Source organism: Pteropus medius, unplaced genomic scaffold, assembly GCF_902729225.1.
Source record: "Pteropus medius unplaced genomic scaffold, Ma_sr-lr_union100, whole genome shotgun sequence".
In the NCBI taxonomy this organism is placed as follows: domain Eukaryota; kingdom Metazoa; phylum Chordata; class Mammalia; order Chiroptera; family Pteropodidae; genus Pteropus; species Pteropus medius.
This window is the reverse complement of record NW_024347791.1, coordinates 5,871,544-5,943,632: the sequence shown is the minus strand read 5'-3', so window position 1 is coordinate 5,943,632 and position 72,089 is coordinate 5,871,544. Positions and strand designations below refer to the sequence as shown.

The window sequence follows — 72,089 nt, the reverse complement described above, 5'->3', positions numbered from 1 at the left end:
GCACAGAGAGTGAGGTCTGAGCTCCTGAGTCAGATGGACTGGGTTCAGATCTTGGCTTCATTCCTCATTGATTATGTGACCTTGGGCAAGTTCCCAGACTCTGTGTGCTTCAGTTACTTCATCTACGTAACGTGAGTGATAATATTAACAGTTCTCACCTCCTAGTGTTGTTATAAACTGAAATGAGAGGATTTAAGTGCCTGGCACATCGTAAGCACTCAATCGATCATTTAGAAAGCATTCCTGGCAGATGGAGAAACCATCTGCCAAGTTCTCAACTTCTATATCTTGATGACCATGATTCAACAGTCTCTGGGAGGAATGGGGTAGAATCTGAGCGATCGACTCTTTAGACTAAGGGAGCTTTGTGTTTTGACTCGCTGGCCGCAGATATTGGCAATACCCTGTCCACATGCCCTAGACATTCTCCTCCATGAGCTGAAGGCTATTTACTGAGCAGTCCTGTGACTCTCAGCCTGAGAGGATGAGGCTAGTTCTATATTCCTGGAGGGCTGAACGTGCCCTCAACTCATGACCTAGGAGAGCTGATAATTGATAAACACCCCAGCCTCTTTGCCTTCTTGTTGGGGTGTGATTCTGGGGCATTTCTATAGTGAACACAGTAGTCACCCAGAAGGGTTGAGTCACGATCGCCTACAGTGGTCACGGGCTGAATAAGACATCCTTTATGAGCTTCTTTCCATTCTCTATCTTACTGCGCACACCCATTTCCTACTACGATACTCTAGGTTCATTTCCTAAGTAGATTATTTACACTGAAATCCTTCATTCTCAATGCATTTCTGGGGGAACCCAAACCGAGACACTCATTGACAGGCACAGGCCAAATGAAGTGCAAGGTCATACCTGTGTACAATCGTGATCGTCTAGACAGCCAGTTCAGGCCCAAGCACATTTTTGCTTGCCTGAATTATTTGGGTTGGCTTGCCCAGGCAGTCCTGGACTCCCTCCAGAATTCTCCCAGCCCCCGCTTTCCTTTAGTCTTGGAGACTTAACCTCCGAAGCTGGCAGGCCTCAGATAGGGACAGCACACGATTCTGTGAAGGGCAAATGTGGGCTGCTCCTGTGAGCGAGCACAGGATAGAAACACGGGTTTTCTCTTATTCTCAAGGCTCTCCCACCTCTTCTGAGCCCAGAGATGAGGCTCTAATTGTTATTTCTCCAGAATCAATGGCATTATCAAAGGTGAGATATTAACAAAGTGTTAGAGGAATGTATGGAAATGGGGGCAAGTTGTCACCACTCGGAAGCACTAATAGCAGCCTCACTCTTGGTCTGTAATTCACATCTGGGCTCCTGAGTTACTCTCATGACTATTTTGCAGAGCTGACATGATTTATGCATTTATAAGGGTACGTAGGCCCTCATAACAAAGCTGCCAGCTAAGCAGATTGAGACCAAATCAATCCCAGGTTCAGAGGTGGGGGCCAATCCCAAGTTTAATAACAGGAGCCCTCACTCTCTTCTCTAGGTCCTCTTGAGAAGAGGGAGATAAGAGGAGCTGAGAACTCAACATTGCAATTCCAGAAAGGAGGGGACATGATTTCAAAAGAAGACAGAAGCCATTGAGACAATAAGTAAAGGTGATCATTTATTGAGGGCTTCCCATGGGCTAACCATTGAGCTAAGACAGCACAATATAAACACAACTATATTTAGTCCCTCCCTCTTACCCCTTTCTCTCTCTGTCTCGCTCTCATATTTTTCCCACTTTTGTAATGTTGAGGAGACAATAGCTTTCTGCCCAAGAGTCATCCGGCCACTAAGTAAGGATGGTGAGACCTGACCCAGGTTTATCGGACCCCAAGTTTGTTTTCTTGCCCATTACACCCAGAGAGTGAGTCTGACTCATTGGAACAGCTATGAATTGTGATCCTTTGGATTCTCCTCATTACTGTGATTGACAACAAATATTTGTGGTATGCCCAGCATATACTAAATACTCTTATGGAGGATATGCAGATAAATAAAGCATGAGACCCTCTCCTCGAAATCACTTTGAGTTTTTTCATTTCTTTAAGCACCACATTCTATTATTCAACAAGCTTTTTTTTTTCCACAAAGTTTGCCCTTCCTCTTGACTCCCGCAATCAATAGGGAGACAGGTTCTCAACATGTCCCTCCTGGTGGTACCACAACCTCAGCCTCCTGGCTAGCCTCTCTGCCTTCAGTTTTGGGGTAAATTTTTGAAGCATGACCTTCATAATGTCAGCCAACAGGCAGAAGCTGACATCCATTCCTTCCACTATTGTTGGGACATGTATGGAGAGAGGCCAGGACTGGGAAATGAGAGAACCAGAATCTGGACCTTGCCTTGCCATTGACTGCTGGGTGACCTTGGGCAAGTTACTTTTCTTTGGCGGGGGTGGGGCAGGTCCTGATCTATAAAATAGAAAAATTAGGGGTTTAGAGTTTCATTGAAGTGTTTCATGGGCATCTTCACAGGATTCATTCATTCATTATTTATTAAGCTGTTGCTGGGTGCCAGGCATTGTTCTAAGCCCCAGACATAGGGTAGCAAACAAATCTAGGCAAAGTTCTTGCTCTGGCTGAGTCTACTTTCTAATAAGGGAGACCGGCAGTAAGCAAATAATATACAATATGTCAGACAAGGAGAAATGCTAAAAAGAAAAATAAACAGGGTAAGGACACAGGGAGACAATGGTCCTGTGTTAAGTAGAGCGGCCATGGAAGGACTTGAAATGGGGTGATCAATAAAAAGGGGCCTGAAGGAAGTGAGGGAGAGAGCCATATGGATATTTGGGATCGAGTTCTCCAGGCAGAAGGAAGCGACAGTGAAAAGACCTTGGTGAGTGAGTGAACTTGGTGTAGTTAAGTAACAAGAAAGGAGGCCGTAGGGCTGGGATGGAAGAGTCCGCTGTAGAGGCAGGAAATGAAGTTAGAGAGTTGGCTGGGCACATGGTCATGAAAGCCTTGCAAGCCTAGGTGGGACTATCAGAAGTCACTGGAGGGTTCGGAGAAAGAAAGGAAGATCTGACTTGCATTTTAAGGTACGGTGAACAAGCTATGGAATGTTAAAGGGGAAGTAGGGAGCTAGTGAGGAGACTTGTGAAAAATCCAGGCCAGAGCTGGTGGCAACCTGCCCTGGGGTAAGAACAGCGAGAGAGAAACAATCAGATATGGAGTAACACTGACAGGGTCTGCGGACAGATGAAACGTGGGGTCGAGAGAAAAAGCAAGCCAAGGCTTATGGTCTGAGAAGCGAGAAAAATTGATTGCCATGTATGGAGAAGTGGAATTCAGGAGAGAGGAGAGGATTGGGAGGGGAGGTCAGGAGTTTGGTTTCGAACTTGTTAAGTTCAATATTGAGTGGAGATATGGTGTGGGGCACTTGGTTTATGAGTCTTGAGTCAAGAGGAGCAGTCTGGGCTGGAGATACAGTTTAGGGAGTTATCAACCTAGAGATGGTGTTTAAAGTCATGACACTGAATGAGCTCAAGTAGGGAAGGAGTGTATACAAAAGACAAGGCCAAGGCCCTGGGCATGGCAGCATTTAATCATAGAAGCGATGGGAAAAACCCAGGAGAGGGGCTTGAAGGAGTGAAGAGCAAGTTAGGAGGAAGCCTGAGAAAGTGGCATGCTGAAAACTAAGAGGAAACTTTTTCAAGGAAGAGGAAGTAATGAGCTATGGCCAATATTGCTGACAGGGCAAGAAAGAGGACTGACCACTGACTGACCACCAAACCAAGAAGTGACCGCTGGATTTGATGACTTGAGGGTGACCTTTGTAAGAGTGGTTTCGGTGGACTGGGTGATTTGTAGAGAAGGCTAGGTATGCAGGGCTCTTGGACCCCTTCATTCACTTCAACTAGAACTTGTACACACACACACACACACACACACACACACACACACACACACTTCCAAAGGAATGTAGAGAAAAAAATATCTTAAAATAGTTATCTTTGTTTTTGTTTCAACACCTCTTTGTATGAATCCATTGGACTAGTTTTCCCTGACTAGTCCAAAGCACCTAAATTGCCTCATGGAGTATTGAGAATGTTACAGCAAAAATTGAGAGAAACTGTCCATTTTCAGTGTAACTTTAAGTTGTCAAAGCCTGCATCAGAAATACCAGTTTAGAAAGCCATGGCTTTTTCTTTTTTGAAGCCCTTTTATCAAAAGAAAGAAACGATCCTTAATAATCAGGACTTCAGGGGCAGAATGGAGACTTTTTGCAAGAACATGAGTTGTAGATGATGGAGGAAGGTCAAAGGCACTCGTTCCACCATCCTCAGGGGACTAGTTGAGGGTCAGTGGGTTAGAGTAGGGCTGAAGGAAGATGGGACATGATCATGAAGAATGCTTTGAAGTTTTAGGCAAGAGGACCGAACCGTGACAGAGCGGGTGAAGGACACATAGACAGTGACCAGAACCAAGGAGTTGTGCGGGGACCAAGCCATAGCTTGAGAACCATCTGCGTTCCTTTCATGGGCAATGTGAACCACCATCACATGGAAGAAACCACATCAACTCTTCTTCCCATTACTGCCTGATTGTGAGGGGGTGGGAATACGGGGCCTTCTTCTATTACCTGACTATTTCTGTTGGATTTTCCAGCTGAAAAGATTCCTGCCCATACACAAAATTTTGCTGAGTTCCATCTTTACTTCCTCATATGGGCACCCAGTTGTTAATGATCTAGGATACTTGTAAATCTAAAACACAGCATGGCTAGGAGAGAGGTCCCTAGGTACAGAACAGGACTATGGAAATGTAGATGGGAAATACTCTAGCACTAGTGCTCAAATTGCCCTGGACAATGAAGAGACCCACCCCAGATACACACGATTTCATTTGAAAAAGGTTTCTGCTCTTAACAATGTTTGGGAAGACTCCTGGTTTCAGCTCCAACATATAAAGTGCTCAGAAGTCATCACTCCCATCCTTACAACAACAAAAAAGCTGAACAAACTGAAAATCAATGACTTTTCTTAGACCCATCAGAGAGTTGAGGTTGCAGGGGTAGCCACCACCCAGAAATCTGGAGAGTTCTGAGGGAAGCCCAAACGGGGCTTCGACAGGGGACACAAAACAAGAACGGCAGAGGAATTTGCAGCCAGTGGCACCTACAGCGACAGCAAATACTAAGCACATCCCGATTTGTAGCCAGATTAACACGAATCCTCACAAAAGTCCTATTTACCTCAGTTCCTATTACCTCATACAACATATCCAGCCTCTTGCAAAAAAAAAAAAAAATTATAGAGCATGCTAAAAGGCAAGGAAAGACATAGTCTGAAGAGTCAAAGGAAGCATCAGACTCAGACTCAGATTTAAGACAGATTTTGGAATTATCAGCCAGATGACCAAGGTCGACAATGTTAAGTCATGTTCCTAGTATGTTCTCCTGATATAAAGTGATAAAAATAGCACTTTACCTCTGTGATCTTTTCCCCAAAAGCACGCAGCTCCAATCTAATCTGAGAAAAACCTTATGTATAACCATGTTGAGAGACATTCTATAAAATGCCTGACTAGTACTCTTCAAAACTGTCAATGTCATCAAAAACAAGAAAAGTCTGAGAAACTCAGTCAAGAAGAACCTAAGGAGACATGACAGCCAAATGCAATGTGGTGTCCTGAATGGGATTCTGAAATAGATAAAGGATGCCAGGTAACAAGTAAGGAAATCTGAATAAAGTATGAGCTTCAGGTGAGAATAATTTATTAACATTGGTTCATTAATTGTATCAAATGTATGATACTAATAAAAGATGTTAAAAATAAGGGGAACTAGGTGTGGGTAGATGGGAACTCTCTGAACTATCTTTATAATTTTTTGAAAAGTAAGGTTTATTAGGAGAAAAAAGTTGCCGAAGTCGAATTTCAAAAGGCAGAAAACTGTGGTGCTTAATGGCACAATCCCTACTATTTGTTAGTTGAGGGAACTTAGGCAACTTATTTATCCTTCCTAGGCCCCAATTTTCTCATCTGTAAAATAGAGATAGAAATAAGAAGGCCTAGCTCATAAGATTGGTATTAGAATTGAATGAATTAGTATTTATTCAACACTATCTGAGACATGGTAAGTACTGTATACATCCATGTTAGATAAATAAAAGGCATTCATCTGAAATTAGCAGCTATGTGGAAGAAGTAGAATCTGTGGCCAGTATATGGTAGTTTACATTCTATCTGTTTTTCTACTAAAAACAAACAACAAATCGCCATGATTTTCCTGAGCATTAATTTAATACTAATTGAGCACATTTTATTATTTGGCATCGTGCTAGTCACTCCGCATGTATTAAACACATTTACTCATTAATGGCTTAAGTTTCTGATACTTTCTTTTCTCCTCCTCTCTTTTTTTTTTTTAACAACTAGGAATGTTTGTTCAGCCCACTGAACAAACTTGGACTTCCTCCTGAGCCTGGACCTCTCTGAAATGCCCACCTTTGCCTAGTAAGCAGATCGTGGAGACGAGCAGGGTCCTCTAACAGAAAACACATTTTCAGCCTCATTCTGTAGAAAAAAGGCAGTGGCATTTTCTGAAGGAAGCTCGTTTCCAGGCTTCTGTGTCCTTTCCTCTTCTCTGGCTCCCTTTTGCTTCTCACATCCCAGCAATGAAGTGTCACACCCGGGGAGTTTGCCCGGACTGCATTCTGATGATGTGTGGGGCTCAGGAAGTTGGAAGTGAAGAGGCAGAGAGGACTGGCTCCGGCATCTATTCATGACAAGTCTGTTGACTGTGGTCTTTTCTGCAACCATGAACCTTAGCTAAGGCTCTTCTGTCCTCGTGGGTCAATTTCTTTTCCTAAGTTAAAGGTTTAGTCTTCGTGTCTGGAAAGCAATTTGAATGTTCACAGTGGCTGGAGCTATTCGGAGGAAAAGTAAAAAGTCACCACCAAGTAATGAAGCCAGACTATTAAGTGTCTCATATCCTGGCTCCAAATGCAGGTGCCAAAGAAGAGTTCAGAAAGGATTTCGACAATGACACTATTGTTGGAATAAGGGACAGTTGCCTGTGGTGACTTAAAGGCCAACACATGTTTGGATGTGTGAGATCTGGTATTTTCAAAAATCAGTTTCATAATGTGTTGTCACACCTGATACTTGCAGTATGACTGATGTGGGGAGCTAAGAGGATCGCCATAGCAACATCTCAACTAAGTCTCTATGACTGTCACTTCTCTTCCTAGGTCTGGCTCAACAAAGAGTCTCATATCCTAACAAACCCTATTCTACTTGTGAGAATGACACTGCTATTTTTAGTGAACGTTATGGGCTAGATTAATAGCCAAGTTCACTTAATTCTACCTCCTAATCACTATCATATCTGCCCCTTCTACCTCCACCTTGACAGCCCCTGTCTCAGCCTCTCCACAGAGTTTTCCTATATTAATACAATCCCTTACTTATTGGTCTCTCTGTGTTTAGTCTCACTCTGTCCCTAACCCAGTCCACTCTTCATATTGCTTTCAAAAGGAGATTTTAAAGCTATATCAGAAATATATACTGACATTTTATTTATATAATTAATATTCTCTGATGCCTTTTAAAGGGTACGAAGATATCAGTACTGGCGGGTCGTCTTTCGCCGAGTGAGGCGATAGAAATGGATGTGTTAGGATAGCACTCATTTGTTCTGGATGAGAAAGAGAAAGAGATGGTAAGATCGAGAAGGAGGCAAGCATGTTCTTGAATAAAGACATGGGTGAGAGGAAATTAAAGGCTTTGCAGGGAAAAGGTCCCGAGAGAGATGAGGACCCTGCTGACAGCCAAAGGAGGGACTGGGCGGAATGGGCATTTTGGGGAGTGAGATTTTGTGCATCCTCAAATGTGACTCCTTCTGCAGTCTCACACGTGAAACCTTCCGTTTCTGTAGAGATGTAGAAATATCTACATTGTGCAAATGCAGAGAAAATCTACATTTTTCACTAATGATTTGTGGAGGAGATTGTTCTTTTGGAGGAATGTATGGAAGCACTGAGTCATGCTGCAAGAATGGCATGGAGCAAAAACCAAGGCAGGATGCAGAGTTGGCCAATCTGCATAACGCACACATCCAATCGCCCTGCTCCTCTGAACTTTTCCACGGATCCCCATCCCCCATGGGGTGGTTCTGTGGTCTGGAACACTTTAGCATGGAATACAAGATCCTACTTGATCCGGTCTCCACATACCTGTCCAACTGTATCTTCTAAGCATCAGTTCTCTCTCTCTGTCTCTCTCTGTCTCTCTCTCTTTCACACCACACACACACACACACCCCTTTAACAGACCAGAGCACTGTACTATAATTCTAATAAGGACTCATGATGGTATATGCTGTTTTACTCTGCCTATATTTTTATTCCCTTGCCCTTATTGAGCTGAAAAAAATGCCTCCTTCTCCCCCACTAAGCACATGTAGGAGTTCCCTCTTCTGAGCTCCTATTTCGAGTTGAGGAGATATACTTTTATTGCGTTATCATACTGTTTTGTAGTTGCATATTTGCATACCTGTCTCTGCGACATGATCATAAGCTCCTTAAAAATAGGTTTAGTCTTATCTTGGTAAAGTATTTCTAGCACCTACTGAAGGGCCAGGCATTTAGTTTCACATTTGCTGAATAAATTTACCTTCTATGTTTTGTAAGTGCTCTACAGAGAAGGCACCAAAATAATGAGCTGATCAGAGAAGAAGAAAAATTCTCATCAGTTCTCTAAAAACTTACCCAATACTTGCCATTTTTGTCTTTATAAAGCTTGTTACTTTGTTACTTTGTCTTCAATAAACCATGACTCCCAGCATTCAAGTCTTTGTGTCAGCCTTTCCATCCTTGGGCTTGGCCAAACAACTAGATTTGGCCAAAAGGAATTGGCAAACATGATGCAAAAGAGAATGTTTGATAAATACTTGAAGATTGGGTTTGTCAACTCAGAATGGTTTTTTTTTTTTTTTGAAGCCCAGGTACCATATTAAGATGAAGCTCAAGCAGCCATGTGATGAGGCCCACGCAGAGAAGAACTGAAGCTCCTGGATGACGGTCACAGCTAAGCACACAGCCAGTGACCACCACCAACTGCTAGCCATGGGAAGGAAGACACTCAGACCTTCCAGCCCTTCCATTACCTCCACCATTACTATCTGAGACAGAAGAACCACATGGTCGATCCACAGATTTATGAGAAGTAGTAAATTTTTGTTGTTTTAAGACAATAAAAATTTCAATGCAAGATATTTCATATAACTGGGATCTTTTGTGACTCCCTTCATTTATGCTATAGCATTTATTCAAAGTTTATTAATGCTGTAGCATATATTGGTATGTCATTTCTTTTTATGACTGAATATTTCATTATATGTATATATCACATTTTGTTTATCCATTCATTAATCGATGGGCCTTTGTACTGTTCACACTTCTCATTATTAGGAATCATGTTGCTATGAACAATTGTATGTAAGTTCTTTTGCTCACGTGTGTTTTTATTTCCCTGGGGTATATGAGTATGCACCTAGGAGTGGAAATGCTGGGCCAAATGGTAACACCATGTTTAACATTTTGAGGAACTGTTTAACAAAGTGGCTGTTTTCCAAAGTGACTTCGCCATTTCACACTCCCACCAGCAACATCACCCTTTCTTTACAGATGAAGAAACTCATATTATAGGAAAGCGAGGATGGAATTTTGTGATGGTCCTATATTTAAAGAGCCATTTTTTTAAAAAAGTGTTCACAGTGGAAACTAATGAAAGAGCAATTGAGGTCATAGGAGAAGAAGAAACTATTATATAACTGGTGGAAAGAAAGATGATTAGAAGCATCAGTGTGAAAAATAATCACAGCCACGGAAAGATCAATTATAATAATTATCGAAGAGAGCTTTTTAGGATGTGGCCAGTAGAAGGTACATGGTGCTTCTTACCAGTTTCAGGGAGAGTGATGGTAGAAGAAACCAGATCGCAGTGGGTGACTGGTCAAGAGTGTACAGGTAGCATGTTTTAGAAATCCAACTGTGATGAAAAGCAAAGAGAAGGAATCTTCCATCCTTAGGCTGGAGGGGACTTGAGCACATCTGTAGAGGCGAGAAGCAGGAGTCATTAAGATGTGGACACAACAGGAAGATGGTGAAGCTGAGGAAGGCATAGCTTCAGACAGGAGAGAAACCGAGTTCTCCATGGCCAGGGATGGAAGGAGAGAGGGGTCGATACAGATGAGAGTGCTTTGGGAGATATGCTCACGTCTAATGACCTCTTCTAGAATTGTCCATATCGATAGGCTCAGAAGTCCTAAGAAGATGCTAGGACACCATCTGTTTTCCTTCCCTCCTTCTCCTTTCTCTCCACCCCCAGCAGATCATATGCAGGAGGAAGCCGAATTTTCAATGTAAATGATAAAAAGACACTGAGGGGTATGCAAAGTTTTTTTCAACCTACTCCAACATCCAGGGAAGATTTAAGTCTTGAACCAGATCCATAGAGTTTAATGTGAGTCTTTCTGTGTTTTCTGCATTTATGAGTATTCATCATAGTATTCATGGAAGCTAGATTTTCAGAAGATGTCAGTAAATGCAGATTTCTGGGCTGTAAGTCATCAGCTTAGAGGACCCTTCCGAATTGCCATTAATCATGCTTGTCCCTTAGCATACTTACTATACACCCAATTTTTTTTTCCTTCGTAGCCCCCAAAAGCCTTAATTGAAAATCCAGGAAATAGCTCATTGTTTCTCAAATGCGGGAGAGATAGTGCTCACTTATGGTAAGTCTCTACCACTCCAGTTAATAGTACTGATTTACAAAGCCTGCCGGGGCTTTCCTCAGAGAGAAAAGCAAAAAAAAAAAAAAAACCCACTGTACATACTAGCAGCACCCTTCCCACAGCCTCTAGCTGATATCAGAGGCATTTTAATAAAATCCAGCATGGAAACGTAGGTTTTGTTACACTGACTCCAACTGATAATTAGCTGCAAAAGTTTGACAATCTCAGAAAAAAATGATCGGCATGACTACATGTGGTTTTGAATCTAGATTACAAATTCTGGGGGTGGTGATGGGTGGAGAAATCTGTGCTTTCAAGTAAACTAAGAACTTTTGCTGTGGACTGCTAGGATACCTCCTGGGCCCCAGGGAGCACCACTGCCTAACAGCTGGAACCAGTTAGACGGGCCTGTGTCTTCCCTCCGAGAGAACAATGGCCTATCCCAGGGTCCCTTACAGCTCTGAATGTGGTCACGCATAGTCCAGGAACAAGAAAATGTACCTTTGTGTGAATAACTTCCTCTCCTTCCATGGCCCTTTTACATTTTCCGAGGAGGTTTGCATCCAAGAATGCTTTTGTTGTTGTTGTTGTGCTGCTTTGTTTTGTTTTAATCCCAACTGAAGGAATTGGTGAGTCAGGTGTTTTCACCTGAGGTTTGGAGAGAGTACAGGATCTTTCCTAAAGTCAAACCAAACTATGGGTGGGAAAAAGATAGTTTCAGGTTCTTGAAGACATTGTCTGGCAATTTATCCATCAGACCCTATCTGGTAGGTAGAGTTTAGAATCCAATAGCCCCATTTTGTGTATGACTTTAAGGACGAAGGACTAACAGAATGACTTGAGTGTCTGTGGAGCAGGAGGGGACTTCATCTGAAAGACACAGCTAATATAGTTAATACCTATCATACTGAGGCTGGCTTTTTAGGAACTCCAATTCTCCAGCCAGCTGGAGCTACCCTATTCTATGACATTTAAATAAAAACTGCTTGTACATCCATCCCACGAATAGTACCTCCCCCAACCTCTCATATCTGCAGGGGTCCTCTAGGTACCAAAGATTTTCCTGATGATTTCAAACTCCTATTGAGTTTCTGATCTCACCACATAGCTCTTCCTTTCTAACTACCACTGACTGACCATTTCCCTTGACTTTTTCAAAAATCCCTCCTATACAAGGAAATTAAGTTTAATTTAAGAGACTATTTGGGTATAATACAATTTAAGTGACTTTAATCTCCATCAGCTTCCTTCTAGTCTAGGTCTCTTTACTGTCTTCCTTCTGAGATTCCTTGGAGAAATTCATAATCCTTACTTTATTTTGATTAGCAGCACATAAGTTCTTCCTTTATTTTAATATTTGATTTTCTACTTCTCTCTCCTACCCTTGGCCCATTACCCTTCTTAACTGAAATGGCCCTTTGTGGTACTTTGCTATTAATTCCCTGAAAATTTCTGCTTCCAGCTTTCTACATTAAATTTCTTTTCCCTCCTTTCCACATTAGGTTTTTTAAAAAACAAGAAAGGACTTGGTTAGTCTCTGTTCCAATTCCCATAGCACTTCTTAGCATTCCTTTAAAAATCTTCATAGTATGAACCTGGCATATAGTGAATACCCATTAATATTTTCCAATGGAATATTTATGATGGAATGTATAATGCTATACAGTTTCATTTTTTAAAGATATATTAGGTTGTGACCTAATATCAGAATTCTTGGTGTATGCTTAGCAAAGTGCATTGCTCACAGTGGATACTCCAAAGATATTTGTTAAATGAATATTAATCAACAAGATAATCCATTTTTTACCTAGCCCAGTGGAATCTGTAGAACTAACCACTATGATATTAAAGAGAAATAGTGCAGGCAGGTCCTGTGTCAATTTAATTCTCTAGGTCGTCATAATTGATTATGATTAATGGGATAAAATTATTTAGAATGAAAATAACTCTATAGCATATTATCCCTTTCTATGGATACGTCACACCTTAAAAGTAGTTTCGGAAACATTATTTTCATATCTTCTCCGCAGAAGCCTATGAAATAGATACTATTCGCCTCCAACCCCACTTCACAGATGAGGAAACTAAGGCCCAGAGATATTTAAGCAACTTGGTTAGGCTCACATATTGGGTAACTCATGAAACAAGAAGTTGAACATAAATCTACTTAAGCCAAGTCTCCTATATTTTCCGCTACATTACAACTTCCGTGGTTTGGAAGCAGAATGCCATAACTCCAAGATTCTCTTTCCAGAGTAGATGTTTAAAAAATACATTCTTTTGCAAAAGCTTAAAATACATTGCTCAATACCAAGACAAGTCTTCAGTCTAGAATCCATACTTTGAAAGAGGCCTCATAAAAACACAAAGTTGAAATTGTCTCTAAGGACTTTCGCTAAGTAGACTGAATCTAGTGGGGAAAATAGAATCTTTCCCAGAGCTTCGCAGGAGTGGAAACTGAAAGATTGAGAGCTTGTGAGAAATAACAGATGCTTTAAAAAATGTTTGATTAGAAATAGAAGAATGGTAGATGGGTTTTAAAAGCAAAAATAAAAATGGTACAACACTTGAGGTATTTTTTTAGAATCATTTAATTTTAGGGCCAAAAGGGACCATAAAAGGCCTCTAAAACTCCCTTCCTTGACAAAAAGTAACAATATTTTGAGTCACAATTAGGATCAGCTACAAAATTTGTGGGGCCCAGTGCAAAATGAAAATATGGGGCCCCTTGTTAAAAAATTATTAAGAATTTCAAGATGGCAACCCCAGGTCATTAAACCAAATGTGAACCCCTTCTAAGTGTGGACTCTGTAAGGTCACATGTCTATGAAGCCAGCCCCAGCCACAATATTATTAATACCAATACTTTACATTCATATGGCACTTTACAGTCTACACAGCCTTTTCAGAGATTTCTAATCTGAGTTTACAAGAGCTCAGTGGAGTAGAGTGAGTGTTGCCTTAATTTAAAACTATTTCCCCGCGGGAATGAATTTACCAATCATGACGTTATGAGGGACTAAAATGACTCTATGCCCTTCGCATCATTTGTGTTTAATATGATGTTACTGGTTCCTATTAGAGTAAATAGAAGTTAATTTGCTCGTGGATATTCATTCAACAAACTCTTTAGCACCTACTATGAGCTGAGCACTTTGCTGAGCCTTTCAGACACCTAACATGAACTTCACAAAAACTCAGTGAAGCAAACTCAGTGTATCATTCTTAATGTATTGATGAGTAGGCTGAGAATGGGAGAAGTAAAGGTAGACATTCGAGGTCACAGATTAGTTAATGAAATAATAGGGATGAGAATACTCATTGCCAGACTGTTCTGTGATGCTCTTTCAAAAGTACTGCGGTCTCCAAATGAGATACAAATGTAAACTTCAAATAGTCCGCCAAAGAGATTAAAGCCAAAGCAGAGAGTGAATCGCTGCTCTCCTTTCTCTACCTCTCTTTTCTCTCTCCTTGTTCTGCATCAGTTTCTAGAGTTGACAGTGCAGAAGTACGAACATTTATGTTTTATACGTTTCAGGACATTTCATAGTAAACGAATTAAAAGTAAATGGATCAACCTGAGCCCTGTCCTCCTGGCAGAGCCTGATGAACCTCCATGAGCTCGTCCACACTTTGAGGCTGCGTTGCAAGCCAAGTGACTATTTCTGGCCAATAGACTACAAGCGAAAGTCACATGTGTCATTTCTCGGCTGAGTTAGTGAACATTTCCTTCATGACTCTCTATTCCCCGAATCAGTGACCCTAAAAGTTATTGTGCTGAGCTATTGGGATCACAAGACAAGAGCTTATAGGATCCCTAAATCATCACTTGGGGGTTTCGCTGGAGAGGAAGGGGACTGGCAGTGGACTTGCAGTAAGCAACATTAATTACCATGTAAAAGTCACGGAGATTTGGGAGTTTGTCACTGCAGTGTAACCCAGCATCACTCTGACTAATCTATAATATTCATTCTGAGTTGGTTTCTCTTCCCTTTTTTTTTTTTTTACCCTTAGTGACTATAATAAACATTTAGCAAGGCTTTCAAAATTCTTCCTCAAGCTGCTTTTTGTTTTCCTGGAAGCTTCTGACAACTGGCCAGATTGTGCTATTTTCAAAGGTTGTGGCCTCAAGCCATTTGATTTTGCATTAAAAACAGGCATGATCCTAAAGGCTGAAGGGCTTGAGAGCATCTGTGAGTCAGAGTCTTCAATAACTTTTAGGTCTTTCTAAAATAAATAAATTTGAGGGAAAAAAAATGGTTAAACACTGAAATGATAAGCAGACGATCGTCTAGCTGACTAACACAGGTACTTGTTTTCAGGGAAATCTAAAACAGAAAAATGTTTCAGCTTATTTTCTTAGCTTTAGTACAGGAAAAACTGAGAATCCCTAGGCATGACCATAAATCTCATACTTAAATAGTCATACAAAACAGTTATTTTTGAAAGCAAGATTCCACGGGATATGGTCATTATATAAGTAATGAGACTGACTCCCACCCAAAACATACAGAGGGCTTGAGTTTCTCTTAGGAAAGTGGTCATCTTCAGAAGCTAAGAGCTTGGACCAAAGATATTCCTCCAAACGGTGAGCATCTATGATAACAACTCTCATTCCTCACTCCATGTGATAATTGTAGCACATTTTGAGTGTGAAGAACTGCCCGTTGCAAGTGACGTTCCCCAGAGTAAGTAGGCTAACCACTCTAAGCCTCATTTCCCAACTGACAGGTGAAGGTAATAACTATGTCTACCTCATAAGGTGATTGTGAGGTGTTAATGAGATAATGTATAGAATCTTAGCCTGGCACGGAGGAAGTGCTCACCTACACACTAGCTATTATTCTGAAAGATTCTCAGGAAAGGAAATTCTTTTTTTTTTTTCTTTTTCTTTTTAAAAATATTTTATTAGTTTCAAATATATAGTAGTGCTTTGGTTAAACATTTACAGAGTTTATGAAACGATCCCTCAATGGTGGAAATTCTTTATCTTTTGAGGACAGCTTTAATGTTTGGTGACAACAAGATGCCATCTGGCAACAAAGCAGGTGGAACAGAATCTGCCATCAAACTCACCAAACCTGAGGCAACTTAAATCAACAAGAAGGTTCTTTCTCATTTGTCTCTTAATTCCGCGGTGTCAAGGTAGATGAAAAAGAGACTACCTCTACAGCATCCGAATTACTCCTGGGAACATAGTTGGGTTTCTAACAGAACAGACGTTATCCAGGGCAGGAATGGCAGCAGGGCAAACGCGGGAGCAGATCAGGCAGGGGATAGGATGAAAAATGGTTTGGCTGGTACAAAGGAAAGGGGAGGCCAGAGACTTGGCTTGGAGTTATTTTGCAGAACCCCTTGAATTCTGCAGTAAAATATTTTTACTTGACTCACTTGGCAGCGGGGTGCCACTAAGAGTGTTAGAGTGAGGGAATAAAGGGCCGGACTGAATGGGGAAGAGACGAGAGGGAAAGGAAGCGAATAGAGGGCTCCTAAAATAACACAGCTGAAGGTAAATGATCCTGAATTGGGGTGATGGCAGTAAAAAAAAAAAAGATGGATTTGTGATGGAATATTCATGACTTGGGAAAAAAGTGAAAGGAATTTGACATGGTCACCAGGTTGGGGGACTGGTGCCGTAGACAGTGTTGGTGCCATGTACCCAAGCCAGAAAGCTGAAAGAAGGGACTGGTAAGGGGAAAATGAGGAGAAAGGACTTTGCTCAGCAATATGCTCACCTTGGGAGCACCACACCTTTGCGTGGTAATGCTCCAGCCTACGATATCAAAACGTCCCTTGTTGAGAGACACCAGCCAGACTTGAGATGATGGGGAAGAAATGGAGTCTGCATATGACTAATTTCAGGAGTCATCGTTTTAACACTCTGCTAAAATTACCTTCAGTTGGACCTAATTCTTGTATTAGCAATGACTTCTGCCCATTAAAGCTTTGTAATACTCTTAGCAACTAGCTACCTGTGGGCACAGTTGGCCAGTTGGCCCTTTTCTAGCAAGGACAGATGAAACAGATCTTCTTTACAGCACCACTTGGGCACACAATTACTGATGACTATAATTTCTGAACGCATGCCAAGTACCCAGGTAAGAAAACTTACCTGAAGGAGGACCAGGGGAAATCGGCTGGAAACGTGGCTCAGGAAAGAAAGAAAATAGAAGAAAAGTAAGAGCTACAAACAGAAGTCTATAATTAGATTTCTAAAAGAAGGGATAAAATAGAAATGAATCAGCAATTATCGATTTCCTCTTATGTCCAGGGTAAGGCCTGAAAATACTCAGATGGAGAAGACACATCTCTCAGCTCTCGGTTTATGAGGGGAAAGCTAGGATAGAGGCAATACCAGAAGGTATGCTGAGTTTTATAGTAGAGGGAAACATATTTTATTTTGCATGCACCCCATTTAAACTAGGGACATGAGAGTCAAGGAGTCCATTTATGGGGTGAAAACTGAGATTCCAAGAAGTTAAATTAATTACTTAAAGTCACACAGTGTGATCATTAGGGCTTCATTTGTTTTAAGTGAAAAAAACTACATTTAAACTAGTTCAGAAAAGAAAAAAAAAAAAACCCTGAGTGGCTCACGTGATGGAGAAGCACAGGGTGCAGAAATTGACCTGTCTTCTTCCTGGATCAGGTGCTCCATCCATGCCCTGTCTTCGACTTTGCTTTGTTCTGTGTTGCTTCACCCTTAGAAAGCGTGTCCTCCGTGGGGATGGAAGAAGGCTCCCAAAAGCCTCAGGTTCCCATGGTCCTTCCAGCCCTGTCACCCATAGCAACCCCCAGAGGCATTCTGATTGTCCCTGCTTGGTTGCCTTGCACCAATCACTGAGTCAAGTGGGACTGCATGCTCTGATCACATGACAGGGGTGCCACTTGATTGACATCCCAACCAAAATCACCTTCAACGGGGAGAGACATTTCCACAATTAAATATGTGGGTGCCCTTCCCCCGCAAAAGGGAACAAACACAATTCATGTCCATTGCACAGATTTTAAAAAGTAGTAGAGTGGCTGAAAGCCCAGGCTGCATTCCCAAGTCGGTGTCTTTCCACCATACAAAGTATCCCCGTTCCTAATGAATGAGAATAGGAAGATTGGATGACAGGGTAGTGGGAGAGAAAGGGAGACATCATCTGGGGAGGCCAAGACACCAAAAAGGAAATGAGAAGAGGGAGCATGAGAAGTAGGATGGTGAGAGAATGTGGGAAAAAAGAAAGCGAGAATTGGTGGGATTAGTACGGGGGGAGGGCATCCCGAGCCTTCAACCCCTCTTCTGGAATCCGTGCCAGAAGCCCCTGCTCTATTTCAGAAAGCTTTCCTTCTTACCCCTTTGAGAGCCAAATGCCCCATTCGTCTTTCAGAAAGGCCACTTTGGCTTCTCGTGGCAGGGCTGCACACATTTGGCTTGGCTCCCTCACATTCGTTTGCCTTCCCAACAGCCATGGAAGTTGGCAGACCCATCCAACACCCATGAGGACCGCAGGGGCTGATGGATGGCTCAGGGGCTCAGTTTAACTTGGGGAGTTAGTCCTCAGTCTTGTGCCTGAAGGATTCTCCTACCATGTGCAAACCAGGCTCTACTATATATACCATATTCTTATTTCTGAGGCCCATTTGCAGTGTCAGAAACTCAGAAGTCAAAAATAAATCCAGAGCACAATTTGCCGCCATCTCATTAGGCAGCTGCTAAGAGCCTGGCACAATGCAAGGTGGAGTCAGGGATACTAGGAACTCCTTTCTCCTATCAGAACTGGCAGCTGGGGTGGAGTAGGCAGAAACTAGACATAAAGGAATAAAGTGTCACATGACGTAAGAGTGATGGAACTGAACGACAGCAAAAAACAACATTTGAAACGTCACAAAACAGACCGTTTTGTCTTCCTGAGTGTCTTCCGCGAACCAGGTCTTGCGTTGGGAGCTGAGGGTACAGGGGTGACTCAGATGTGGACTGTCAGGATCGGACACTTCCTCCCACCCCCAATGTCTCTTCCTTGTGGAAGGAGTACAGCTCATGTGAAATGGTTGATACCTCTCTGCCTCTTCTCCTACTTCAGCCTCAGAGAGTTTGGCGAGCAGGTTATCAGTCATTCGTGAAAGAGTGCCATGTAAATAGCACACATACAGAGATGATGATGGGGCATGCTTATCACAGCTTCACCTTTTCGCTCTTTGGACTTGCATTGCCAACTGAGAAGCCTCCTGATATGGGCTGAATTTCATGCTCTCCTCCCCTCCGCCCGCGCCCAATTCATGTGTTGAAGTCCTAACTCCTGTTACGTGGTAATGTGTCTGTGTTTAGAGACAGGGCCTTCAAAGACGTAATTAAGGTCAAACGAGGTCTTTGGATGTGAGCCCAAATCCAGTATGACTGGTGTCCTTATAAGAAGAATAAAGCAGGACACAGACACGCATGGGGAAGACCATGTAAAAATACAGGAGGAGAAGACAGCCATCTACAAGCTAAGGAGAGAAGCTTCAAAAGAAACTAACTCTGCAGACACCTTGATCTCGGTCTTCTGGCCTCCAGAATTGTGAGAAAATAATTTTGTTTTTAAGCCATGTAGTCTGTGGTATTTGTTATAGCAGCCCTAACAAATTAATACACCTACTCTAGCTGGATGAGAACAAACTCATGTCCAAATAAAGCTGTGAGACTTGGCTGAGCAAGTGTCCCCTCTCCTCCATCACACCCTTCATGGGGAAGTCTGCTTCAATCTAGTGTTCTCTGGATTAAATTAATCATAAAGCTAAGAGTTTGGCCTCCATCTGCCTTTTCATCTTCTTTTTTTTTTTTTCTCATTTTCTTCAGCTGTTGGATAAAGAAATGGGAATACTCTTTATTGGTTTTTCTAAAAAATTCCAGATTATACCATCGTAGCCAGGATAAGCCAAATTCTATAGCGGTAACATATAACCTCCAAATCACAGTGGCTTAACCAGTCGATTATTCCTTGTTCACATTCTGTTTTCAGCCTGCCTCGGTGGAACTTGGGTTCTACACACCCAACACAGCTCAGCAGGGAGACTCCACTCATCCTAGTCACTCAGTTCCCCAGAGGCCCCATTGCATTATGAGGATCCATGGTCACCACAGTGGGAGGAAACGAACATGGTGAATGGCACACTGGCCCTTGAGCATCCTTCTAGAAATGACTCCCATAAGCTCCAATCACATTTCATTGGCCAAAGCCAGTCATTTGATCATGGCTAACATCCAAAGGGGTGGGCAAGTGTGATCTTATCCTATGTCTAGAAGGAGGCAGCCTGGGAATATTTGTGAACAGCCTTAATGTCCACCACATGGACCATGATCCCTGCCCCCAAGAAGGTTACAGTTTAGAGAAGCAGGATGAGGAATTGAGCCACATTGTCATTCCTGTGTGAGGAAATCGCCCTCCTTGTGTGTGTGCGTGACCTAATTGAAAGCCCTCAGATGAGCAAGTTACTCCTCTACAAAATGAAGCCTTACAGAGGGAATGCATGGCCATGATTCCGCTCATTCAGTAAACAAATATTAAGTGCCTATTAATAGGCCAGGCACGGGCACCATCCTGAATCTTGCTGGATTTGAGGGATTACTGACCTCTCACTCCCTAAATGCCAGTAGAATCCCTCTCGTCATTATGAAAACAAAAACATCTTTGCAGATATCCAGTTTAGAGCAGGGAAGAATTATGGCGGAAGTCTTTTTTGGTTAATTTTTCATAATAGAAAAACACATGCTATTTAGGGGGAGAAGCATTCATTTTACAGCAGGTTTGGTGGAAGGAAGCATTTGGGACAAAAGAGGGTAATAGGTTTCTATCTTGATGATCCCAAAATGGTGTGGAATGTTTATGAACCGATCATCAATAGAGCTGATAGAAACCTCAGAGAACTACAAGTTCAAGTCCTTTATTTCACAGACAAAGAACTGTGAAGACTAGTTTTTATCTGGACTTCAGGTGGGGAAAGAGCCGGTCTCATCATTCTCTTTTTAAGACTGGTGCCCAGAACTCCTGTGTTACACCTGCCTGTCCATGACTTTAGATTTGGGCGGAGGCCGGAGGGAGTGAGGGGCAGCAGAGGATTAAGAATAAGGAAAGGAGAAGCTGAAGAACACTTGCTGAGCAAGCGGCTCCCTTCGAGGTGCGGTGAAGGGGAATTCAAGCCATGGAGAAGAAGACCTACAGTGCAGTGGACATTTGGGCGGACCCAAGAACCAAGTGGTTAAATTCGACCATTGAGAAAGTACCTGGCAATCGCTATTGAAGAAGATGTGAATACCAAGCAGTATCACCGTTACCATTCATGTTTATAGTGTAGTTTCTAAAACTAGTAGTCTGAAGGGTCAGCGGAACTGTTTGAGCATGAAGGCAGGAAATTGACTTGTAAGAATCATCAACACTCTGTTGGTTTCTTCCTCCTCTTTTGGACTGACAACACGATTTTAAAAAGGATGAGAAAGCACTTAGTGTGTTGCAGCCATTAGGCACTCCAGATGTTAGATCACCTGCTTCGAGATTTCAGCTGAGACTTGCAAATTTATTTCATCCAAGTCCTTAAGCTAGATTCAAGCCCTGGTCCCCGAAGCAAAATTGAAGGTTATAAAAATAACCCCCAGTACTACTCCCAGGCTAGAAGACATATGCTACAGGCCTAAGCTATTTTCATGGTTAGGACGGCTTCAACTTTGGGGTTGCTCCAGAATTTTCAAAAATGACTGGGAAGATCTGAGGGACCACAGATTCCTTGGGAGCAGTTTGTGTCATTTTCCTGAAGTATCTTCAGAAATGCCAATAGATCATGGGAAGGGCTTGTGGGATGCTTGCCAATGGCACCAGGAAGCTCCTGCTTCCTGGTCAATTCATAAGTGAGTGCCATCTGATGTGAGAACATTCCCTGGCTCACCTCTGCAAGGACAAGCTTGCAGCTAAGTACACAGGCAAAGTAGAGGACACCACTGATCCCTCTGCCACACATGTGCAGCTTAGGAAGGAAGTCAGGTGGATGTGCCCGTATTCCTTGGGATGACCCATGTGCAACTGTAATCAGCAAGTACGTCAACAGGTGTGTATGCTTGCGTGTAATGGGAGAGAGAGCTCATTTTGTCTGAGGACATTTTGTTCTAACTTTGGCCTAACTTTGTTCTTGTGCCAAAATGGATTGTCTAGGTCCCCAGAATACCAGCCGGTGGAGAGTCCCTCATTTCCTTTGGTCTAGGAAGCAGAGATGGAGAATGAATACCCTGATAGTTCTCAAAGCCTTAGCTGTGGGTCCCACCAGTTTTCCAGCTCAGAAGTCAGTATGGTATCATGCTTCTAACACAGAGATGAGCTTGAATCCTGGTGCTGCCACTTAATGGTCACATGGCCTTGGGTAGGGTATTGTAGCCTTTTTTTCCTCATCTGAAAATGAGACTAAGGGCCCCTGCTTACTTTACAGAATTGTTTGGGATAAAATGAAATAATATTTATGTAACAGTCTGCCTTGAGTCCCTTGATAACAGTAGGGGCTATGCCATTACACAGATTTTCCTGATCATGTGGGGACCCATGGCCCAGGCTGGGGTTCAGGAGGCAGGGTAGCTGTAAGCTTAAGTGGGACTTGCCAAGAAGCTACATGTAAGGGAGGGCTGAAGCACACAAGTCCAGGGCTCCGGTCCAAGCAAAAGATCGACCTCAAAGGACAAGGAGGGAGGGAGGTCACAGTTATGAAGTGATGGGTTAGGGAATAAATCAAGTCTGAGCAGAGAGACTCCCAATGGTTGGTAGGACATAAGGCCTGTAGATTAGTCCCTGAGACCCAGAAACGAGGCAGAAAGTCTATTTTTTAGAGTAACTACATACTGGATTTCAGCGAGGAGGACATTGTGGAGTCAGTCTGTATAGTGACACAGGTTCTGTTGTTAGTGCTTCTTCACCTGTCCAGCCATAAGAATACAGCAAAATTGTTCCAAAAATCTGGCCCTGGATGGAGCCAAGGTCCTTGTCATTTTGTCACAGAAGTCCAGGTCTTCTGTCAAAAGCCAGTTCAAGAAAACCTCATGAGGATTCTTATCCACCCATCTCTTTTGGCTCTGACCACGTCCAGCTTCCCATCTTTGCAACACCGACAGCACAGAATGAGAAGGTGATGTGTCTGCCTGTTTGCCAGGACCGCTGCTGAGGACAGACAGTCGCCATTTATCAGGAGAATTACACGGGTCATACAATGCCTGGCCCACCAATCACAGCGGCTCAGAATTACTGCTTAGGAGACAAGGGAGAAAAGCTTGGGAGACATGCATTCACAGTGCTTGTACCCGGAGCAGTTGCTACACATGTTAATTATTAGTATTGTTCTCTTACCCACTTATATTACTCAAATACTTTGGTTATTTCCAGGGTGTGTGGCTCTTGGTCCTTTAAAAGGGCAATAACTCCAAGGACATCCACTAGAGCACAGTGCCAAGTTCAAAGTGGACACTTGAATTTAGTCCAGTGCCTGGCTGATTCCCCAGGCAGCTGGGAGTATACTCGGTTATTTCTGATGGTGATGGTGATAGCTCATTTTGTAAAGCAGCAATGAGTCTTTTGACCCACGTTTTGTGATTGGACAGTTCCAAAGTCCCATTCTTCTCTTTGTTGCCCCAAGTGAGGGAGCCATGAGTAAAGGCTGACAGATGACACCATCCCCTCCCTAGCTCCATGGCTCCCAGCCTCTTTCTTCAGAAGACTCACTCTCCCTATTCCCCACCCTGCTCTGGGTGGCTGACACTCGTGGGCTTTCTTGCCCTCTGCTCTCCTGTTGAGTTCAGTCAATGGAAGACATCAGCAGGAGATGGGAGGATGAGATCAGGACATTTTCCTCCACTATCCTCCCCATCAAGGTACTTTGAGCTAACCATGTCTCTCTGAAGTTTTCCTTCTCCTCCTACCTTTCCAGTTTCCATGTCCAAGGAGCCATACTTTGTCTTTGCCTAAGAGTGATGCAGAGACTTGCTGTTGCTAGTTCCCGGGAGAGTTCACTGTCCTTTATGGTTTCCCCTACCTGACTTTATTAAAGTCCCTGTATATAAGCCCTTCTAGTTCTAATAGCAACACCAACCCCAAACCTTAGAGATCTTCAGAAAAGTAAACAACTAGCAATTTTTTGAAAAATTGTGTGAGCCTCTAAGGAGAACAGAGGTCCAATCCCTCCCTTGTATCTTGTCCTCTCTCTTCCAGTAGCTTGCTGTTGGCTACTGATGTGTTCCACCTGCAGGCTTCAGCCCCTCTCCCACCCCCCGCATTGCTGTCTGGAATGTGTACATGGACCTGAACACACCCCTGGGCTCTGTGCTGACGTATAGGAGCACTGGGTTTACTTGGGACAAATAAAAGAAATGCAGCCAGGCAGAGTCTGAACTCTATTGACCAAGGAAGCAAAAATCAAAACTGGCGAGTGTCACCGAACATCAAGTCTGCAGAATGAGGCGAGGCACCAACAGGGAGATGGATCAACCAGGTAGAGGAAGAAAGAGCAGAATTCAAGGCAGCTTAAGGAAAATTGATCAGAACAGAGGCCATGATTTGTGTCCAGGTGTCCAAGGCCCATTTGTGCTTGATGGAGACAAACCCTAAAGGAGGTGGGTGGGAGTGGGTAGTCCATAAATCAAGTCCTTCATGAACCAAGAGGCTGCAGCAACAGCCTCCTTCTTACCCTCTGTGGGGCTTGGAATTGGGTCAGGCTCCCAGTCCCAGGATTTGGGGGCATGACCATGACCACTCAGTCTCCATGGAGACCCTGTGAGTCTCCTGAGTAGACCAACGACATCTCTACTACGAAGAATCTCTGATGTCCAAATCTCAGCTCCTCCAGTCACCAAGTGGGCCCAGGCCATAGGATTGTCTTCTATTAAAACACACTCTCCCTCATTAATCCTGAGTCTTTATGATGCTTACTTTCCAGCTGCCCCAGCCAACCTCCACAAGGCTTTGCTCTGCTGCCTAACTCTCCCCTTCCCTGAGGACTGGATTCTGCTTTGATGCCTCCACTTCTGGTAAGTGTCTTTCAGTATAATTTCAGGTGGAGAGTCTTAAGCCCCATCTCTCAGACTCCTGAGTAAAGAACAGTGGTTTACTTCAACCTCCTCACCCTTCTGCTGGGCAATATTCACATTGACAGCCCCAGAATTTGGATAAGATCATTATCGGTAATCTGCAAGTCCTGAGTATCCTCCAGAGGGTGGCCTTTTGTAGTAGGGTTAGTATCGCCAACTCCATACTGGGCTTATGGAGTGGATTTCCCCCCGTCTCTTCCATTCCCATGTTGCTAAAAATTTAGGGTGCCTTGGGCCCAAGCCCATCCAGGTGAAAGTAATTTATAGTCTCCTTCCAACCTAAAGAAGGATCTTTCTGCTCGCCAAGCCTCCTGAGAGCTATGGGATGTTTTAAATATTTCATGAAGAGTAAATGAGTAATGTTCTAGCTCCTGGGGTTCCATCTCTGTGGGGAAGCTATCGCAGGTGTGGAATACATTAACTTGCATTAAATTTGAAGCACTTTCCACATTCTAGCACCTAGAGAGTTTACCAGCAGCTATTTTCTTGCCTTAAAATGTATACCCAGGTAATACTCACACCCCAAATCCAAAATGTCCTGTAGGAATTTTGGAAGAAAGAAAATTGTCCAAGGAATAAGATATGTACAGTAGTAAGTCCTCACTTAACATTGTCAATAGGTTCTGTGACTTGAAGTGAAACAACGTATAATGAAACCAATCTTACCATAGGTTAAGTGATATAAGAGGTCAGTTCCTATGGCATCTCATCAACATTATAATGAAATGGCATTCAATGAAATGACATTATTCAAGGACCTGCTCTATATATCTGTTTCTATCCAGTAACTAAACAGATGACTGCAGTAGGCCTTGAAGTTCCCTTCCTGATGTGTCCACTCCTTAGGCATGTTCTTAGGGTTCATAAATCCCATAGTCTATTGTGGCAGAGTTTGAGGGATGACTAAAGGGATAGCTCTGGTTGGATACTTGCCTTTCTCCCTTCTTATCTCAAGATGTAGAAATGGACTACCTGGCAACCCCAATCATTGAGAACAGGGCTCCAAACCAGGGACTACCAACAAAGATAGATGTGTAATCACTTTGTATCCCATGTCCCCAGGGAGATTTTTCTTCCCTTCCAGGATAAGTAAGAATCTTGTTTTTATTTATGTCATCTAGAGACACACCTGCTGTGTTATCTGATATGCAACTAGCATAAAATAGAGATTTTCTGGATGGTGATAATAGAGTTCAAAACCTGCCTTTTGGTATGTCTGCTCACCAAATCATTGGTCCACTTACTGGAGCCATCCCCAAAAAAGCTTTCTTCCTCCTACAGAAGACCTTTTGCTTTTTAAGTGTAATGCTTCCCCGCTTTCTGTTTATAAACATTATAATTGCTTTTGAAATATTTGAAAGTAGCAATCATGTGGGCTTTAGAGTAAGACTGGCCAGGATTGAATCCCAGTTCTGCTTCTCTGTGGCCAGAGCTCCTGCAGCCCACTAACCTTCCTTTAATTGCCTTTCAAAGTGGGATAATAGCCAGGAAAGCATAAGGTTGTTGAGTGGATACCACAGATAACACAGGTAATCTGGCCCTGAAGGAGATTCAGTGATCGTTTGTCAAATTTAAACAGAGTGAACCAGATCTTAATCCCAGTGCATTTAACTCCAAGTTCAGTTTGTTTTTCCCTCTAATGAGTTACCACCAAGCCCGATCAAATTGACAGAAAATGCTTTTTGGTTACTTACTCCTCTAACTATCATTTTTCTCCCCTCTCTCTTTAAAAAATATAACACATCTGGGATCTGTTATATGGTGGTGTATATTTTGGTATATGTTTCTGTTAATGCTTTCATAAACAGAAACTGCATGAATGTTGACTCCTCAAATACAGTAGCCACTGGTCCTTGAGCAAGGCTCGATACAAAGTTAATCCTAGGATTAAAATAGTGGGTCCATCAAAAAAAGAACTCTAGCCTCAACTGTATCTGAATCACTTTTTATAGTTACAATAACAATTTTAACCACTTTCTACTGCTTAAAATGAGAAAGTTTTAAAAGTTTATGATGTTCTTATTCATATCAAAGGTAAGTGTATTAGTTAAGAATACCCCTGGCTGTTAATGTTAGTACACTTAACTAAAGATGGAGTCAACAAATAGTGGTGTATTTTGTCATTGTTTTCATATTTCTTCAAACAGAGACCTCGGTCCAGGGCCAGTATCTCTGTGATTCTTTTTTCTTTTCCTAATGGTTATAAGATGGCTGCTCTGGCACCAGACATCACATCTACAACCAATTAAAGAGCTAAGAGCGAAACGATAGGACCAGCCACATGCCATATATGTCTTTTTTTTCAGAAAAGCAAAACATTTTCCAGAAGCACTGAACACACTTATATCTCATAGCCAAAGCAGGGCCACAGGGCCACCTCTATCTGCAAAGGAGATTGGGGAAAATGAGGTTTTACCTATTCTAGCCTCTGTAGTGGAAGCAGACAAGAAAAAAAAAAAGAAATGGAGATAAATGTTTAGTTACTCAGTCCCTAGGGTCTGTCATCAGGAAACTTATAAAAACATTTGTGGGCTGGGGCCTACTACAAATCTTCCTAAACTAATACAAAAAAACATCTGAGATCTCAGGCTACAGAGCAAAGAAGAACTTTGGAATCAGACTCACCAAAGTTTAGGTCCTAGCTTTGTCACTTCTTGACTGAGATGGCCCTAGACAGGTCACTTCTTCTCTTTGAACCTTTATTTCCTCACCTATAATAATACTTTGTCCTAGGATTATCATGAAGATCAGACGAAAGAATATGAAAGCACATTTTATGCTGATTACTCCTCTATACATGACCATTATTGTGGTGAAGATAATGGTGGTGGCGAACAAATAGGTAAAAGAGGAATGGAAGAGAATGTCCTGTATTGCAAAGAAAAATCAGACCCATAGGTCTATGATAGTCCATGTCCTTCTTTCTGTGGTCCTTTCTTCAAGCAGGTCATGATTTCACAATCTGTACCCCTAGACTTCCACCACATTGTGTCATGTTCAGTTTTGCATGTCCAGCACCTCATACACAGTGGTAAGTGCTCAGGGAATGTGTAATTAATGAACGAATTCCCTCAGAAGCTTGGACTGGTTGGAAAAAGAGTTAAGTCGTAATTCAATCAAGCATGTTCAATCAAGACGACATTTCTCAGGGAACTGTACAGCAACTATTTAAGAGTAAAGAGGCAAGGACTTCTGAGAAGAAGTGGGTGTCAGTGCAAGTCTAGTTTTCAGATCTCAAATTTCCACACAGCTGCTAGAAACGAGAACCAAAATTCCGGTTCATTTGCAAAAACTGGGTGACAAGCTCTACTCTCAAACCAAAAAGTATAGTGGGTGATAAAAAAACAACAACAACAACAACAACACCAAAAACCACCAATCACCATAAGATCTGCCTTGTCCCAACATCTGTGCTAGAAGGACCAAGGAAGCAAGAAAATGAATGAAAGACCTGAGTATAGGAGAGCCCCAAATAAACCTAGGCACACCCTCATGTCTCCCTCATTCTTTTAACCAAAACAAGTTTCATGGGATAAGGAATACATTCTGCCTATTGGAGGAAATCCAAAGTCACATGAAGGAAGAAGAAAGAAATGGGCTCAATAACGTAAGCAGTCTACACTAGGCAGGAAGAGCAGCTGGCATAGACATTCCAGTAGAATTTAGCCCATAGGAATAGGGATGAGTGTAAGGGGTCCAGAGTAAGAACCTATATATATATATATAATATATATATATATATATATATATATCATATATATATGATATGGGAGGAATTAAGTAAAAAATCCTACAATTAGAAACACTATTATGAATTTACGATATATTTTATATTTAAAAATGTGTTTATTTCCTAATTCCATCCACCTAAGACGTCTGGAAATATGACTAATCTAGTCGCAATAAGCATCAGTAGTACCCAGATCGTCATCTTCAAATATCATTTCCTATTATAAGAAACAGCGTTTCTTGGAGAAATAGCTGATTCCAAGTTCGGGGTAGAAACTACACAAGACAAGGCTAGAACATTCTGTCCTTCCACATAGAAATGATGCTGTCAAAGACTAATAGAGTCATATCTAAAGGACTCAGCTGCCAATTTTAAGAGATCTACACTAGCTCCAAATGGGACAACCTGAGTTTGAATAAAGATAAGAAGCACAATGGGTTTAAATCTACTAAATATGTTTAAATTCATGAGATTACAATGATATACATTTTTAAATTGAATCAGTCTCTTTTAGAGGGTCATAGAGAACTAAGTAATTATCTTGAAAACAGGTAAATAAGGGGAAGGAATCAAGAATTTGTCCTTTTATGTAAAAGCTATGACTGGGTAACCAAATAATAGGCGAGAGAAGCAACTGGTTAAATTATTCCAGTTAAAAAGTAAAATGAGATGTAGAATGAAAATGTCACCATTTTTCAATCTCCAGTGAATTAATGGGTCTAGGCAATCACCCTCAAAGGCTGTTGACATCACAAAAAGAGAGACGACCAGACATATGCTATCAAATGAAATAACATGCCACTTCCTATGGTCTTGCCAAAATAACCGAGTCGAAGTCTTATTGGTGTCTGGATCCAGCTTCTGATTTGCAGATAACGCAGAGGACAGAGAGACATGTTGAACAGCACCGTGAGTACACAATTAGCAAAATCCAGACGAGTGGGAAATTGCACAGGTCAAACCTCCAAGGATCCTTAACAGACAAATTATAAGCCAAGGCCAGAGGTGGAGGAAAAGCAAGTGGATTGAAAGAAAATTTAAAACATCAAAATGTTAAGAGCGAGTGAGAGTAATCAGCAGTGCTAAGAATGTACATTTGGGTAACAAAATCATGAAAAAGTAGGGAAGTCATTACTCTAAAAGTCAAGATAATGGTTATTTTTGGAGAGAGGAAGGAGGCATGTGGGAAGGTCTTCGGGAAAATCTGGAAAATTTCTATTTCTTGATCTGAGTGTTAGCTTTATAATTCACTAAGCTAGATGTTTGGTTTGTATAGTTTTCTGTATCTGTGCTTTATTTTACAATTAAAGTTTTTTTAAAAAAAACCTGTTTAACAGTGTCTTGCATATGTTAATGTGTAAAAATGAACTACATTATAAATTTGTAAAAAAGAATAAATAGGCAGGAAGTAAGACTATATTTTAGATTGAGTTATATTTCCCTAAGTGCCTTTATTAAAAGCCATTTCGCAAAATCCTTTCCTTCCTTAAAAAATCCTTTCAGAAGATTCTGTGCACCTTTTTTCTAGACTTGCCAAGCTAAATAGCTAGAAAGTATTTCCTTTTCAAAGTCCAAGGTACATACAATCCTCTATATAATAAAAAAGATGTATTAAGGGTTCCAAGCCCCCTCTTCTCTCTTCCATTTTAGAGGGGAAAAGTATATGTGTATAAATATGTATGCACACGTATTTATGAAAGCTAGGCAAATGCTGGACTGTAAATGTAGAAGTGGCATTCAAAAGGGAAGACTTCATAAGAAAGATAAATATCTTTTTCAGCAAGAGTTAGAGGGTAAAATGGTTTCGTCGATGTTTAAATACATTAAAGAATTTTATTTGCCACCTGAGCTGTAATCTCAAAGCCAAAATGTGAGCCCAAATATGGCGATTTTAGCAACAACTGAACTGCCGACTTCTGAAAGGAGATTCTGGGGCCTTTCTAAGTCTTTTGAAGTTCTACTTTGCTTTGTGTTCTGATGTTTGACATAATCAGCCCATTGATGCCTTGTGCTGTCTTATGAACGCGAGCATTTGCTCACAATTCCATGCCAGGGCCAAGACAAGGAGAGGTTCAGATCCTTTTGACATTGGGGCGGCTGGTCAGGAAGTTCTCAAATATGCAGCAATGTGAACTTTTAGCTGAACCGTTGCCCAGTGGGGCTCCCGTCCTTTCCATCCCCATCGGCTCAGGCCTTCAAAGGCTGGGGGCATCTGTACCCAGTGACCTGTACGTCTAGCTTGACACATCTTTTTCCCACGGGGGTTGGGGACTGAGGAGCTGGACTGAAGTGCCTTACATACCTTCGTTTCTCACATTTGAGCCACAACATGTGTGAAACTCCTCAAGATCTACAAGTTCACTGGTCACTGACGAAATATCCGCTTGATCTACTTTTAAGAAACTTGGTTCCTTCTCTTTGGAACCGATTATGATAATAATTCTGGCTCACAATTAGATGAGTGTGAACGTTGTCCTCCTTGTCATTCCACTAACCACAGAGGTAAATGCTACCTTCTTTTTACAAGGGAGGGAACTAAGTGAATTCACCCAAGGTCACAGATATAATTAGTAGCAGAGCTGGGATTTGAACTCAGGCATCTCTAGCTCCCACATCCATTCCCTTAACCACCATGCTACAGTGCCTATGGAATAAGTAGTCATAAACTTAGCTATATATAGTGCTGCTGATCGTAGCTAACATTCATTGAGCCCCTCCATGTACTAGGTACTATACCAAGCTTTACAAGCAATTCATTTAATTAGATACAGACAAAGATATATAGGTAAGGACACAGATACATGAAAGCCCAATAATTAAGAGCTAGTCTACAGTTAGACTACCTAAATTTAATCGCAGCACAGTGTACCAGTTATGTGACCTTAAACAAATGATTTAGCACCCCTGGGCCTCAGTCTTTTAATCCAAAAACATTCCCCTCATAGGGATACTGCAAGAATTAAATGAATAATTTATGTAAAGCATCTAATACAGTTCCTGGCATAGATAAGCACCCAATAATTAGATATCATTATCATATTATATGTAATAGATAAAATATGCAATAATATGTGATACTATATAATATTATTATTATTATTACTATTATATATAAATAGATGGTTTATTTTCTCAACCGTTCAGAAATCTTGGTAAAGAGGAGTAGCACTCTTCAAAATTTATCAGGGCCATAGATTCCCCCCCCCAAAATAAAAATTATGCTGAGCTGACTCACTTTTCCCAAGAAGATCAATATTTGAGATATAAACCACAAAGTAGATTGATGAGGCTACGGTTAAAAGTAAGCCTTAGGATTATAGACCACACACACTGCACAAAAGTACTATTCTGAGCAAGACAAGTCTCCAACACTGTAGACAGAACATTTAGCATTCAGCTCTCATTGCCATAGCAGATGCTGCCTGTCTGAGGACGCATAAAGGCCAGGTGACCCACTCACCACCCCCTCTGTCCACCCCGCCGCCGATCACAATTCTTACTTTACCAATCTTTCTTCATTACCTGGGCTCTGGTCCTTTGAAGATGAACTCTGTTCCTGTCCTCATGGTCCCTGCACATCCAAATCACATTTGGTGTTTCAACATCCATTCCTATGCAAAGTAGATACGACAAATGATAATATAAGCACAAGTACAGTGTATTGAGCAGGTACTTTGCACCAGACACTGTGTTAAAGTCTGTATGAGCGCTCTCTCTCTTGATCCTCAGGGCGCCACACGATAGTATGGGATCACCCTTAGGTCCCATATCTGTGGAATGGCTGAGGCATCCTCAAGCCCAGATTTATCCACCTCCAGGGCTCACCTATTACTTTCTGCATTCTAAGCCACTCTCATTCATTTCTAAACTCTCCTATGCTTTACCTATTCCATCGTCATCATCCATACTCTACTTATTGAAGGTGACCAATGAAGTTCCTCCTCTGGGGGTTAAAAACTGGAAAATAACTCATGTGTCCATTTTTCTCTCCTGAGCACCCACAGTCTTTAGTACATAATTTCAATATAGCAGCATGCTGAAATGGTCTTTCTTCCTCATTAGGCAGTGACTTTTTGAAGACAAAATCCTTGTCATTTTCATCTTTCTGACCCTAGCACTTAGCATAGTGCCTGACACATGGCAAGATCTCAATAAATATTTGCAGGAAAATAAACAATTGATGGGTGAATGAATGCATGCATGAAGGAAGGTCTCAAGTGACCTCACTCTCTTTCATTGAGAAGTCACTGCAGAGTCCCATGTTCTTGATGACTGAGAAGTGATTGAGTTGTTACAGCACTTAGCACAATGTGATACATAATTGGTATCCAGTAAGTTTTATTGTATGGAAATATAAATACATAATTCAGGGCTTAAGGCAACATAAATTACCTGAGAGATGTATTTAAACATTATTTGTTCTTCCAATTCTGAAATCTGTCTCCAGTGAAGCCAAATTATCAGGACGCTGGGGCCCTGGGCTGTATGTACCTTATGAAGGCCTCAGCTGTGCAGTGAGTGTTGCCATCAGCCTATCCTGAAGCACCTACAGGCTTATGACATTTGCCATCACGTTCCCTGTCAGAATGCTGTGATAACCCCCATTCATTACCTCCAGAGTTAGGGTCCTGTCTGGTTTCCATACTAAGAATCATTCTCTGAGACACTAGTCAGTTTTTATCTCATATACTTGGTGAATTGTGTAATTGTCTTTATTTCCCTTTCTGTTTTGGCCACTAAAAACAATCGGAGCTGAGTCTGTAGCCAGCTGTGGCAACGGAAAGACCTTTTTGTGATGCACTTTTTCAATGTCAACCTTGGCTCCCTTCCACTTCCCTGCTGCAACTTTTCTCCCTCCCTTTCATGGAGAAAGTGATATGTGAGGAGGCCCACATGAAGTGAGGGGAAGAGGCACTGGAAGATCTGGGAATAGAAGGGTGAGAGCAGAGGAACAAAAGGTTTAGATGCCCTGAAAGAGGATCCTGCTTGGAAAAACTATGGTGGTGGTTGGGGGGCGGGGGTGCTGGGAAGCATACGAAGCGGGGCAAACAGCATGTGCAAAGGCCCTGAGGCAGGACAGTCCTTGGCACATTCAAAGATCCCAAGGTCGGCTCCTCTAGCACAGCTTGGAGAGTCAAAGGAACCGTGAGTGAGAGGTGCTCATCTAGTAATAGGCAGGGCCAGAAGACTTGGAGGCCTTTGTAGTCCATGCTACGGATTTTATATTTTATTCTATGAGAAATGGGAACTGGCAAAATATATCACAAGTTTTTTGTTTGTTTGTTTGTTTGTTTGTTTTTTAGTTGAGTTGAGGCTTAATGGTGGCTAGTAGGTGTGGGAGGGGCAATGGAACAAGAGAGATGTATACAGGGCCAAGGCATAGTTTGGAAGGAGGATGGACAAGACATGGTGATTGATTAGCTGTAGAAAGTGAGAAAGAGGAAGGTGATAAAAATGGTTTCTATGAGTCTTTGGACAGCTAGTTGGGTAGAGATGTCATTTACCAAGAAGGGGGACTGTCAAGGGGAAATAGGTTTGAGAGAGGAGAGAAGCCTTAGCCTAGTTTATAAACCACTATAATAAAGTATTATTATTACTCATATTTGATGACAAGTAAACATACTCGGGAAAATTATTTCACTTGCTCAAGATCAGATCTCCAGTAAGCAAAGGAACACAGTTTCATGCCCAAGTTCATCTGAGCGATGCCCCAAACTTTGTTGTTTCCCTGACAATTCTCAGACCACCTCTTAGAGGAAAGAAAAAATCAGCATCCTATGGCACATCACTTAGTAACTGGTTAGAAGTGCACATTCTCAGGTACATCCTCAGACCGCCTGACCAGAAACTCCCAGGTTGGGACCCAGCTCTCTGTGTTTTCACAAGCCTCCCTGGAGATTCTGATGCACTTGCAAGCTTGAGAGTCACTGAATTAAAGCATCTGGTTTCAACGGATCTGCGTTTTCGCCTCTGAGCAGCCCTCGCCTGAACGGGCACACTGTAATCCCCGTAGCAGGCTGACTTTGGACCAACGCGGAGCTACTGCTGAAGCTGGATGGAAGCTCATTTTTTTTTTTTTTCCATTCAATTCTCTTCATCAATCCTGTCCAAAAGGAAATTGCTCTTTTTTTTTTTTTTTTTTTTAGAGACTGTTTTGTGGCAAAAGGAATGCTTTCCTAATGTTAGGAAGATGGCTTCAGTTACGGACAAGAAATCTTCAGTCAGGGAAGGGAAAATTTTGAACTTTTAACAGTCAAAAATTTTGAACTTTTACTTAAAGATAAATAAGTAAACTTTCCTTACTTATTTATCTTTAGAAGAGAAAAAAAAAGTAAAGAAAACACGAGTAGACCTCAGCTGACTGAAATTCCTGACTGAGAGGGAAGGAGACATGAGGGGCCATTTGTAGAGTCCCCTCCGCTGCCGTCAAATAAGCCTGGAAGACAGCGGCCGTCAAGATTTCTTTTTGAACAGAGAATCTGTGCAGTGTGAATCGGCTTTAGGAGGAAGCAGAGCATCTGGCTTTTTGGTAAAAATGATCCTCCAGAACGTTCTTCAACCCTGCCTCCTCTGTGCTACCCGTGAACCTCTGAGTTCCCTCAGTTTCGTCCTGGACACTAAGTGCCTGGGTTTGCATAAGGCTTGCAGTTTACAAAACACTTCCACGTTCCTTACCTTATTTACAGCAAGCAAGGCATTTTGTACTACGTCCATTTCACACGTGAGAACACTGGGACTTTCATAGGAGAGAAGTCAGCCTCTCAGATGAATAAAACTCATAAGCCCTAGATTCTAGATATTTTATCTCATGGAATTCTTAAAGTGAGATGAGTCCTTTAAAGTAGCCCACCTAGGAGCTTTGACAGATCTCATTTGATCTCTAGAAAATGGAATATTTCAAAATAATTACTTAATTAAAATTCAGTGGATCCCAACAGTGGGCCTGGCCATGCAGTAGGCAAGTCCTCGTAATAGGAACATTTGCTCTAATAAGCACAATACTCGGAAGCTCACTCCCGATAGATGTGGATATGTGGGGAGGCAGCCATGGGGCAGGGTAGAACTACGGGAAGTAGCTTTGCTCAGGGATCTGAATTTCCTTCACAGCCTCTGTTCTGCCCTAGCCAAGATAAGCATCATCAAACCCTACTTGGCTACTCAAAAATCCCAACTCCAACATTCTGAAAAGTGTAAAAAGAGAAATGTTCCCTGTGCTTTTGGCACAGAGATGTGACCTGTGGCCATCTCCTCCATCACACTATGTGACTCACCAATGGTGTGCATTTAGAGGTGGCTGCTGAGCCTGGAGAGAGGGTTACTGCCCACGAGGGTGGCATCTTCAAGCCACTCTGGCAAGTCTGTCTCAGTCAGCCTGTCCAGTGGACAAGCCTGTTGAAGACAATCTGCCTCACATGGATTTAAACTGCTGTGTCCTGAGGGTGTCTTAATTGCTTTGGCTTCTTGTCAGATTAGACCTACATAACTCATTGCAATATAAGAGCCTATCTAGCACTTTCTGCTTAGAAATATTTGATGACATCCCATTGTCTTCAGGATAAAGTTGAAAATAGAATGAAAATGAGAAAAGTATAAATTTACTAGCAACAAGAAATCTACCACTCAATTGTTGTAGATTCATTCATTCTCTCCTTCATGATTAGTTTGTTTAAAACATCCACCTTCCAGATGATAATGATGAGTAGGAGGAGGAGGATGAAGAAAATGAGGAAAGGAGGAGAATCAATTAAATAAAGCAATAATGCCCTGGCAGAAATCTGAAAATGAAAATGGCTTTTATTAGTAAGTTCTGGCTTTTGGGATACACGGAAAATATCTTTTTTTTTTTTAAGGAAATGAGGTCTGAATCAATTATCTTATGCTATCTCCCATCCTCTGGGATTTGCTCAGAAATAGACATGTGTCCTAAATGGGGCCAATGAGATCTGAGGAAATATTTCGTAGAGGCTTCTGGGAAAGAAAATTTTTTGCTACCGAAAAAGATGCTCCCTCATCTCCTGGGGTTGTTATATGTGGAATGAGGCAATCATCTTTCTTCTATTCACCCCAGGCTACAGAGGAGGACCAAGTCCAGTGAGTCACAAAGAAATGACCCAAGACCATGCTGGGTCTTGTGATGTGATACCTTTCTCCACTCGATGACAAGGGCGCCAGGCAGGAGCTGGGTGTTATACGCGTCTTGCTCAGTGGGCCTGGCACAGCGCCTGGCATGGCTCAGCTCAGGAAGTAGAGAGTGAGCAAATAGATGAATTTTGATCCTGAGGTTTTCTCAATGCTTTCAGCTCCATTGCAAGCTTAACGTCATGCAGGTGATATACTTCCTAGGCTGAAATTTGGGAACGTACAAATCAAATTTTTGAAGAACAGACTTGGGTAGCATGTTGGGGAGGACAGGGGCAGGAGAGGACAGGGGCAGGTAAGTGCAACGGTCTTGGCTTTGGTGCAATATCCCGGCCAGAATCACATGTGTCAGGCTGTCCAAGCCACGGACACAGTGTTCTTCTGTGGGTTTGTGCATGCTGAGCCAGTGGGGCATTTGTAAGGAGTCTGGAAGAAGCGTTAGACCTTTATTAGCTTAAGTACTTTTCCAGAGTCTAGGTTACATTCAAACCTGGAAGTTTTCAGCAGCAAACTTGCAGTGGCTTTCCAAATGTTTGAGGTTTGCCTTCTCTTCAGTCAAAAAGCAGGATGTGCCAGTTAAAGCTGAGCACCAGAAAACAACTGTGTAGATTTTGAAACTTGTATTTGATGAGGTTTTTTTTTTATAACTTTCTGCTAAGCAGACATCTAGCAGTGCTATAGAGATAGGTTAAGTCCAGCCCACAGGCTCTGGCTCTTTCTGAATTAGTGGCTTCCTTATCTTAAAGGAACTTCAAGGTCCAATTGCAAACAACTCTGAGCTAGATTTACTTGCACACTAATTTAACTAAGCAAAGACGCTTGGTCTTCCTGGGCCTACAGCTTCTCATCTAGAAAGTTAGAGTAGAGTAAAACCAACATCAAGTTCTTCTGTGTTGAGAAATATCATTAGATGAAATGAAAATCCAAACAGCATTTAGAGAATAAAGAGCATGGGATCTGGGGACAGCCTAGGGCTTGAATTCCTGCTCTACCACTCAGTAAACATTTGGCCTCAGTTAACTCACTATACAGCTCTGAATCTCAGGTTTATCATCTATAAAACAGAATTAATCTCAGTTTCATTACCTGTGTTAAGGAAGTTTTTGAAGGCTTCAAAGAGATGACATAGCTAAAGTAACTGGCATGGACTAATCATTTAATTAAAAAATTAATTTGACACATATTTATTGAGCATATACCATGTGCCAAGTACTGTGCTAGCTTTTGGAATGGTGAACAAAACAGGTTTCACTCTTACCCTCGTGGGCTAGACAGAAAAAAACTTACAGTCACATTTATGAATGTATAATTGCCATGTGAGATAAAACCTACAGAGGAAAGTAATAGGGTGATGTGACACAGTCATAATACACACTAATTCTTGTCCCAACTCCTCTTTTCATGTAGCAATACCATCAAAGCCACAATTCACCCAATGTTTCCCTTATAGTCCTTTGCATGGCTCATCAAGAAGGACACATGACCCCAAGCTAGATTTCCCACTAGGTTAATTTTCCACTATCGGAGGTCTTGGTAGGTTAGCTGATTTCACTTGTAAAACATGTATAAAATATGCAAGGCTATTCCCGGGAGTGGGAGGCAAATCTTTGAACTAATATTGCCAACTCTGTGTTCTTATGTCTACGTTACTGCTCATCTTTGCTGAGGTGGATTAATCAGCACATCCTGCTTCTGTCATCATCTACAAGCCTGCATAACTACAAAGCATGAGGGCTCTTTGCCCAGTCTGACACCCACCTGGCACCAAGTGGATGTGGGGACCCCAGGGGAGCAAGCCAGCTGGTGCTGAACTTGTCCAAGAGCCAAGTGATGGGAGAAATCTCACTCCCGTAGCAATGGGAGTTTAGCTTTGTTGGGCAAGTAATGTCTGGCATCTGAGAGATAACTTGGACACATTACCTGTAAGATCTGTGCCACTACTTTCTCATTCACAAATGGGAACAATCACAGCCTGACCTGTGCAGTTTTCACTCACATCACATGCAATACATGTCCTGTGACCTTCTTCAAATTCATTACTTCATTTACACATCTCTAATCACAGTCCTAGTTCAAATCTTATCATCTCATGTCTGGATTATTGTGGTAACCTGCTCACGAATCTCTCTTCTCTCAGTCTTGTTCCCAAATCCCTTCAAATCCAGTTATGCTATTGCTTCCAAGTTGAAAATGTAAGTGATAGTCTTTCACCCTCTGCTTAAAACTGTTTGATGACATTTCACCGCCTTCAGGATAAAGTCTAAAATCTTCAGCATGGCCTTCTTGGCATATACTATGAGCTGCCCAACCACAAGCCAGACTTTCTCTCTTTCATACCAACAGAATTCAATTTATGGTATGGTCACAATGTGTCCAAATCAAGGGGCCAAACTATGATTGCTCTAAGCCAACTACAGTGATCACATTCTTCTTTGGACTAAGGGTGAGCATGCGATTGAATTCTGGTCAATGATATGAAGGAAATTCTGCTGAGGCTTTAGGAAGAGACAATGTTTTTCAGGTAGGCTAGAAAGATGTGAAGAGATGGTTCATTTTCTGTGTGATACAGCTTGGGGCTGTGGCATCCTTCGTGTGACTGAGAAGGAAAAAGTTAAGATCACTAATTCATCCTACTTTGACTGGAATTTTCTCAATTTTAACACTTAAAGTCTCATATCCTGGAAACTCCTTAGTCTCAGGATAACCTGGATGATTCATCACTCTAGAAACATCACTGATATTCTGAGCAAGAAAAAACAAAATGATGTGAGCAACCTGATGACCATCATGGAGCTGCTGAACCAATTCTGAGGGTTGTCTTTCTCAAGTTCTCTTTCTGTGCAAGTTCCCTGAAGGCCTTCATCATGTGTATTATAACTTGAAGCTAACTCTGGATTAGATTGCTTTTCATCTACTAGTTTAGTTTGAAGAGTCTTGAGCTGGAGGAGATGGTGGCATGGCTGAAAATTTTGACAAAGAGGGAAGTAAAAATTGGCTAGTGATTTTTACCCCAGTGGTGAAAACACATAGAGAGGATACAGAAGTGTCTTTGAATCTCTGAAGGCTCATCTTACAGAGCTGGGAATGGACTGTTTTCATTTGGCTCCCAAAAGTAGAACTAAAACTGAGGGTGACAGCTCTAGGGCGGCTGAGATGACAGGTGTGTGTGGGCCACATTCACCTCCCAGAGAATATTTTGTCAGGCTCATACAGTCTTTATGAAATGTTTTATATAAAGCTAACTTCAAAATCTTGAAATTTTACACAGAAATGAGGATTTTTATTGTCTCTTAAAAGTTGAGGGGATCTGGAAATATTATCCTTTTGGAGAGTAACTGGGGAGACTACCCTAGGGTCTGCACCCCCTAGGGGAGGTGGCTATACCTTACTCCTCTTTTTGAGAAGTAAAAGCTTATTTAAAAATGTTAAAATTTAAATTCAGTTTCTAATTTTTATAATTAACAATACCCAATGTTCAAATTCAAATTCAATTTTTAATTTTGATAATTAACAATATCCTAAAGTATAGCCTCTTTTCAAGGGTATGACTCTCTGGGCTCTCCACATGAGTTAAGCCAAACCCGTCCAAGCAAAGCCCTGGGTTTGGAAAGCCTGGGCTCACATCCTGTGGAGCAATAAGCTCTTGATGTGGAGTAGCTGCCATCAGCTTTAGAAGGGCATCTCTTCTCCAGTTAACTGCCATCCCCCTTGCCTTTATTAAGCCCGTGCCCTTCATTTATTTACCAGCTTCTGGGTGTATCTCACTTTTTGAACTCTGCTACAGGGAAATAGATTTTAAAAGTGGAATAGATTTTAAAATGAGATAGTGAGTTTACTCATCACCAGAGACATTCAAGATAAAGCAGAATCGCCATCCGTAAAAAGAAAACTGACATAGATTGGAAGTTGGTTTAGAAGACGCTCTTTGAGGTTCCCTTTCCTTAAAAGGCACAATTCTGTAAACAGCTGGTAGCAAGCAGGACTTGTTCAATGAGGGCATGCAGGAAGAGGCCTGAGAGCTAAAAGAAAAAATAATTGGCACATTATTTCGAGTTTGTGTCCAAAGCAATCTGGCATCGTTAGCCATAGCAGGAAGAAAAATTTTAGTGCACACTAGACTTGAAAAATAATCAGCTCTTATTCCAAGAAAAATAATATCTTTCCTTTGCTTAGCACCACGTGGTTTGAAGTTCACTCTCACACACGTTATCTGGGTCCATCTTCATAACTCTATGATAGGAGAACTGCATGGGTATTATTAACCTAATTATACAGATTATACAGATGAGGAAACTGAGCTATAGGGAAATTGCCTCTTCTGCTCAATGAGTAAGCAGGAATCAGAACCTATATTTAGGTCTTGGCACTCCTTGGCTTGTACTTCCAATTTTATCTCACGGCAGCAAATCCTAGAGTCATAAAACCAAAGAAAAGCTCAAAGGATCATCAACCTCAACCTCCCTTCCTGATGATTTCTCAGTAGGTAGATCCCACTGATAATGTGCCAAAGGAGAGACAGGTAGTCATTCCGTTGGCCTCTCGCTCAGATCTTCTGTCCTCAACAAAAGCCTGATTCTTTTTCTGCTTTAGAGAGGTTGGACAGGTGGTCACTATCTTCCCAAAACAGCCCCTCATAGACCCGAAGCCTGTTATTAAGCTGACTCTTCATCTTTTTCATCTCCAGACAAAATAATTGACTTAACCTTTTCCCCAAATGACAAACACCCTCTTGAGTATCAAACATCCTTCTCACATAAATGGAGAATTCCTCAGTGCCCACTTAACAACCCTTCTTCTTTAAAAGCTCCTCTTTTAAAGAAGTAGGGCTTTTAGCAAGTGAGCTCTTCAAGTAGCCCATTAGTGTTCTAAAAGGATCAGCAAGAAATACGATCAGACCTTTGACCTCAGGTCTGAGTGAGTGCTTTGAAGAGAAGAGAATGACCAGGCCCAGTAGTCAGGTCAGTCTGGTCCTCTCACTCTTTGACCTTGGGCATGAGCCCCAGCTGCTCCCTTAGAAAGAGTAGAGTCTGGGTCCCACGGCTCTCTTGGGAGCCCTCGTCTGCTCTCTGGCCTCATCTCACGTTACATCCCAAAGTTCATTGCTGGTGAAACTTTGAGGAAGTTACACTTGTTTGACTATAATTCTTGGACTACAAATACATCGCTCCTTTTTCTTCACAAAAGGGCCTTGCAAAGAGTGTAAACTATTGATCCAAAATATTTTTTCATGTGGCTGATGATAGTCAAACAGCTACAAGAAAAAACCTCTTATTTCTTTTCAAATAAGAGGTCAATGACCCTTAGAGCTTTCCTTTGGTTTCATTTCTATATATTTCAATGGTTATTGTGAGACATCCACGTAATGAAGTGTATGAAAGCTTTTGTAAATTGTGGCACGTTTCTGAACATACGGGAAGGTTAACATTGTTATCTTAGCCACCCAAGATGAGCTTCTAGCCAGCAGGTCCCCATGGCACAAGAGAGACAATGCCTCAGTTAAACCTGGCTCAGACTAGGACACTAGGGACCGGGCAGGGTGAAAGGCCCAGCCTAGAGCTTTGCGTTGAGCACCCTTTTGTTCTTGCACACCTGCCATCTCAGACGTCTGACATCAGTGTAAATAAGCCTCTCATAGGAATTGCTTTTGTCATTGCACCTGCTGGTTCCAATTTACTTGCTGTGATCAGGGCCCACAGGCTCTTGATGGTTGTTCATAATCTCAGGGCACAAAAGAAAGCCTTTCTCTGGCGCCCACTTGTTTCTGTGTCGAGAAGCCCCAGTGGCTGCCTAGACCCCCCAGCTCGCTCATCCATCTCACACCTCCTCCAGGCTCCTTGGGGTCTTATGTCTGAACAAGAAGCTGCTTTTTTTTTTTTCCTTTAATTACTTGGTCTGAAACTGGGTGTTTCTCTTTGTGAAATATTTAGGCAAGTTTCTCTATCAATTTGTAGAATACTATTTGTAATAAAAAGACAATTTTTTTATGAGTGAAATGTTTGAAAGTAGATTTATTAGTAAACTTTTTAGAAATTGGAAATAATTGTATATACATAAAAGTGTAATTTCTAAGCAGCTCCACCTTAAATAGTATATTTATCTTAATAAGAAGAATATGTATAAATGAACATGTAGTAGACTTTTATCTCTATCAGCTTTACTTTTTTTTTTTACTGTTTTCATGTCCTTTTTTAGTATAGTTGATGTACAATATTATAAGAGTTTCAGGTGTACAACAGAGTTATTCAACATTTACATACCTTACAAATCGATCACCATGATAAACCTAGTAACCATCTATCACCATGCAAGTTATTATAATACTGTTGCCTATCTTCCCTAGATAATTTTTATTGATCAGCCACAACAGACATAAATAGACATCTCTTTGTAAATGTAAATAAAGAGAGAAAAATCTATTCTCGCCTATAGTAGACTGATTGCACTATTGAACCCAATTCTTTTTTCTCCCTTCGTGTGACTTTGGAGTTCTTCCAATAGGCAGAATATATTTCCCTGTCCCATGAAACCTGTCTTGGTTAAAAGAACGAGGGAGAAACGAGGGTGTGCCTAGGTCTCAAGGGGTCTTGTGTGTTTAAATTTGCCCTCTTGAGATTCCACCATTGCCAGACGAAGAACATGCGCGAGCTAGCTGGTGGGTCCTGGGAGTGGGTTCAGAGATACTTAGAGCAAAGTTGCCCCAGCTAAGCAGCCCCAGCCAAACTGTGCTCCACTGAGCCCGCCAGTCCACCTGCAGACACGTGAGAGAGCCCAGCCACGATCGTCCAGCCCCCAGATGACTCAAAGACACATAGCTCTAATAACAAATGAATACTATTTTAAGCCACTGGGTTTTAGGCTGATTTATCGTGCAGAAATTTCTAATTTAAACAATGCCAATGACAAATCCTTGGAGGAGTCAAAAGATTCATCTTTTCCTGAAATAAACTTGATGTTAAAAAAGGAAGAAATTTTAGGGAATACATTAAAGCAGTTCCTTATTACAGAGAATTAATTCATTGCAGAATACTTAGAAAATATAAATAAAAAAAAAGAAAAATCAACCACCTTTTAATTCTGAGAAAATCAACATCTGCTAACATTTTGGTGTTTATAGTCTTTTAAACACCAATGGTTTTGTTACTAAGTTACTAAGTTTAAAAATAATAGTAAGAAGTCACAAAGAAAATTATCAATAGATTTGAGTGGACAAAAATTTAATACATCTGCATGTTTAAGGGGAATATTAAAACAAAGAGCAACAAAAATCGGAGGATATATTTGTAACACATATGACAAAAGTGTTCATATCTTTGGAACATAAGAGTTCATATACATTGATAAGAACAATATGTGGTCTTCAAAGCTAGATGGCCGAAGGACCCATATAAAACATGGACAAAAAGAAACCCATAACTGGTAAACATAACATGGGAAAATGCCCAGCAAACAATGATGTGCAAATTTAAATGACAAAGAAATATTACTTTCCTTATGTCATTAGAAAAACAAAATTTAAATTACACTTAGGGTGGGAGGTAGCAATATGAGATAAGTGCTTACATTCGTTACTCGTAAAATGATAAATATATGCAATCCTTGGGGAAATAAAAATGGCTTATTAGCCTTAAAATATGCATACATTTGACCCAGTAATCTCATTTTTGGACATCTATCCTAGAGGCATAATCCAGAATTCAGTCATAGCTCTCTATATAATTGGCCGAAAGTAAGGCGATCTTTAAGTAAATTGTGATAAGCACAAATGATAGAATTACAGCATGCAGCTACCAAAATAGGGAGCGAGGCATTTAAATAGCTTAGTAAAAGCGCTTAGATTTGATATTAAGTGAAAAATCGCCACTAAATTAGCATGGAATGTAATTAAAATTCTGTACAATAAAAATCATGAACGAAATACACCAAAATACTCATAGCAGTTTGTTTTGTTTTGGCCAATGCAACTTACAAATGTTATCAACTGAGTGCAGACGTCACCTCGGCCCTTTGAGCATGTGCCTGGGAAGCATGTCTCTTGATGCTGTGGTCAGGAAAAGTCAGGGCAAATGCTAGCAAACCCCTCGCTAGACAGTTCTTGCTCCATGACCCATGTGGCACCTTGCAATTAAATTATTTTCCTAAAAAATGATCTACTTTGACCCTGAATTTGGTCCTCAGCTGTTTGATGCCTGTCATGGTGAGCATTCTCCAACAGCAGAAGGTAAGGCGAGGATTCTTGTAAAAATGATTTATTGAGGGAGTGCTCTTGAAAGGAGGGAATGAAGCAGCAGATTAGGGCAGGGCCAGAAAGCTAGGGAAAAATTTCACCCTAGCTGGACATGGGCTTCGGCCTCGTCTCTGGGAGCTCTGGAGCATGACTTACAGCTCTGCATCTCTGTGCTCAGTAGTCCTTAGATTCTGGCTCTCTGGCCCTCTCCACCCGCCTCTCCTATTTGGTGAGGTCCGTTCTCTGGAGAAGGAAGTAGCTCTGGCATGTCAGCAGCCTCGCTCACAGAGGTGGAGGAGTGGGTGTAGGGGACACCAGCCTCAGCGCCACAGTGCCTCTCACTGATCTCTCCTGTTGCCAACTCCTTTATGGATCCAGACCACATTCATGGCTGGACTGTCTCTGTTTCTTGGCTCTTCACCATCTTCTGCCATGTGTCCCTTGCCCAAAGTGTGATAACAAGGACATCTTATAAAAAGCTAGGCGTGGACGAACCTGGGATTACATAATTCAGTACATTCAGTTGGTTGAAGATGAGGACTCTGCTCACAATAGCAAGCTCCTGACCTGAAAGCTAAGGCAGGCTGGATCAGGGTCCTCAGCCCAGCTTGGGTAACTTCACTTACACTTGAGCTCAGGGGATGGTTTTCCTAAAGGCTATCATCCCAAAGCCTGGGACCATCTCACCAGGAATGTGATGGCGACTACACTGGTTAAACAGAGAGAATGGGGAAATGTTATTTTCAAAAGCATGCAGTCTACAGCCATGCCACCCTGAACAAGCCCTATCCCATCTGATCTCGGAAGCTAAGCAGGGTGGGGCCTGGTTAGTACTTGCATGGGAGACCACCTAGGAAGACCAGGTGCTGTAGGCGTAAAAAATAAAAAAAATAAGGGATTGTAAGCTGACAAGGTCCTTGCAATCTGTGAGGTCAACCAAGGCTTGCCTGTCCTAAAAAATAAAATAAAATAAAATAAAATAAGCATGCAAGAAGTAAAACAAAAAAAAATTGGTGACACTGATCTGTGAATCCTGCTGGTGAGTTTTCCAGCCATTTGCTGTCTCTTCCAGGACCACTATCTAATGATCTGGAAATACTTACTGAGGACTGAAAGGTCAATCAGTCATAAGAGAAGGTGAAATCATGGATGTTCACAGAGTGCTCTACAGACAGTAAAAGACAAGGTCGCCCGGGAGAGTAGAGGCTTTAGTCAACAGGGGACACTGTTGATGGAATCACCTTCGTGCTTGGAGTTGATCCTGAATTAACCAGGGACTTATGATGGTTCTATGGCCAAGAGCATGTGAGACAAAGCATTACAAGCTGCAGTACAAGTATGTTCCTGGGAATGTGTTTATCAAATTTTTTAATATCGAAACATTTAAAACTTAAGCCCTAGCCCTTTAGTCTCTGATGTCTGCTTCTCTATTCTCCAACTGCAGCAGTGTAGTTTATTTTACACTGTATGAGTTGATCTCATTAGGAAAAATATATCCCCAGTTATTTTATTGGACTGGAAGCTACGAAAACTGTCTTATTTATCTTTGGATCCCAAACAACTGGCAATATATGTTTAGTGAATGAATGAATGAATGAATGAATGAAACATTGTTTTCCTTCCAAAACGTCTCTCCCAGAAAGTTCCTCAATGTCTGACTGTTTTAGAGCTTGTCCCACAAACATATCAAGCCCACTCCTGCAATTCTGTCTTTCCTCATCTATGTGCCAACATGCTGAGTCCATATGATGTTTCTGGTCTTGAAATCTAAAAGTCTAGCTGTTTCTTATTCTGCCAGGTGAAGCCATCATGAGCGGTACTACCAAGGGCCTTTCCTGAGTTAGGAGGCCCTGGACCTGCAATGTTTCAGACAGAAATTCTGTAACCCTGGCAACTATGCAATTGCTAATGTCATTAATAATGCTGCTACTGTTTATCGATCCTTTAGTCTATGAACTGGCATTGTGCAAAATGTTCCTCATATACTTTCTCCTTTAATTTTTTTAACCACTGTATAATTAGTGTCATCACTATCCTTATTTTCCAGAAAAGGAAACTGAGACTCAGATAGGTTTGGTGACTTACCCAAGGTCACAAGTTGAGTCAGAAAAGTGGGGAGACACTAGTCGAATGATAGCAAACATTTGAACCCAAGTCCAGGTGATTCTAGGGTTCAAGTCCCCACCCTTGAATGATATTATGTCCCACAGTCACAAGCACACACATTTACTGAAAGCTTATAACGTCCTGGACGTCATGCTCAATGCTTAATGCAAGTTATTTTATTTAACCCTCCAAGGAAGCACTATAGGAGCAAGCGCTAAATTTTGGTGCAGGAAGCAGTCAAAGGGGAATGCGAGAGAAATGGAGCTTAGTGTCAGACACAAGGGCACTTCTGGGGCCACCCGAGGAAGGTGCTACCATAAGATCAGGGGCTGAGGGGACCTGGAGCAACTGGGAGGTGAGGCACAAAATGTGTTGGCGTGCACAGTTTGGCATGAGGATGGAGAGGACTTCGAGTGTGCTGGAACCCCACACTTTCATGTGTTACTGGTTGCCTATGGAAGCAAGACGGATAGATTCAAAGGGCCAGGCTGTACCAACACTGCAGGAACATCTCCTACTGGGTCCACTTGCCATGGTCTCTCCTTTTTAGGGCTGGCCGGGTGCCACACACCTTCACTGTAGGCTCTTTACTTACATGAGAACATGCAAGGACAGGGCAACGGGGTACAGCAGGTCCTACATTGATTTGGTCCAGAGACTCTAAGTTCCTTTGCAAGTTCAGTCTCATACCAGCTATAGCATCTTTAGGAACTAATTTAACCTCTCTAAACCCTGTTTTTTTTTTTTCAATTATCAATGAGAAAATGATACCTACTTCATAGGATAGTTGAAGGAGGACATGAGGTACCATATGGGAAGCATTTAGTCCAATGTGCACATGGAAGGCATTTAATAAATATTAACTTCCATCTCCAGCTGGCCTTCTATAACTTCCCTTTCCATTCTATCCTTCAATTATTCACGCACTCGATTCTATGTCTCCGACTAAGTTGTGAATTCTTTCAGGGGAAAGACTATGTCTTTTATTGTCTTGGTTCATTCATTTATTCATTCAACATATACTATATGTTAAGCACAGTTTACCCACAGTTGACATTATGGCTTTGATCACTTGGTAAAAATAATGAATACTATGTGATTGATTTTTTTAAAAAAGAAAATCCTTCACAAGTGTGAAACTATGTCAAACTCAGTTTATACATCAGAAAAATGTTGCATGAAAAGTCTTCAGAGTGTGTGACATTGTCAAACAATGGATCAGCACACTGAACAGTTAAAAGGAGTCATTCCCAGGGGGATTTTCACTTTCCTGCCTTATTGAATACACTCTTAACCCCACCACTGGCACCTGTTGGAGGAGTAAGTAGTTCAATCAGGCTCACATACGAGCTTGTCAAGTTTTTTAAATTAAAAATAATATTTTTCAATTACTGGAAGATCTCACATTCACTTACAAAAAAATGTTTTAATAAAAATAAAAAAGAAGACGCATTTAAACCATTTCTAATTCTTCCACGTAGAGGCACCCATTGTTCGCACTTTGATATAAATCCTTCTAGATTTTTGAAATGTGCTTGTGGGTGTATTATATATGCCTAAAATAGGATTATGCTACGTAATATTAGTGTGTCTTTCATCATTCTAATTTCCACGTTGGATTCCATCAATCTCTATTTGTTTATCAAAAAGAAGAAGAAAGAGGAATTTTCATATTAAAGTGAAGTCAAGCATGGCAGTGTTTATGTGACTTGAGCTCTTGGCTAAAGCTTGTGTCAGCAAGTATCTGTCCTCGTGCGCAGAGAGGAAGGTGTGTATGTACTCTAAACCATCTCGCAAATGTGGTTTCATTGCAAATACTGTTCTCTTACATCCTGCTTCATTCTAAGTCCTTTTCTCCTTCTCTCTCCCATTCTTGGCACTTCCTTCTCTCTTGCCTGCTGAGAGTTACAAGGACATTAGCTGCGTCACCTCCAAAAAAGGTCAAGTCAATCGAGATCTTTGCTCTGCGAACGCGTCTGCCTACAGCTCCCATGCTGACATGTGCTGCTGCAGACGGTCTCACTGGGGTGGATGCTGTGCTGTGCAAAAGGAGCCAAGCCAAGGACATTATGTTCTGCCCATGATCAAATCCCATTAAATGGCGAATTCTTCAATTCAAAAGTTTGAATAGGATGGTACTTTAAAAAGAACTCCAGCTGGTTAAATTTAGAGCCTGAAAAAATTCCATTCTAATAATACATTCTGGCTCTGGGCCCACCCCATCCTTTAGCTGGGGGAATCGGATGAAATTTCATTCACTTTGGGCTACATCTCAGTGTCACAAGCTTCTTTGCTCGTGTTGGCCTGGGTAGGCCTGGATGGCTTAATGAGATGAGCAGCTTCCGGTGTGTCTCTGGCTGTTGAAGCAGCCTCGTGCTTGCTAATGCATTTTCAGAGGTTGACTTGGCAAGAACTATTACTATTTTTGTACATGGTTTGGCTTCTTCAGTCATCAACCTGGCATTTCTCCCCACTAGACCCCATCACATCCATCCGCCCCATCTTTTGTTTGTAAACTATTTGCCAAAGAAAGTTCATCCTCCCTGCATCTCGTTAATGCCTACCAGGAATTTCCTCTGGTTATGTTTATTGACTCAACTAGTAGGTATTTTCAGGATGTTTACTAGTATTTTCCTAGTTCCTTCAAGTCTTAACTTCCCAGAGCACACACCTAGTCCCAGACCCTTTTATTGCTTAGTTCACGAGTGCAAGTCGGCAAACGATTCAGAAGCACCTTCCATGGCAGAAGACTCTTCCAGGTCCCTGGGTGAAGAAAAGTAGGAGAAATTTCCAATCCCATGAGTTCAAAAGCCGGCTGTGCCCAGCTCTCCCCACATCTGTCCAGGCTGACTTATTCTCCCCCTCCTAGATTTTAATCCTTGCCAATCATCTGCTATGAGCCTATAGTAATCTCAAGCCTCCCAACTTTTTTAAGGTGTAAACCTCATCAATCCCATTTTATAGATGTGCAAACTGGGGCTCAGAGAATAAGAAATTTGACCAGGATGACACAATTAATAAGTGAAAGAGCCAGATTCAAACACGAGTAAACTGACTCCAAGTCTCACACTCTTTACCACGAAATTATATCACTTCCTACTGCAGGAGAGAACAAGTTTGTGTGTGTGTGTGTGTGTGTGTGTGTGTGTGTGTGTGTGTGTGTGTGTGTAGCAGTGGGGGAATCTGGGATAGTCTACTAGAAGAGGTAGGACTAAGTTTACTTTTCTAAGGATCTCCCTGCTTTCCCACCTCAAGGACTTATTCTTAGCCTCAGAAGTCAGCTGGCCATTGGGACAGGGTACCAGGGGGAAGAGTTCATGAAGGCCATTGTCCTCGAGAAGCACAGCCTAGCCTAGCTGCTCAGGGATTTCCCAGGCTTGGTCTGTGAAAGAAACTATCCTCACACACATGCACACACCTCTGGCCTCGCCTTCCCTGGGTGTGGGTCTGTCTGACGCTTTGCAGGTGTCCCTTCCTACAGGCCGCCTGCCCCAGGTAGCTTGGCTCCTCACAGAACCTGGACCCTTTCATAGCATCGTTGTACAGTAGAGGTTGGGAAGAGACAGAACTGGGCCTAGGTCATCCAGGCTGGAATGTTCTGGAAGATAGGAACTGGTGAGAATGAACGTTTAACTTTCCACAGTATGTATGTTTGTAGCGTCTGGATTTTAACAACAAAATATGACATTCATAGCATGTGAGAAGCACTTTAATGCACGATTACACACCCAGAACCCAGAGTCGAAACACATAGGTCACATCTGAGTTCTACTACTTGTGCCTGTTGCTTACACTTGCTCTACTTCAGTTATCCAGTATCTAGAAGTATAATAATAACACCTCCCTCTAAGGCTTGTTGTGAGAATTAAACGAGATAAGGAATGGAAAGTTTTAGTGCACTTTGGGCACAAAGAATACACTTAACTAACTTTACTATTTATTATTATTGTTAGTGATATTTCAAAACAATAAAGTTTAATGAAAGTTGGGGAGGCAGCCAGCGACTCCCCAAGACACAGAAGCTGCTGGATTAAGAACACAGCTGAAACTCAAACCAATTGTCCTTTTCCTGCACCCACATCCTTCAGCTTTTTCTCAGCCTCTTCTCATTTTCCTGAAACTTCAACTTCCCAGGGAATGAGACAGTGAAAGAGGCAGAGGTGGAACAAAGGGAAAGACTACAGGGGCCCCAAGTTGAAAGGAGAAATGTTGATAGAAATGGCTTGTGCAGGTTAAGTGTGCAGAGCTAAGTGTTTTTTGTTTTGCTTTGTTTTTTTTAATGAACTGTGAATGCTTCAGAGTCAGCTTGTCATAAAATCACTGGGTGCTCCATGAGAGGGGGCTTTCCCAGTGCTGGTTTGAGCTCTCCAGAACATAGTGGCATCAGGAAAACTGAAAATGGAAACTGGCCAATCATGCATGCGCATGGCTAGGCCATCCTCTTTCTCCTCAGCTGCTCCTCTGTCGCAGGGAGCCACAGAGAGGAAAATCTAATAGGATCGCCGCGTTTCAAAATTTGCTCAGCAGGGATAAAAACAAACTCCCAACACCCACATACTTGATCAATTTACGTTTATCCTTTAATCGAATAAACCTCAGCCCTGCAATCAGAAAGAAAAATATTTTGCTAAGCGTTTCATTTCTCCAATGATTCATCTAGCAGTGGTCTCAAAGCTGACATGATGAGAATGAAGTATTTAATGCTGAAATAATTTTTATGACCGCATCACAAGAGTCTGGAATGGCTTTTAAGGTACATCATATTTTAATCACAAGCACACATAAAGCATATATCCCTTGAAAACTTTGGAGAAGCTTACATTGGAATGCCAGAATCATAATGCCATTATCAAGAAAGGAAGGACTGGTTTTCTTTCTTTTTTTCTTTTAGTTCATAACTCCTTCAGTGTTCTTGGTTAGCCTGATAGACTTGGAAGAGAATGTGTTATAGAAAGAAAGTAACAAAAAGTACATCCAAAAGGGGATTTTGAAGCGGCAGATACCCAGAGGCGCTAAAATAGGTAACCTCATCATCTTATGTCACTTCTGAGCTGATGGGAAGTTCTCCTTCGAACAATTAGAAAGATTTCCGGAAGCCAAGGACATCAGCAGCATTTCCAGGGCCCCTGCCCATAGCCAGTGCCTTTCACTGGTTTGGTCTAGACTTAGGATCCCTGTCCTCTAGGGAGGGCAGGCAATAAAACTACTATCACGGTCCCTGTTGCTGGGGCTCAAGTCACCCTCACCCTAGCCAGTTGCCATGTAGGTTCAGGAAAACAGGAAGGAAAAGGCAAAGAGAGATAGGTCAGGGAAGAAGGAAAATGGGCAAGAGGAAGAGGAGGGGCTCTAAAGAGGGTTTCAAGAAGGCAGGATGATGTGGTGAGAAAATCCAAACTTTGGAAGCAGACGAACTTGGGTTTAAATCCTAAGTGTACCATCTCTCAACAGTGTGGTCTGGGATCAGCTACTTCACCTGTCTAAGCTTCATCTTCTCTATCATAAAACAAGGGAAAATACCTGGTGTGTTGGGCTGTCATGAGAATTAATGTAAAGACTTTAGGACAGCACCTGAAATATAATGGGTACACGATAAATATTAGTCCTCATATTTCCTCTTGTCCTCCAGCCTTTCCAAACATGAGAAAATGGAATGTGTCACTCAATTGAAATCTTGTTCCTCAACTCTGAAACCCCTCCATGGTGTACCCTTGTTTACAGAATGAAGCCCCAGCTTCCTGGCAAAGCATCACAGCTCTGCAGAACTCAGTCCCAGGCTGGCATAAATAGCCATCTTTCCCACTACATGCATCTGAGCACCTTACACTCCATCACTACCAGATTATTCCACCGCCCTCTCACTTCTCCACTTATACTTGTGTTGCTGTCCTTAGCTTGCAGTTCCTGTCTATCCTTATTTATTAATGGAAATCCTACAGTTTCCCCCACCTTCCCATCTCATTTGTTGGGCAACTGTGCTGCACCCGATACTCTTCTAGAAGGCAGAAAAACAAAGACAAAGATGGCTGGCCCTGATTTGAGTGAGTGTCTGGGGTGAAGGTGTGTGGGAGGGGGATAGACTTTTTAACGAAAGCTTTGATATAAGCAAGGGAGCAAGGAATTCTGCTGGAAGAAATGGGAGTGAAGAAGAGATGCAGAAAGGAGGAAGCGATCAAGTTGGGCTGTGAAGATTGTGTGGGAGAGTTTTAAGAAGGGAGAAGGATGTGGTGCAGTGGTCACAAAGGCAATCGAAAGGACATTATTTCCAGAGAGTGAAACTCTTGTATCATACTCTGTAGCTAGAGAAAAATAGAGTAGGGAAGATCAAACGGAAAGGAATGGCTGGGAGGCGGTGTGGGTGGGGTAAGCAGTTCTAAAGCACATGACATCGCACAGATCTAACCTCACCAAATTCATAGCTGCGCATCCCAGGGCAATTCCTTCACCTCTCTAAGCTCCAGTTCGCTCTTCTGTAAAGTGAGGGTAAAACTAGCACCTGGCCAGATGGATGTGTAAGGATGAATAGGATGATCCCTGTAATATTCTCACAGAGACTGTGGCAACAAAGAAAGTACTGAGCAGGCATTAGTGATTTTTTTTTTTTTTAAGTCTAACTGAAATACCAGCTCCCGGCCAGCTTTTCCTGACCCTCTGAGTCAACTCTTCACTCCCTTGTCTTCTGTGTTTTCACGGCACTTTTATAAACCTATTGTTAGCATTGATTTCAGGGCCTTTTGCATGACACTGTATTTGCTTTTCTGCTTCAGTCTCTAACAAATGAAACTCTATGTCTTGTTCTTCTGTGGCCCTACAGTACAAAGCACAGTACTTTGGACACGATGATTAATCACTGAATGACTGTCGACAGAATGAATGAAGCTTCTCATTCGACAACTTAAAATGAATAATTTTAAGGAATATCAGAGCTAACAGCAATTCTCTCTAATCCAGTGTTTTTCAAACTTTGTATACACAATCCTCAGTAAGAAACGTATTTTAAATCAAGACCCCATCTGTATGTATCTACTTATATATTTATAATTAAATGAAACAAAAGATTTCATGAAACAGTAACTATCCTTACTACTGTAATACATCCCAAAAAGTTCTAATAAATTATTTTGAATGAACTTTTTTCTTTTAGAAGAGTTTTAGGTGTGCAAAATTTTGCGAAGCTATTACATGAAGTTTCCTCTATGATTATCTTATATCGATATGATACATTTTTCACAATTAATGAACCAATATCAATACATTCTTAACTGAAGTTCATACTTTATTCAGGTTTCCTTAGACTTTACCTAATGTCATTTTTCTCTGCTCCAGAATCCCATCCAGGATGCCACATGACATTTAGTTGTCACGTCTCCTTAGTTTCCTCTGGGCTGTTGTAATTTCTCAGACTTCCCTTGTGTCTGATGACCTTAATAGTTTTAAAGGAGTACTGGTTCTATAGTTTATAGAATGTTCCCCTAAATTGGGATTTGTCTGATGTTTTTCTCATGATGAAGCTGGGGCTATGGGTTCGGGGGAGGAAGACAACAGTGGTAAAGTACCATCCTTGTCACATCTTATCAAGGGTACACTATCAATGTGACCTACCAATGTCGATGTTGACCTTGATCACCTGGCTTCAGGTAATGCTTGTCAGGTTTCTCCACTATAAAGTTACCCTCTTTCTTTTTTCTAAACTATACTCTTTGGAAGAAAGTCACTATGTCAGCCTACATTTAAGAAGTGGGGAGTTATACTCTATCACCTTGAGAATGGAGTATCTACAAAAATTATTTGGAATTCTTCTGAATAGAGGTATCTATTCTCTTTCATTTTACTTATTCAATCATTTATTTCTATCAGTTTGGACTCATGGATTCTTTCTATAGTTTGGGTTATAATCCAATACCACTTTTACCACCTTAATTATTTGGTTGCTCAAAACAACTATGGTTGAACTTTCATTGCCTCCTGTATACTATGATGTACCTTTATTATTTATTATGATAGGTTTTGTTTGTTCGTCTGTAGATGAGCATTTCCCTATTTTCCGGCACCACGAGAAGCTCTAGTATCATCTTGGTCATTTCCTGCCACAGTCCTAGAATCAGCCTTTTCTCCAAGGAGTCCTTGTTCCTTTTATTGGGGAATAGTATTAGAAACTAAGATCTGAGTATGAAGTGTGTTCAATGCCTCCAGGATGTTATTAGACCTTTTCAGCTGATAGAACAAGGAGATATATGTATATATACTAGTGGTGTACAGCTATATATCTGTAAATATTTTTATACATAATCACCTGTATGTATATCAACCTGCACATGAGTTTATACAGAAGTCTCCAACTCTAATCCATTAAGACATGTATCATTTCGGCCTTCTCCCATTGCTTATCTGTAACCTCTCACTCCAACAGTGAGACACCTAGTACTTAGCACCTGCCATCCACTTACTTAATTGTTTGGTTCCAATGTATGTGTATAGTGGTTTCGGTATTGTTAACCCATACTGATATGGGACCAACTTTATCAACTAGAATGTAGTGCTTATATACAGTTCTCATCGCCTTCAGTCTTACAGGTCGACTCCCTTCCAGAGTTACTTAGCTCAGCACCTTTCCCCCATCCCCTCCAGTGAGGGTTTTTCCTACATTTCATACCTCAACCTTCCACAGAGTTCTTGTCTTAGGGCTTCCTTTCACCATCATCTTATTTCCAGTCCCAAGACTTACTCATTTTTTTACCACCTTATTTGGTGGAGGCTATCCTCCAATTCTGAGAAACAGAAAATGTGAAACTACATTTTAAAGACGATGTCTTTATTCTAGCCTTGTACTTGTTTCATAGCTTAATAGGCAGAATAATAGCCTCCCAAAGATGACCATATCCTAATCTCCAGGATCTGCGAATATATTACAATATATGGCAAAGAGGAATTTGCAGATATTATTAAGATAATGGATCTTGAGATGGGGGAAATATTTTAGATAATTCAGATGGACCCAATATAACCAAATGAGCCCATAAAAGCAGAGGACTTTCTCTAACTGAGAAGAGAAATGAGGCAGAGGTGATATCAGAGAGATGTGAAGCATGAGCAGAACTTGGTGTGGCCTTGCTGGCTTTGAAGATGAAGGAGGGAAACCATGAGCCTAGGTATATGGGCAGCCTCTAAAAGCTGAGAACAATCGCTCTGGCCAAAAGCCAGCAAAGAAATGGGGATTTCTGTCCTAAAGCAGAAAGAAACTCAATTCTGTCAACAACCTGAAATTGGAACAAGATTCTTGATCTGGAGCCTTCAGAAAGGGACGCAGCCATGCCAACTCTGTGATTTCAGCTGTGCAATCCTCAAGCCTGGGTAACGAGCCAAGACTACCACGTTGCTGACCTCCAGAACTGTGAGATAGTAAATTTGTGCTGTTTTAAGCTGCTAAGTTTGTGGTATTGGTCATGGCACCAATAAAAACTAATAATCTTGTTTAGATAGAAAATATCTAGGTTAGAAATATTTTTCCCTGTGAACATCGGGGATACTATTCTATTATCTTCTAGCATCTAGTGTCGCTGTTAAGACTTTCAATGCCACACTCATTTCTGTTCCTTTTTTAAGTGATCTGGTTTTTCTTTAGGATTTTCTCCTTATCCTATAATGTTCTGACATTTCATAACAATGTGCCTTTGTGGAGGACCTTCGACTCACTCATTGGCATGGGCCCTTGGTGGAATTTTTCAATCTAGAAACCCATTGTATCAGTTTTTGTTGCATGCACATCACCTCAAGATTTAGTTATTGAGAGTGGTTTAGTCTGGGTTCTGCTGACTGGTTAATCCACCCAGGCTCTGCCGATCTAGGCTGAGCTCAGCTGGAATCACCTGTCTGTGCTCCATATTATCGCTTATCCTCCAGCAGGGTAGCCCGGCTTGTTCATATGGTTGGCAGTGGTTAGCAGTGGTCCCATGAGCAAGAGTGGAAGTATGCATTGCTTCTTGAGGCCTGGGCTCGGGAATTATGTTGGATGCTATTGGATGAAGCAAGTCACAAAGCCAGCTTGGACACAAGGAGTGGAGCAATAGATTCCACCTTTTGATGGGAGTATTGTGATTTTTTTTTTGCGTGTCCTTGAGACCTTTCCTGTGTTATTTCCTTTAATTCTCTTCTCCTGTGTTGTCTCTTCCTGGACTTTCTTTGAGTAGACCAGGAACCTCCAGGATTGATAGAATTAGTTCCTTATTATTTCTCTCCTATTTTCTATCTCTTTGGCTTTTTTATGTTTTCTAGAAGATGTCCTCAACTTTAAGTTCCAATCTTTTTGTTGATTTTTTTTCATTTCAACCATCATAATTTTAATTACCAAGAATTCTTTCTTTTTTATTCTCTATTATTCTTTATACTAACTTGTTTTTCTGTTACGGATGCAATAATTTGTTTTACCTCTCTGAACATTTTAGTATAGTGTTGTTTTACTTTAAAACTACTTTCTGCTCTCTGAAAATTAGATTTTTCTTCCAATTTCCACTTTATTTTCCCTTGTGATTCTGAATTTCATGTTAAAGAACTTTCTCAGAAGTCTGAAAATCCTTAGTTGTCTGTTTCTGTTTAAGAATGAGGTTCTATGATGCTGACTGGAAGCCCTGCACGCATAAACGGGATTTCCCACTAGGTAGCCTTCGAGTAGAGTTATTTAGAGCCACTGTATACATTTAATTGAGAGGACTCCCCAAACATCAGTATATATAGGTCTTTTGTCTTATACAGTTGGTTGGTTTCTCCAAGCTCCTTCCCACCTCAGGGCCTTTCTACGTGCTGTTTCCTCTAACTGAAATAGTCTCTTCTCCCCTCTCACCGTCTATTCCGTGCCTCTATATTTCAAATCTAGATTAAAATGTCACTTCATCGAGGATGCCTTTTCTAATCCTCCAGACTTGATTTTGAGCACTCGTAATACATTCTTACAACATCCTGTACTTCTTATTACCAGTACTTATCCCAAATGTAAGTTTAAACATTATTTTACATAAAACTTTATCTTAATCTCCTCCCAACTAGGCTACAAGTTTCACGGGGGCAAAGCCCTAGCCTGTGTTGTTCACTGAATATCCTAAGTACCTAGCATAGTACCTGGAATATCAGAGCTACCCAGTGAATATGTGTTGAATAAATGAAGACATAAATAAAATGATTTTCCAAACTTACATATCTTTTTAGTGGGAAAGAAAAAAACAAGTCTCGTGGCACCCTCTTGCATGATGTTGCTCATTTCTGAGTCTCTCTCTTGCAGTCCCAAACAAAGCTTCACAAGGATTTTTGGAAAGACCGTTTTCATCCCAATTAACGCCCACTGCACAAAAGTCTGGTAGGCCAAAAGACTGCAGGTATTTTGTAGACAGCCCTAGCTCGCAGAGGCTGCCTTATTTTAAGAAGGAGCCAGGGTGTGGCATGTTCCCAAGACAGAAACCCTTTCTGAAAACATTCGTGACAGAGAAGGGAGGCTGTGACATCTGCTTGGAGATGCTGTCTCCCCATTTCCAACTTTCATGCCAAGGCCCTGGTTTTGCTAGTGCCATTAAATGCCTGAGTGTCTTAGGAGCAACAAAATGAAAAACTCCCCGTTGACAGATTTTGCCTTATCTGGAACCAATACAACTTTCCCTACATGCTAGAAATAAGATAAAAATAAGTTTAAAAATAAGTTCCTTAATGACTATGGTGAGTTCAATAAGTATTTAAGGCTTGTGATCTGTCCGCTTCAAAGGCTACACCTCACCTCTGGCTAGAAGCACATCAAAGCATGCAATCTGCAGAGGGAGATCCTCCTCACCCACCCATCCTCTCACCCCCATCTTGGAAAAAGCAAACACAAACAAACACCTTTTATCCAATCAAAACAAGGTACTCTAAAAGTTTGACATTAAATAAGGCAAAACTAAGAACACATTCCCGTCTGTGAGATTGCTCCAGTACCTTCTTGAATGATAATGGGCTAGAAGAACTGAATGAGACTTGTGAGATAATCCCGTCAACCTTTCATTTTAGATTTGAGGAAACTGAGTCTCAGAGAGGTTAGGCAACTTGCCACAGAACTAGTGAGTTTTAAAGCCAAGAGTTAAATCCAGCCCCTTGAGAAATTGTATGACAGTAGTTACATCTACAATTCCACTTCTGCTTAGAATGTTGAAATCCCCAAGAGAATGTTGACTTCACCTTAATGAGGAAAAAATGCTGGCTAATTTATAAAATCATCATCTTTTTTGACCTTCTCAGAGAGCTGAGGTTGCAAAACTACTTCATAAACCACATTTTAGAGAAGACAAATCTCTCCAAAAAGAGGCAGTATGTACCTTGCCTTTGGTAGAACACAGGAGAAAGAGGGGGCCATGGTCCAAGCGGATGGAAAGAAATCCGCTAAGATGTTAACAAAATCTTAAAGGCCAATGTGGGCTAGCACGTGAGTATGGGAGTAGCTAGGAGCACAGACACAGAAGGAAATGGTACTTGCTCACAAGCTTCACTCCACAGGCCTCCACTGTGTATTCACGAGAAAGATGAGTGACAGAAAGGAAACTAGAGAATCCCAGAGGTAACATTGGTGGGCAGGGGAAGACAGGCACAAAGCCTCAGTGCTTTTCCAGATCCTTCTCCTTAGAAAGCAAAGCCTTAAGCTGCCGAGGAAAGAGAAGCAAATCTCTTGCCCATAGGGCCCAGATGAAAATTCATTATTCTGGGACAAAAATTCATTATTCTGGCAACTCCCTGCCCTTGGGAGAAAAAACAAGAAGCCACCTTGGGCCCAGGATGGTGAACTGGCACCAAGCTGAAGTCCGATACCACTGGAGGAGGCAGTATTTGACTCCTAGGGTTCCCATAACAAAGTACCGCATGGCCTCAACCACTGAAACTGATTCTCTCACGGTCTGGAAGCCAGAGCCTAAAAACCAAGGTGCCTTCAGGGTTGGTTCCTTCTGGAGGCTCTGAGGGAGAATTTGTTCCACGTCTTCCTCCTACCTTCTGATAGAGGTCAGCAATCCTTGGGGTTCCTTGGTTTGTAGCTCCATCACTCCCATCTCTGCCTCCATTGTCACATTGTATGTCTCTGTGTCTCAGTATCTCCTCCTTTCTTTTATAAAGACATCAGTTACAGGATTTAGGGCTCACCTTAATCCAGTAGAGCCTCATCTTAACTAATTACATCTGCAAAGATCTTATATCTAAATAAAGTCATATCCTGAGATTCCAGGTGGACTTAAACTGGGGGACCACTATTCAACTCAGTACAGAGGATAGAAAATTCTTCTTGTCCAAGATCAACCACAGCCTTAAGGAAGAGTTGGGCTGCTACAGAAAGGAGGGAAAGAAATGCCGAAAAGGCCCTTCTCCCAAGACCCAGGTATATAGGGCCTGAGAAAAGGTGAGGCTGGGCCAGGGCAATAGAATAATCCCTGCCTCTCCCAGGAACCTAACAGAGAGAAATGAGTGCCACTGGGAGAGCCAAGGGCCTGGAGAGAGAGTGTTATGGACTGAATGTTTGTGCCTCCCCAAAATTTATCTGTCAAAGCTCTAACTCGCAGGGTGGCCCTATTTGGACATGGGCCCTCTTAAGGAAGTAATTAAGGTTAAATGAGGTCATAAGGGTGGGGTCCTGATCTGATAGGATTGGTCTGTGATCTTATAAGAAGGGACATCAGAAAGCAAAAGCAAAGAGCTCTCTCTCTCTCTTCTTTTCTAATGGCAGGCACACACACACACACACACACACACACACACACACGAACCAAGGAAAGGCCATGTGAATGCCCAGAGAAAAGGTGGCCATCTGCAGGCCAAGGGAAGAGGTCTCGCCAAACACCAGCCCTGCTACTACCTTGATCTTAGATTTCCAGTTGCCAGAACTGTGAGAAAATAAAAGTCTGTTGTTTAGGACACGTAGTCTATGGTATTTTCTATGGTATTTTGTTATGGCAGCCACAGCAGGCTGATACAGAGGCCCTGTGGATACAGGCATGCGCAGCCTACTGGGAGCTGAGATGGAGCAGGACTGAGGAGGAAAGCCTTCTATCCTCCTGGCCCCAAGGTAAGCCTCAGGTGACAGCAACCTGTGTACACAGCAAGTAATTATAGTGATCACAAAACTCAAACCCAATTTAACTCCTGACTTGATTGACTCAACCTACCCCACAAAAGAGGAAGAGGTGCCTGTTTCTGGGTATAGATACTAGATCCTAGCTTAGTGCTACCCGATGACCAGCAGGTAAAGAAGAAAGAGTCAGAGGGACTTTTTTGGTGGTGAGAAGGGAGGGATGGGATGCAGGAAACAAGACACTTCGGCAGTTCCAGTTCCATCTGCCCCTCTGTGACTCTCTTACTTCATTTGGGGAGAATTTCTTTTTTTGACGGTAGGGCCAGTTTTGATGGCTCCCTACTTAGTTGTCCCTTGAACACACCTTATGAGCCAAGTGAAAACCAAGAATTACTGGACCAAGGTGTCAATTGGAGAAAAACAGAGCCAAACATTTATGTTTGTCCTTTCTCCAGCATTTTTGATAGATCTCCAACTTACTCAAATCTCTTTAGACTCGCAGCTTTAGACGTCGGCTTAATACTAACCATTCAACAAGCCCTGCATGAATTATGGGTGATTTATTGAGATCGCTTTAGGGATCTCAAGTGCAGGCGCTGCTGGGATTGCCGAGGCCTAACGTCATGTGAAAGTTTTCCAAGGAATCTGGATTGCAAAGGGCCCACCAGCCCAATGACGGTGTGCACGCATTTTCTTCCAGCGATTTTCAAGAGGCCTAAGTTCCACTTGAAAGTGGGGCTCTTGCTGTTTGCAGGGAGCTGTGAGCATGCGTCACCTGCCTTCTGCTGCTCTTCTGCTCATTCACAAAGAGGTGAGGATCCCAACTGTAGACTTTAGCTATTTTTGGATGGCTAACAAATGTGGACCGAAAGTGCCTAAACCTGCTTGGTTCCAAATGATACACGTCTCTTAACTTTTCTACCTCTTCAGAGGTAATACAAAAGCAGAGACTCAAGTGACAGACTGTTCTAGATTCAAATCCCAGCCTCACACCTTGATAGTTTGTGACTTTGTGTAAATTACTTAATCTCTCTATGCTTAATGGATTAATAGACCGATAGATTAAGTATACATCACTTAGAGCAGTGTCGACACATATGTCCTACAAACTATTAACTACTATTTTACTTAAACTTCACATCCCTCCTGGCTTCAGTCCTGGTTCTTCACACCATAGATCTCCAAATCAGCCTTCAAGACTTCTGTGTAAAGTGCCCCTTCGCTCACCAGCCGTGTTCATTACTTTTTTCTCTGTGGCCTTCAAAGTGCCCATAGAAAGCCCATCTGTGTTGATTCATCTGCCTCTTCCTCTAAACTGGGAACTTCTGAAGTTCAGTGACTTTGCCTTGATCAATTCACAGGCTCAGCACTTCATTAGCACAGGTTCCAACTCATAGACAATACTCACTAAATATTCTTGGAAGCAATAGATGAAAGAATGATCTCTCTCACCTGTAGAGGATGGGGAAGTGGGGAACTAACATTTATCAGACACCTAAGAAGTGCTGGGCATTTAGCTGATTTCACTTATTATTCTGAATCATATAGTAATATTGCGAGTGACATACTTATTTGGGGTTCACTTATTAGCTGGTCTTTAGCAGTAGATCAAATATAAGTGGTTTTCTTATTCCTGTATGTAACAAAACACAACATGTAAGTGGCTAAGAGCATAGACTCCAGAGGCAGACTGTCTTGGTTCAGAGCCAAGACCTATACTGACTGTGTGACCTCAGGAAAGTTACTTAACCGCTCTGTGCCTCCATTGTTAAGGTTGTTATATAAAGGATGATAATCTTACCTGCTATGATATTTTATCATTTATCATTCAGTGGTACCTGTCTCAAAGGGTTATTGTAAAAATTAAGGCACACATAAAAGCTCTTAAAACAGTGTCTGCGATACAGTGAGAGCTTAATAACATGTTTGCCATTATTATTGCTTGTCGTTGTTGGCTATAAAATGAGGATAATAATGATTATTAATATTAATTAAATTCTCCATGGAACTTTAGAATGATCCCAAAGTTGCTTCTCCATGCCCTGTATTTATATATATTATTATTAATGTCTGTATTCATTTGCTAGATTACCAACAGCCTCTTATGGGCAAGCTAGGATTTTTCTAAAATGAACCTCAAAACTCTTCTGGCCTCTACCCATTTCCCAGTTCTAAATCCACTTTCACATTTCTGGGTATTTGTTACTGCAGCATCCTACTTCTCAGTACTAAAATTAGTTTGCTAGGGTTGACATAACAAAGTACCACAGACTGGGGGCCTTGAACAACAGAAATTTATTTTCTCATAATTCAGTAGGCTAAAAGTTCTATATCAAGGTGTCGGCAGGGTTGCTTTCTTCCTAGGCCTTGCCTTATAGATGGTCATCTACTCCCTGTTTCTTCACATGGTCTTTCCTCTGTGTCTGTGACCTGATTTCTTCTTATGAGGACATCGGTCATATTGCATTAGGGCCCATCCATAGGACCTCATTTTACCTTAATCTTCTCTTAAGTTCCTCTCTCCAAATACAGTCACATTCTGAGGTCCTGGGAGTCATGACTCCGACATATTTGTGGGGGGAACACAATTCAATCCATAACAACCTCTTATCAAAATCTACTAGGAGAGGGATGACAAGAGCCTGAACAAGAGAGTAAGGAAGAGAGATGTATGAATACGCACATAATCTTTGTCTACAAACCCCCACCTGTCTTCCCAGGATGCCTAAACAACTCTTGCATTGGGCACAGGGGAAAAAGCTGAATCAGACCAGTTCTTGGCTTTGTGTCTAGAAATGAACGACCCTAGGGTTTTCTGAGGGCATTATTCAGTTTTTATTCCCCAGCATTGGCACTGTGAAGACAGAAGCTGAGAGAAACATTAGGAATATGCAGAAAAGTGAAAAACGAAAACAGAAAAGAGCAAAAGGAAAAAAATAACATAAATGTCTGGCCCCCCAGAGAGCAGCCAATGGAATCGAGAACTTCAGCCTGGGTCAGGCTCTCCCCATCCCAGGCAAAGAAGACCCCAGACCCCTCATCAGGGCAGCAAATGTGGAGAGAAGATTCCAGAGAAGCCTGTGCATTTGTGTTTATGGTGGAGACTGACAACCAGAATCTAAAGAGAGGGTGGTGAAGCAGCTGCCATTTGAACATCAGCTTGGGTACCACTCACTTCAAGAAAAGTCTCCAGCTGCTTTCAAGATACGTCCGAAATAGCTGGAAGAGCACTGGGATTGGAGTCGGAAGACCTGGGATGGGGTGCTAAATCCGCCCCCTACTATCTGGGTGATTTTGAACATGTTTCTTGATTCTTCTGAGCCTCAGTGTCTTCATTTAGGAAATGAGAACAGTATCGTGTGGCCTCCCCAACTCAAAGGGTTGCAGAATTAAACCAAAAGGTGTACATAAAAGCATTCTGTTCAGTTCTAAAATCATCAGGAGGAAACCAGACAGGCTTTGGAATCAGAAAGACCTCCGTTTAAATGTGGTTTTTAGACCCTGACAAGCAAGATTGTCCTGAGCCCAATCGTTGAAGCTTGGTTTCTTTATTATTCATTCATTCATTCAATAAATATGTGACAGAGGCCAGCTACAAGTCAGGTACCAAATGATGAAGAAGACCTGGGGACCTTACTTTCACAGAACTTTCTTTTCCGTAAAAAAGGAAAAATGAATTGCCTGCCTTACAAAGTTCCTAGAAGAATCAAATAAGATTAAATATTTGTAATACTCAAAGGAATGCTCAACAAATATTAATTTCATCTTCTTTCCCTGACAAAAGCATTATTATCATTGGGAAACTTTCCCATATTATCATATGAGAAAATGCTTTCAATCAAGGCCTTTTAAGAAAAAAAAAAAATTGAAAAAGATTACAAAGAAAGTCTAGTTACTTTCACAAATTAAAGACTGGTTTGAGCATAAGCACAGTCTGCTGTGGCAGAATATTTCATTTGATGGACTGAAGGATAAACAATTCAGAAGTTCTTTTTAATTGAAGTCAAAATTAATCAGAGCAACTAGCCTGAGTCCACTTGACATTCTGTAATTCTATTTGGAGGCTGAGATGATATCTTCGCTAATAGGCATCTGGAAGCCATGTTCTTGAGCATCAAAGCGAAGGACCGGTCCCTCTTTCTGTCTTGCTCTCTCTCTTTCTTTATTTCTCTCTTAATGTATACCCCCAAGTATATGCAAACACACATATGTGCACATGGGCACAAATATATACACGCACACATACATGCACATGGGCACAAATATATACACGCACACATACGTGCACATGGGCACAAATATATACATGCACACACACATGCACATGGGCACAAATATATACATGCACACATACGTGCACAAGGACACAAATATATAATTCCCAGGAGGCTAGTGTGTCCTCTTGATAAAATAACATGTCATTTTGAGAAATAGTTCTTATGTTTGCTCTTCCAATAAATGTTAACTGAATGAAGAAATAGATGAATGAATGAGTTAGCGCTTATGGACCGAGACCAGCTCTGAAACATGTTTTTGGAAGGAAAAAAAAAAAATACAGCCAAAGGGTACCCCAGTCAAATAAATTTGGAGAACACTGCATCCTATAATCCCTATAGGAGATTCACAATGCACAAGAGACTTTAACGATTCTAAGATGTTTTTCTAGTAAAGAGACCAGGTGTTTTTTTTGTTTTTGTTTTTATTTTTTTGATAATGTGCTTATCATTGAAGCTTGCAAGTTTCTTTTCCCCAGCTTTATTGAGATGTAATTGACATGAAACCTGGTGTAAGTTTAAGGTGAACAACGTGTTGAGAAACCAGTTTAACTTTGTTTATCCAGAGATGTTCTAATTTACCTGGCCAAGGATAGATCATTACATATGCACTTGGTTTTCTGTGCTGCAATGTCCACCAATTCCACAAAACCTATTGTTCTGAGACTGCACTCGCTAGTTAGGTGGTAGCAGAGCTTCACGCTCTAGACTCCAGGACTTGGCAACGTGCAACATTGCTGTGTCTGAAGTTACAGGTTGCCCTGCTTATCTCTGCAGATAATTGAAACTAGTTCCAGCCAGGCCTACATTAAAAACTTTGCTCTATTATAAGGATAAAATAGATCTTATAAACTCAAGGCTGTGGACCCACTGGGGCCTCAGAAAGTACTGGAACCAGAGATTGGAAAGTGGCAGGGTCCTCTCAGTTTCCCATCCCTTCTCTTCTTCTTACACCAGCTTCATTTCTTCCATCTCTGTGCTTCTTTTGCCTTTATTACCTCAGGTCACAGAGCAGGCAGAAGTTCCCATCACAAAGCCTACAGCCGTATCTTAGCACCAGAGATTCAGGCCCACCCCAGCCCAGTCGGCTGTAGCCATGGGCAGGGTCACATTTTATAAGGTGGTTGCTGGATCCTTATCTCCTCAGGGGAAGGAGACAGAGATTCCTGGACAGCCAGTCCATCAAGGGCTTCCCCTACTCTCCTAATACACTTTGCCCACCTGTGCTTCTCAACTTTGGTGATGCCTTAGAATCACCCGGAAGCATTTTCAAAATATTTGTCTTGGGCTCTCCAGAAGAGATGCCAATTCAGTAGATCCAGAGAGGGACACAGAAATCTGTATGTTGTAAAAGTTCTTCTGATTCTGCCAATGTATTGCTCTAGAATCATCCATCTACTGTTGTCCCTGGACATTTCACACCATCCTGAGCTCTAAATCTTTGGTTCTCATTGTCCTCTCTGTCATTTCTCAGCCTATCAAAATATTTCTCATCTCTCAAAGCCCAGTTTAAATGCCATCTATTCTAGGAAGTGTCTCTAATTCTGCCAGCTGGTTGAAATCAATGAGCTATTCCTTTGTTCTTCCATCCCATTTGCTATAGTTAGCTAGCAAGTAACCTTTCTCTCTGACTAGATTATAAGTGAGAGAAGGCAAAAGACAAGTTATTTTAAATAACGTATTTCTGGTTATAAGTAATGTATACTCATGTAAAATTTGGAAAATTTAGATAACTACAAAAAGAAGAAGAAAATCTGTAATTCCTCAAGTCAAAAATAGCCATAATTTAAGTGTGGGCATGTTTCCTCTAGCCTTTTTTCCATGGGTCATGTGTGCCTTCTCTTTTTTTTTTTTTTGTCATAATTGGAGTTGTATATAATTTTCTACCCTACTTTTCTTCAGTTGGCTTTATACTGAAAACATTTTCTTATGTTATTGTTTCTTCAAAAGCACAATTTTAAATGGCTGTACAACATCCCACTACAAAATGTACCACACTTTGCTGACTCATTTCCCAATTGTTGGACACTTGTATTATCTTCCATTTTTATTCTTGCTCTTAAAAATAGCAAAGTGTGCTGGATATGTTTCATTTGTCTCTGCAGAGCCACTGTTTCCCCATGAGCCCAGATGGATTTTGTCAAAGGGCTCCCTTGCCTCTGGCTTTGCCTGGACTCAGAGCGGGAGGTGCCGGCTCTCAGAAGCTGGGAGGAAGGTGAGGGTGGCCCATTTGTCCCATGCCGGCCACACAGAAGCCCTCTCCAAACAGTTTCTCTCTCCAGGTTCTGGAAACCACTATCTGTCTGCCCTTTCAGGCCTTGAGTGGGCACTAGTGCCTCCCTGGGGCTGGCCCCAAGGTCGTACATCATCCCTGGTGCTCTCTCCACACCCTGCCCACACTCTGTAAGTAGTCACTGTGTTGTTGTTGTTTCGTTCTGTTTTTAATTAAACTGTCCTCCAATGATTCAGTTCGAGCGTGCTGTTTCCTGACAAGATCCTGACACATGCACATAGCAATTGACATTTTGTACCTAAATCTTTGACTGCACTCAATTTGCCTCCTAAAGCTTCCAGATACATTCTTAAAAGTGGATAAACAAATAGAAACATGTTTATGGCACTTAATTTATACTGTCGTGTTGCTTTCCAAAAAATCAATTATGCCAAATTATGTTCCTTCTAGTTGTGTTTCAGAACATTAGAAATTACGGTTTTGAGTTTCGAAATGTCGGTAGGCAAAAAGCATTTTATGTTTTAATTTCCATTTCGTTGATTACTAGAGGGGATAATTTTTTTCAAATATTTTAATTCTTTTATGAAGGACCATGCCTAATTTCACCCTCTAGTCCTCATAATGTCCACACACCTACGTATAATAATAATCATAAAAATCACAATTAGTATTATCATTATTACCAATTCGGCAACCAGACGAATGGTCGAAATGTTAGATGAGCCAGAGACTAAGATACTACAAAATAGGAAAGTTAATTCTCATCTGTTAAGCGAGAATGTTCAGGGACCACATGTATTTTCAATCAATGAAGTAATAATTGTATTATAAAAATAGTAGCTATTGAATTCCTGTTATTTATGTGCTGTCCTAAGTGATTTACCTTTGTTATTTCATCAAACCTTTAACATAAGCTCTGGTCGATCAATACGTTCAACAACCATTGAGCCATTTCTAGACATTTCTGAAACCCAGCTCCACCTCAAGATTTATAAGTACTAGACATCCAATTTTTCTCTCCAAAATAGTTTTTATCTAATGAGACATGAGCTTCAACATGTTGTGGCTTTATTGATGCTGTAACATCTCCAACCTTTGGTTCCAAAGTTAAGCAAAACTGGAAATGTTGAAATTCCACTGGACAGACGAACTGTTCTTGGATATTCCCAACTCACTTTTACAAACACAGGGAGTTGGAAGGTTTGCATAAACATCCAATAACATTTGAACCTTTCGCTGTTGAGAGCAAAGTGTTTAGTATTTATCTGTTGGAGAGAAGAGAGTTTTAGAAAACAACCACATAAAAGTTACTTCCAACTTCTCTTTACAAGTTCTATTTTAGAATGAAGTGAAGAATTTCTGGGGCAAAATATGGCCAGTTTTGAGGTCTGGAAGCAAGCGTCTTTTGAGATAAGCCATATTGCCAAGCGAGCCTGGGGTCCCACCATTTTGATAGCGTTCTCGCTCTGAGTTCTTCCCTTCTAAATAGAGCATTTTCCCCTAAATGTTCAACCTTCGTATTTTCCATTTTCAGAACATCAGTCTCACTTTCCTTATTTTACTGCTGCCTTCTTTTTCCATTTAGAGGGACCGTAGCAAGAATGCAGTCAATTCTCTCTAGGGTTTGGTCTGGCAGAGATAAAAAAAAAAAAAAAAGTGGTAGTTTCACAGAAGAACCAAATGCTATTTCTGAGCTCTGTGGCTTTGCATGGATTTTTATTTCTGTAAAAGGTTGTGTTTTATGTATTATGGTCTTAGATTTCTGCTTGTTACAGTGAAAGCCAAGCCTGAGTTTTAATTTCATATTACTTTGGCTGGTAATGATGAGTCTGGAGGACTCTCCCTTCCATCCCAGCTAAAATTGCTCCTTGTTCATGTTCAGAGAGAGCTGAATTTTTTTCTAAGCGAAATGAAAGGAGTGGAAAGAAAAGAAATGACCCAAAGCCTCAGCCCCAGCTGATACCGGCATCGTCCGTGGGTGCGGTCATCCAGATGTTGGGTCCTCCAGATGTTTAGCCTTATCCACCAGGAGCCAGACCCACCTGTGCTATGCTAATGCGATATATGTGAGGTCAGACTGCTCATCTTCAAGTCACACAGCCCAGCTCTCCATCCCTATTGAGTCTGCAGATCATTCAGGCTTTGGGTTCCCAGAGGAAGGAGAAGAGACCATGTGTCCAAGGAAATGTCTGTAATACATGTTAAGTGGCCTGTGAGAGCGACTTCTCATTTATTGGCTGAAACATGAAACGGAAAACATGTGCAGCTAGCACAGGGCTCCTATGGCTCCCGCTTCTTCCCAGGAAATGGAGTGATGAAGGATGGAGCAAACACGTGAATTGAAGCAGCCCACATGCCTGGGTGTTTCACAATGCAAAAAAAAAAAAAAAACCACACACAAAACAACAAAAACAAAATATCCATCAGAATAGGAATTTATAGGGACAGTTTGACTTCTGGTCTCTAGCAGGGATTCCATTCCCACTGCTAAGGAAATAGATTTTTTCAACAAGCAGGAAGGAAGCATTCCTCATTAAGTTATATATTTATTGATGCATCTGATGCACATTTATTGAATGCCAGTGTCTATATAGGGAGCTGAGGACCTAAAGATGAATTAGGCATGGATCCTTCCTTCAGGGAACTCACTCTCTGTTGAGGGGAAAGATGGAGAAATGGATATATTAACAACACAGAAGAGTCAGGGTGACTAGAGAAATGTACATATAGACTTGAGAAGAAACCAGGAGTGTATGGCCATCTGTAAACCTAGAGTACTGGATATTTGCTGCTTTGGGCTATTCTTTCCTTCCTCTTAACATTAAAAATAAATCTTTATTTGGGTATTCATCTCACCCACACCCAGCTGTCAACTCCCTCAGTGCAAGAGTGGGCCCTGATTGGCTGAAGCGATCTGGGGTTCCAAAAAAGTCTTGGGAGGAAAAGATATCAGAGCTAGATCATCAAGAATTAGTCAGACTCATTAAAAAAAAAATTGAAAACATCATTCTAGAAAGGGAATGATCATTCTAGAACTACATGAGCTATGGCACAGAGATGCAAAAATGACATGATACATGAATAGAACTTCAAGCAGTTTGGTATCGCCAGAAAATGTAGCATGCATCAAGAAGATGAAGAGAAGGACACCACTGGAGGTCAAGTCTTGGTGGCCCTTATATAGAATATTTGTGAACTTCCACTTCATTCCTTAGAGCAATGGTTCCCAAATCTAACATGTATCACAATTTCCAGAAGAGCACAGATTTCTGATTCAAAGGTCTGGAGAGAAGTCTGAGAGTTTTTGTTTTTTAACAAGTTCCCAGGAGGTATCAATATTACTAGTCCAGAGACCACACTTTACTGCTGTGGAAGGCAGAGTGCTATTGAAGGACTTTAGACAGAGAGTGACATGGTGAATTTTACTGTTCTGCCAAAGGAGCCAGGCCCAAAAAATTTATCTCATGTGATAGCACCATGGACATTTACCCAGCCTGCTTCTTAGGGGAACCATTGCCTCAAAGAAGACATTCTAGGCTTTTGTAAGTTTTAATGGAGCAAGGTTCCTATTCACTAGAATTGTTGCTAACCTCCTCTTTCCTACAGAAAATTATATCTAACATCATATAGTCTGCGCAAGCTGACAAAAGGCCAGTAAGAATTAGAAAACCCCCTGCCTTTATTGACTCTGCTTTCTACCTCAATCATGTGTTGTCTTTGGTGGCTTCTTTTTCCTGGTATGTTCAAGAGCATTTCTGAAGTTTCTCAGAGTCTGACAGAGGTTTGTAAATGAGACATCTCACCTTTCTGAGCCTTGGTTTTCTTGTTTTAAAATGGACATGAAGGTCACATCTAACTCCCCTGGGCTATGGTGACAATCAATTGAGAGAAAAGATGTGACTGCTGTCTGGGAACATCGGGCATAAGGAGGGTGTCATTTTCTATTCTCAAGGACACATTTTTGGAAGGAGGTTGGAGGGGGCATGCACTCTGAGTACTACATGCTGCCACTGATCTCAAATGATGTTTCGAGATCTCTCTTGGATTGCTGGCTTTTGATGTGTACTAGCTAGTTTATAAGTATGCCCAAAAGATACCAAAGAAAAGGAGAAATCTTAAAGGCATTCTGCTTAGAATCATAAGACTCCACCAGTTGAAAGGGACTACAAAGCTCATTCAGACCTGCTACTTTGCTGATGTGGTAATCTTCTCTGTGACATCCCCCACAGTGTCACATTCATGAAGTATTTGAAGTGCCACTTACCCGTTATACATTTTGTCATCTCACTCAACTGTCCAGAATTCAATTTACAAATTTCTCTTTTAAACTTGCTCTTTTCCCCACTGTTTTCTATCTCAGAGAACAGGCAGACAGACACATAATAATCCTCCTTCATTCACTTGCCACTTATTTATTAAGCATCTATAATGTGCCACATCCCTCTCCATTATCTCCTATCCATTTTACTTCCCAATGATCTCTTGAGCCCATTCAGTTCTCTCTAAATT

The 72,089-nt window shown here is 41.5% G+C and overlaps 2 long non-coding RNA genes and 1 other non-coding gene across 3 annotated transcripts in view; 2 read left to right on the top strand and 1 right to left on the bottom strand.

The window, feature by feature from the left end:
* Positions 1-213: 213 nt before the first annotated feature.
* Positions 214-9,384, top strand: LOC120614922 (uncharacterized). The gene is made up of 3 exons (XR_005656138.1): positions 214-1,604; positions 6,387-6,450; positions 8,937-9,384. It is a non-coding gene; the product is annotated as an uncharacterized LOC120614922 (long non-coding RNA).
* Positions 9,385-45,658: 36,274 nt separating this feature from the next.
* LOC120615221 (5S ribosomal RNA) lies at positions 45,659-45,777 on the top strand. Its single transcript, XR_005656210.1, has one exon. It is a non-coding gene; the product is annotated as a 5S ribosomal RNA (ribosomal RNA).
* A 22,854-nt stretch (positions 45,778-68,631) lies between these two features.
* The window catches only part of LOC120614921 (uncharacterized), a 117,304-nt gene continuing 113,846 nt past the window's right edge, over positions 68,632-72,089 (bottom strand). The window contains exons 3-4 of the long non-coding RNA XR_005656137.1: positions 69,544-69,769; positions 68,632-69,209 (exon numbers count right to left, since the gene is read on the bottom strand). This is a non-coding gene — a long non-coding RNA (uncharacterized LOC120614921). The remainder of the gene's footprint in view (positions 69,210-69,543; positions 69,770-72,089) is intronic.